The sequence below is a fragment of the Paramisgurnus dabryanus genome, chromosome 5, assembly GCF_030506205.2.
Source record: "Paramisgurnus dabryanus chromosome 5, PD_genome_1.1, whole genome shotgun sequence".
NCBI classification, from domain to species: Eukaryota; Metazoa; Chordata; class Actinopteri; order Cypriniformes; family Cobitidae; genus Paramisgurnus; species Paramisgurnus dabryanus.
Window position 1 is genome coordinate 10,546,160 of NC_133341.1, and position 71,247 is coordinate 10,617,406.

The window sequence follows — 71,247 nt, forward strand, 5'->3', positions numbered from 1 at the left end:
CTGAGTTCTATGAATAGAAACTTAGCGAACGAGAGATAGGCTTTGGCACATGCCAGACTCTTAGCAGCGTCACACCTCTAAGCAGCACTTTGGGGTCGCCATGGAAACAGAAACGAATGTAGCGCACACTGCCCTGTCATCTTTGTATCATGCATAAGATTATTACCTTTGCATGTCTATTTCTTAACCATCATGTCAGGTGAAAACTGGCCTCTGAAATTCAGTGGTTAGAGGAATTTGGACCCGCATTGGATCATTAATAGTGCTTTTCTTATAAGCAAGACTTTTTTAAAGTTGTTTCTCACAGCTTTTGAATGTGTGTTCTCAGGATGTACTTAAAAATTGTTTTTTTAAGCTGTGGTTTTATAGGTTACCATGTTGTGCTGATGTTAGAGAGATGCCTTGAGATGGAGTCTTTGCTTGAGGTTCCCCTGGCCTGAATCTGCTATACACTTTCCTAAGAAGACAATAATTTATTATAAAAGGATGTTTTAATTTTTTCTTTGTGCTTTAAGCTTTCAACACATTATTTGTAATTTTAACACATTATGTGTCATTTTGTGTTGATTTTGTGGTAAAATATAAGTAAGTTGTGTTATAGGGGGGGTTCAATGTTATTTCAAGCATTCTGACTTATTAACACAGTTGTGTTTAATAGAGTTGTTTCTTAATGCTAAACGTAGGCAAAGTGTCAAAAAAGCAGTTGGCACTTCGCCAGGGTTCGTACAATTTTCTGAAAGTTTTTTTCGATTACAGGTCCAACTGACGTTTCAGGGGTTTCTATACGCATCACTTCTTTATATGGGCACTTCCCCCGGAAAACCCCGCCCACCCGTCAATCAGCGGGAGACGCTAGAGCAGGAGTGGGGAACCCTGGGTCCTGGAGGGCCATTGTCCTGCAGAGTTTAGTTCCAACCCTAATCAAACACACCTGAATTTAATTTCCAAGTAATCCTGAAGACTTTAATTAGATTTTTCAGGTGTGTTTGATTAGAGTTGGAACTAAACTCTGCAGGACAGTGGCCCTCCAGGACCAGGGTTCCCCACCCCTGCGCTAGAGCTTGCAAACTTCTTATCACGTCACTCAGCTTTGTTTAATTTCAAAACTCAACAATGGCACGAAAGATGAAGTGTGTTTTTGGATGTAAGGAGAAGAAATCCAGCCTTATGAAAACAATGGATATAGTTTATTATCCGGGGTAGCAGCGGAGTTTTGCGTGTGTGTTTGATGCGGTGGATTTTCCCAACCGGGTCATGACGAGTTGCACGCGGTGTAAGTAAGACTTCTGTCTTATGTTGGAAATAGTCGCGTGCATATTATATAAATGACACGAACATGTAGTGAATCATAAGTTAAAACAGTGTTGTATAGTGTTGCATGACTCGTGCTCGCTCCTCCCGCGGTATAACTCCTCCTTCTTCATTTTTTCGTACGTTATCGGAAAGATTCGGTAAAGCTAATCTTTCTTTTATAAATCTGATTAAACTAAAGACTCTTCGGAGATATAAAGGATGTCATACTACTCTATAGGTACTCCAGATTAACATCAGAAATGCAGAAACAGCGTGTGTTACGTGAGCTTTAAAAGTAACACAAAATGTGTTGTTTCAATAATAACACAGTGATGGGTGGATTCTGGGACAACGCATTTAGTGAATTGTCCCAGAATCAACACTAATGTGTTGTTTGTAACACATATTCGTTCTAAGAGTCCAGTTGACCTGCCTTATATGCTCCCATAACTGTGAAAATTAAAATTTTAATCTTTACACTTCACTTGATGACTTTCATTTACTGTCTGTCCACTTTCAGTAAAAACAAAACAAACAGACCATCATGTTTGTCGTTCTGCTTCATTTAGATTTCAGTGTTTGTTCACCTTTGATCACGCTGTCCAGGCCTGCAAGCCCATCTGGAGACCATACGAGTACATCAACCCAGTCTTGTATGTAAACTCCCGGTCGTGGGGAGAATTCCCTGTATAGGTGTTCTATTTACGGGGCATTCCGGTGTCACAGGATTTAGAATCTTGTGACTGCAGTAGACTGTTTGTCCCTGAGATACTGGAAAAAAATTAGCTAAAGTTACAGGTGTACTGCGAAACTTTTAGGAGAATTTCTTGACAGAAATGCAATATAATATACATAACAAATTTTTTAGTTGTGTATAGAGACCCAACATAATGAGCTGTTATGTTTTTATTACCTTAGAATGAGCATTTTTTATCTATATACACCACGGGTCCCCTTTAATGTAAGTCTCCATTTTGAACCGCCATGTTTCTACAGTAGCCCTAAATTGACAAACTGCTCTACAGAGTGCGTTTCGTCACTACGTTGTCTCAGACAATGATTGGTTTGTCCTATGGTGACTACCGTAGCTTCTCTATGCATTTCGAAAGGGAGGGGTAAGCAGACTGAGCTGCTGCTTGCAATTCCCGATCTCACCACTAAATACCGCTAAAATCTACACACAGCACCTATAAAACTTTATCTGTATAAATGCTAAGATTTTGTATGTTTAGTGCAGTTTTTTTGCTATAAATTGAATAAGAAATGAGGGAGATGTACAGTAAAATAGAGTCATTTAAAGGACAAGTTCGGTATTTTACACTTAAAGCCCTGTTTTCAGATTGTTTATGATGAAATAGAACGGTTTTGACTGAAATTTCGACATATGCGGCTGCCCCGAGAATTTTTGGGTGTTTGTGTTTCAGCTCCTACCTTTACAATGGGTTTAATGGTGCACTGGAACAATCCTTCCTAAAATGCATTAAACTTTCGTTTACAAAGACGTGAAACTCACCGAGTGTTCAGGGGTGTTCACTGATATGCTCACACAAAAATCGCTGCAAAATACGCATTCCAACAGGTTTTATCGTAGTTTTTGCCAACTCCATTGACTTGTTTTAGTTGTGCTGTGAGGTACGGTATTACTCCGCGCCGGGAACTTTGTTTCTATTCTTGCAATTGGCAATGGCACCACCACCTGGGCTGGATTGTCTATTATTCAAGCTCTAAGCGGAAGAATGTACGGGTGTGAGGCAATTGGAAAAATAGGTCCACAAGTTAACAACGAATGCTAAAACAGCTGTTGGAAAGCATCTTTTGCAGCGATTTTTGTGTGAGCATATCAGTGAACACCCCTGACCACTCAGTGAGTTTCACGTCTTTGTAAACGAAAGTTTAAAGCTCTACTGTGTACTTTATTGAGTTAATTCTTAACAAAAACCCATGTTTTCTTTCAAAATTATGTGCTCATTCATGTGTAATTACTTCCACCCCACTAATCAAAGTATTCTCGTAAGTGTAGAATCTGCTATTTAAAATGCATACCGTCAAAGCGCTCTCTGGCTGAATCCATGTTGTGCCTCCATCTTTGAAATACATTCGCCGACGAGGGACATTCTTGAAATTCAAGCTCCGCCTTTCGCGCTTTCACTCTACACTCACGCTGGCCGATAGCTGAAGCCTCCGGAGGTTGCATGTGTAGGCGGTATACGTCATCAAGACAGTCTTACTTCAGAATATTAACAATTATAAAGCTGACAATTATTCTTAGTTAATTGTAAATTGATGTAATATGCGTATGACTTGCGAATGTAATGCTCAGTTGATTTAAATAAACCAGGCTTGATGACGTGTCCAGCCTGTGACCTGCGTAGCTGAATCCTTCGGCTGCGACAGCTGCAAACCATGATGAACCTGCGATCTAATGCTTTGATTTGAAAGCCTGTTGAAGACATATTCTCGAGGACATTAAAACAAATCGCCAAGGAAGCGAAACGGGGATTTTAAACGACAACGTGACAGGAAAAACATCAAGACCAAAGTCACTATTGGAGTTAGTTTTCCAAGATGGGGCTCAAGGGACACTGAAGTTGCACTTTATATCTTCTCCACAGGTAATTCAGCATATTCGTTTACATCTATACAGTCCATGTTGTAAACTTGAAGTTTTATAGTTCCTTGGCTAACTTTAGCATGATTATGCATAACACTTGTTAGTGTAAACATGCATGTGGTTTAATGTGTTCGAACAGCCACACGCCGTCTCTCCGCCCATTTATGTAATCTGAGGTACTGAGATAAATGTTTTTCATCTTTTCTGACCTCTAGCACAAACACACGGTGACAGCCCTATTTTTAGCCTTTCATTGATAAAAGCGTCTGATCTGCGCGTCTTTCGTTTCATTTTACAAGCGTGTGAAAGTTGCGCGATCTTTTTTCACCAATATGAGAGAAAGCTCTTACATATACACGGACATGTAACATGTTTACTTAAAACATAAGCATTGTACTCTGACATAATGTCTGACATAATACTCTGATAAAAGCGTCTGATCTGCACGTCTTTCTTTTCATTTTAAAAGCGTTTGAAAGTTGCGCGATCTTTTTTCACCAATATGAGAGAAAGCTCTTACATATACATGGACATGTAACGTTTACTTAAAACATAAGTATTGTACTTTGACATAATATTAGTTCGCGTCCATTCAAACCCGTCATGGTTGCTTTTTGTATGTGATTTTAAGCTGACATATCATGACAATCAGACTTTTTTCATGTTAAACATAAATCTGTGTGCTTTGATGGATCACAGACAAAGGACATTGCAAATTGTTCATTTTTTTTCTCATTGCTTTTGCTTTGTAGCTACTGGAAGCCATGTTAACTTTGGCATGACACGGCCGGGCCACCGTACGAGTTAAAACGCGTTCCGAATGGGGGGGGCTAGAAAGTAATATTCAGTTGCTTGTCATATAGACTTTCACCGCTAGATGGGAGTAGATCCTACACAGTGGAGCTTTAATGCATTTTAGGAAGGATTGTTCCAGTGCACCATTAAACCCATTGTAAAGGTAGGAGCTGAAACACAAACACCCAAAAATTCTCGGGGCAGCCGCATATGTCGAAATTTCAGTCAAAACCGTTCTATCATAAACAATCTGAAAACAGGACTTTAAGTCTAAAATACCGAACTTGTAATTTAAGAAATTTGGAGGTAAGCAATAAGTGAGAGAACTGGGGTCAGGTTTGTGCTTTAGCGTGATTATGATTTGGTCAAATTTCTGCTTGGCATTGCAAATTTAGATCCCCTCTGAGGGCAAAGGCCACTGTGTGTTACTAGTGGACATCCCTGAGTGACAGAGCAGCTGAAGCAAACAAGCACACACACACAGCCACAAAAACATGGACACATACACCTGATACATAACCCAGAGTACTATCTTGTTTGTGCTGATATGGTTACTGATACATGTATGTCTTCTTGGGATGAATTGCGTCTAAATCTGATGGACTTGCTATGGACCAAAGAGTATCTGAACAAGGACAAAATCTTTGTTCTCATAATAGAGACAAGAAAACCTCACTTACACTGGTATGACAAAGTCATGCTCCTGTTTCAATAATACAAGCAGTTTGTAGAAAAAACTCAGAAATGTCAACAAAACCTACGTCTGCTGTTTGACATTGAAGTCTGCTATGGATGAATAGATGTAACTGCTCTAGATCTAAATCTTAAGTGTATATTTAAGCATGCCATGAAGTCACCGGTTTCCCATGTGATACAGATCATAATATGTTGACTTTAAAGTTGACATATGAAACCGGGTCTGAACACACTGTGAATAACTTACCAGGAACTCCCTGCTAAGATCTTGCTGCTATGCAAACATTTTTCAATCACGAAGTGACTATCTGGCTAAATATCTAAGTAAAACATTAAAGGTGCTGTTTTTTGTGATCGCACTTTTCAAATTTGAGTTAGTGTGTAATGTTGCTGTTAGAGCATGAATGATACCTGCAAAGTTGTAAAGCTTAAACTTCAATGCCAAGAGATATATTTTCTTTGCTTTTCAAGGACTAGAGAACGGCTGGCTTGTACTACAGCCCTCTACTTCCCAGGTAAATGACAACAATATTCAGATTTTTAGATTAACCTTCGCCTAGAGGAATACAGCAAAAAAGGGAGTGACCATGCTGCTCTTTCATGGAGAACAGGAAGAGTTTTTTTGTCACCATGCCATTGAGATGCTGTTATTTTCATCCCGGAGTGAAATCCCCTTAGTTTGCCCTTTGCTGTGAAAAACTTCCTGAATCTGAAGTGACCTTTCCGGACAAGTGCGCTAAGCTGCTGTCGAATCACAACCCACTGGACCAGCTACATTAGTTTTGTTAAACAGGACACCGTAAACACAATCAAAGCTTTGAAAATAGGAAAAAACGCATCATTAAGTTTAAAGGATAAATACTGTAGCAGATTCTTTAAGGTCTGAGAACCTTTAAATCTGAAGTTACACACTAACATTGTACAAATTATTGAAGCGGTTACTAGTATTTCACAGATGTGGAGTATATACTATACTATGATCTCACGGAAAGTCGTGTTATAGTCACAAAAAATTGGATTAATTCATTTGTGTCCATTAGCCTGGGTGCCAGCCGATCTTAGCCCCGCCCACCACATTTTGAAAAACGGGAAGATCGGTCTGGCGTTTTTCCGTTGAGAAGCTACTATGCGAGTCCCAAAACTGACCGACGAATCAAATTGTGAGGGCGGGCTTTATACGATGATGGACAGATGATCAACAGTAACGTATCAACCACGTCACCAAAGAGCGCGTGTGTTGAATCTGTTTACAATGAAATGGCTGCTGCTGTAGAATTCAGATGTGTGGATTCTGACATTGAGAATTCAAGTGTTACATAACTTCCGGTCGGCATATCGCATGCGGTTTAGTCGCACAAGTTCAAATTTTTTAACGGATCCAACGCTCAAAACGGATCCGATATTTACGCATCCGCAGATGGTCGGCACCTCACGCAACCTCTTTGCGACTCTCCATAGGAAATTAATGACTTCCGGCTTATCGGCCGTCGTTTGTCGTGTGCAGTGGAAAGGCGGCTTCAGTCTGTTCTAAAAGATATCAACAGAGCATTGATTTAAAAAGAGGAACAGAGAAACGCGATCAAGGCATTTGTTTATGTTTTCGCCGTCATTCCTACGGGATTCGGCAAAAGTTGGTCGCACTTATGGAGGACAAAGTTAAAGAAGCAACTGAAATGGGTATCACGGCGATGCAACTCGGCGTGCACGACGAGATGGATATAATTAGCGGTCGTTGCCAGCTTCTTTTCGGAAGCCCAGAATCGTGACTGCTGAATAAGTGGAGGGACATGCTAGGCTCCGATATTTTTCAAGCCAACGTAATGGGTAGCTATCGTCGTGGATGAAGTTCACCTAACGTACAAATGGTAAGAGATAGTCTTACTGTATGACTTAGTAAATACTTAATGTTGTGATATAAATGAAATGTTGTAAACATAGTAGGTGTTGATGTACGTTCGCTAACTCAGACTTAGTATAATCACAATGATGTTAGTATCATTGTAGCGAAATTACTAGCAGTTCGGTCAGCCTGCAAAAGACGACATTTAAACATACGTCACACACTCCGTTGCTCTGATTGGTCATAGGTCTATCCAATTGAATGGAGAGGCATTTTTCCGTTGAGACACGCCTCATAATTTTAGCTCAATGGAGCGGTATCAGACTCAAATTCTGACTAGAATTGAGTATGACAACGTCAGGCTATGTGTCCATGGCACGAAATTGAGCTTTTTTCGTTATGTTTTTTCGTGTCACTTGCACAAATATCTATAAATAGTTTTAGCTTTTTCGTGTCATTTTATACATTGTTTTCTAATTTTTTCTTCTATTTTAAAATAATTGACGCTTGGGGTTCGGGTAAGATTTTGGGTTTGGGGTAGGGTGTACTTTTATGTACTGGTTTACATGTTTTTCTTCTGCTTTTAAAACTTTTCTTTAGTTGGGGTTAGAGTTGGGGTTTGGATTAGGATGTCTTAAATGTAACAGAAAGTGTCTCTAACCCCAAGCGACAATGGTAAGAAAATTGGAAAAAAACAATGAAAAACTACATAAAATGAAATAAAAAAGAAAGTTGTACAACGGACATGAAAACTATTTATAGAAATTTGTGCGAGTGACACGGAAAAGGCACGATAAAAGCTAAATTTTGTGCCCTGAACACAAATAAATGAATCAACTTTTTCGTGACTATAAGATTACTTTTCATGAGATCAGTCTGTACTATACACATACTATATTCCTTCTCTCTCTCTCTCTCTCTCTCTCTCTCTCTCTCCCTTTCTCTCTTTCTCTCTCTCTCTCTCAGGTGTACACATGCTACTTACTCTCTCACTTCTTGGGGCCAAAAAGTTGGGTCACGATCATCATGTCCCCTCACCCTCAAACACATTCCATCATCAGAAGTGCACTGCCCGTGCTAACGTGTTAATCTCTGACGCAGCGCGCCAAAAGTTTGGGCTGTCTGTTTGCCTGTCTCTGCCAAACTCACATGCTTTTGCCCTACTTGGCCTAACCCTTTCTGCTAACTGAGGTGCAAATTTATTCTGATGGCAAAAAACACAGATGATCTTTATCCACATTAACCTCTATGACCTAAGCTAGCAGACACTCCACTAAACAAACAGATCCATCATTACATTTCTACCCTGCTATCTCAAAGCCCATTAAGACTGACCCATAAGCATAAACGGTCTCACTCTGCTTTGCAACTCTGCTATTTTAGCACAACTGGCAATAATCTAAGCATTTGTATTTAACACTAAAACACTTTCTTCTTAAACCAGTCAAGTGATATTAGTAGCAAGGGAATAAGTCAGATGACCTATAGGAAAACTGGTGCTCATTATCCAATTAAAAATAAAATAACATTTAAATACTAGAATATTTATGATGATGAAAATTTTATTATTCATTAAATAACACTCACAGGTCACCAGTGACCTATTTGTTATTCATATTAAAACGTGATACTTGACAGGTTCGTGTTAGTTGGTGATAATGCCTGTTTCTTTTAATCAATGTCTTGCTTTACATCTTTAGATGTTTATAGCAATTTAAACTGAAAAGATCAAATTAAAAGGAAAATTATAACATAACTGGGACAGTTTATTGAAAACGTTAAAATAATTTCATGTTTCATGGAAGAAGGTTATACAGGTTTGTAACGACTTAAGGGTGTGTAAACATTCCTAACTACACATGCATCCCTCTTTAATTTGATTGTTTAATTTCATGCATGAGTTGTTGTTTTTTGTCTGACACATCTCTACTGTTTTTCTGGTTAAGATTAAGAATATTTGGTGTGACCTATGACTAACCGGAATAACAAAGTCCTATTATCCCATTATCAGGGCAAATCCCTAAAACAGCTCACTCTCCTTTTTCTTCTTTTCACACCACCCGGCAGATGAGACGGGAGCAGCTGTTTGGGCTGGGTGGAGTGTGCACACGTATCTCTCTCTCTCTCTCTCTCTCTCTCTCTCTCTCTCTCTCTCGATGACCGAGTGAATCACCAGCATGGTGTCAACCTCTTTCTCCACCTCACACAGTTTCTATCTCTACCCAGTCTGTGTCTCCCACAATCTTAATAAAGGGTTTCTTTCCCCAAAGAAACTTCAAAAACATTTCTTTCTTATTTTTTTACACTATATAACATTTTATGCAACAAAAAGTTCAGTTGTTGTTATAGGTTCTTTATAGAACCATACAGGTTGAGAAAGGACCTTCATTTTTAAGAGTGCATATGTTTATTTGTGTGTCTACCCTACCGAAAAATCCAGTTAAGACCAGCATAAGCTGGTTTAAGGTGGCACTAGCGGGTTTACGCTGGTCCTCCCAGCCTGACAAAGTTGGTCATGCTGGTGGGCCAGCTGGTCTTCCAGCCTGACCAGCTAAGTCCAGCTAGACCAGCTTAAAAAGTGACCAAAACAAAGCTAGACCAGCTTGCTACACCAGGAAATCCAGCTTCCTACAGCAGCAAAACCAGCTAAAACCTAGCTGGGAGACCAGCTAAAACCAGCTCACCAGCTTACGCTGGTCTTAGCTGGATTTTTCAGCAGGGTATTCATGAACTATTTCCAGGAGACACTTTTCCCTAATTTCCTCCTTGCTTTTGCTTTTTCCCAAGCAATCCTCACCTTTAGACTATACTCAGGAATTGTTAATCCCTGTGTTTTCGGACTGATAGATTTTTGAAAGTCTACAGAGGGGGAATAAGCGCTGTGTGTTCCATCCAAATATCTCCAAATTAATCATTCACATTAATGGGATGCGTTCAGTGGCTTTTGTTTGCTGAACATCAAAGTCGGGTCGCTGGGTTTGGCTGTTGCTAAAAATGTGATAAAAAACAGCCACAGGGTTGTTTTGTTACAAATCTAAGCAAATATACAGAATAATGTATGCAATTCGAAGAGTTTTTTTCAACATCCATTTTTCATCAATGAAAAATATGCGCATCTGGCAAGCTTAATAATTGCGGTCACTTACGTCTATACCATCCTCGAAACCCTCTTACCCTCTTATTTGCATGAATAAACATGTAACATCTTGCATCAAAACATATTCCATTCAGGCTAATGAGCCTGTTATGGTCTCTACTGGCTTTTGTGAAACCAAATATGGGAGCCAGGTTTGGCCAGAAAGGCCAAACAAAACAACCAATGCATGGTTAATTACATCCTAAATGCTATTTAAAGATAAATCCTGTAGTCAGAATGCTTATGATGGACATGTTTTATATAGTGGTTTAATAATCCTTGTCCCTGAAAATTGTTTTAGAAACAAAATTTTGTGCAATTTTTCAACACATTGTGTATCGTGTTAAGGTTGTGTAATAAGAATTAGTGTGAAAAATGATGGTGAAATGGTGAAAACAACATATCACACAATTGTGGAATAAAATGAATTTTATAGTTATTTCATATTCACCTTATTTTTCACGACAACAAGGGCGGCGCCATTGCGCTCATTTTGTCAACGTTCTTCCGGCCGCATAGACGATGAGCAGCTGAGGCAGTGACTGAAGGCGACGTGTTAAGCTTAAAAAGCTCACTCGAGCGCCTTTATGTTTCTTTCTTACCAATTTTAAGCCAACTGAGGAACACCCTTATCCCAAGTAATGGTTCGACTACGATGTTCCGGTAACTTTAAACCACGCCTGGTGTTGAAAAGGTGGCCAGTTTCAGGTAAGCTATCTTAGCTAACTTTGTGCTCGTTCGCCTAAAGTTAGATTTGTGATGTCCGTTCTACAAATACACTAAAGATCAGTAACGTTAGTTTATAAAATGCAACTATTTGAATGGTTTTAATTGTCCACCTATATTTTTATATTTACGATAGTACAACAGTATATTATAGTACATTGCATTCTTACAGTAGCCCATGTGATTCCTACAAGTTACTGAGATTTCAGATGCTAGAATGTCAGTTCATTTCTCATTCAGATATTGATAATGACCTATTAAACAACGTATTATTTAACACTGAAGTTAAAGGTTGTGTGTATAATGTTTCTGTCTCTTTTTAATGCATCTCTCTCTTACACACTGTTCTGTTTAAGTATGGTGCCATTTATATATTAATTCTCATGATGCAAGTTTCTTTTAAATACTAACATAAAAATGTTTATGGTTATATTGTTTTCACAGATGCATTGATGTTTAGTGATGCAGTGGACAACTGTGAGGATGATACAATCAACATGTTCCTAAACTGTGATGCAGAAACACAATGGGAGCATCTATCCGTCTCTGACCACAACTACAAAATCACAACTCAACCTGAAGCAACATACATCTGATATGGGAAAACAATGGTGCGGTTTCCCGGACAGGGCTTATCCTGGTCCCAGGCTAAAATGCATATTTGAGCTACAATAATTTAAAAACACCTTTTACTGACATACCTCAACATATATGAGTGCCATTGTTTTGTCACAAGATGCGCACCAGTCTTGTTTTTTTGTAGGATTTGTTTGTAAAAACTAAAATGTCCTAATATAATTAAGGCCTAGTCCTGTAAACCCTGTCCGAGAAACTGCTTCAATGTGTTGAGCTGGCACAAATGTACATAACTCTACTGAGAAACAACCATCTTTGGTTCAGCTTTACACAGGGTTGATATTGCATCCATTACACAGTCGCCAAGCACTTTACCAGTACATACACCAACAGCTTCCAGATATACGCTTGGGATCAGCTCCTGATGAATCCGATAAAGCTGTGTCTTAATTTATTGCAGGGTGGTCTTGCTTTACCTGTTGTAAAGTTACATTAAACCTTCATATGTGATCAGATGTCATGCAGTGATATTAAACATTTACAGTGTGATCAGATGTTGTGCATTTATATTAAACCTTTACAATGTGATCAGATGTTGTGCATTTATATTAAACCTTTGCAATGTGATCAGATGTTGTGCATTTATATTAAATCTTTACAATGTGATCAGCTGTTACCTGTCATGCAGTTATATTAAACATTTACTATGTGATTAGATGTAACCTGCCATGCAGTTATATAAACCTTTACAGTGTGATCAGTTATTATCTGTAAGGAATTTCTTAAACCATATGTGAGCTTTGTAGATTCCACTTAAAAGGATTTAAGTCTCATGATTTGAAGGAATAAGTGTTGGCAAGTTTGCAAATGAATTCTATCATGGTACCACATAAAAACGAAATAGTTATTGGACTGGCTAAGGTGCACATTTGCTATAAAAAAGACAAAATCACTGTGTAAATATTGGTAGACATACTTTTAATAATTTTCAATGCTGCTCCATCAACTCCTGACAGGACGAGGTAATTAAATATGTCCAATAGGTTACTTGCCGCGGCTGCTTCATATCGTCTAACCACGAGACGATTGATGGGACAATATAAGACTATCCAATCGTCGTATGAAGTTTTAACCGTGCTCTTAATTTAAAACATTTATAGCAGTAGCGATATTTGTCATTTCACTAAAGTTGTAGTGAACTACAAACAATCTTCTAACCACCAAACTAACCACCGAATGCACTGTGCCATATTAGCAGCGGAAGTCGGTTGACAAAATGCGGAAGAGCGAAGAATTAAAAAGGGGCGTGGCGGAATAAGGTTAATAAGTCAGCTTCATAATATTGGAACAGAGGCACATTTTGTGTTATTTTAGCTGTTGACCATCATTTATTCCAGTTGCAGTCATTTATACCACGGGTCTGTTGAATGCTGTATTCTGATTGGGTGAGAAATGTTCCGTCGGTATGCATTAATTTCTGATAACCGCACACCTAACTTGTCAAATGTCTTAAAAATAGGCACCAGAGCAATGTTTGTGGTAACCGTGGTATAAGAGGAATAATTGACTCCGGTCCTTTGAATTATTCGAAAATAATGCACAGCTTTACTTACAGGGTATTACTGAATGTCAGAATGGAAAAGAAAGGTGATTTAAACAATTTTGAGCGTGGCATGGTTGTTGGTGCCAGACATGCCGGTCTGAGTATTTCACATTCTGCCCATTTACTGGGATTTTCACACACAACCAGGGTTTACAAAGAATGGTGTGAAAAGGGAAAAACATCCAGTATGCAGCAGTCCTGTGGGCGAAAATGCCTTGTTGATGCTAGAAGTCAGAGGAGAATGGGCCGATTGATTCAAGCTGATAGAAGAGCAACTTTGACTGAAATAACCGCTCGTTACAACCGATGTATGCAGCAAAGCATTTGTGAAGCCACAACACGCACAACCTTGAGGCTGATGGGCTACAACAGCAAAGAACCCCACCGAGTACCACTCATCTCCACTACAAATAGGAAAAATAGGCTAAAATTTGCACGAGCTCACCAAAATTGGACAGTTAAAGACTGGAAAAATGTTGCCTGGTCTGATGAGTCTCGATTTCTGTTGACACATTCAGATGGTAGAGTCAGAATTAGGCGTAAACAGAATGAGAACATGGATCCATTATGCCTTGTTACCACTGTGCAGGCTGGTGGTGTTCGTGTAATGGTGTGGGGGATGTTTTCTTGGCACAATTTAGGCCCCTTTGTGCCAATTGGGCATCGTTTAAATGCCACAGCCTACCTGAGCATTGTTTCTCACCATGTCCATCCCTTTATGACCACCATGTACCCATCCTCTGATGGCTACTTCCAGCAGGATAATGCACCATGTCACAAAGCTCGAATCATTTCAAATTGGTTTCTTGAAGATGAGTTCACTGTACTTAAATTGCGTAGAAAACAGGAAAAAGTATAGCTGTAATTCCAAATGGCTTATAATAGACCCTATACTTAAAAGCACCCTTTTTCTTCCTTCTTGGACAACCAACCGATTACAGTCTTCAAAAGATTGTGGTCAGCCACGCCTAAGATAAAAGTTTTCATATTTTCCTTGCTCAGAGAGTTGTTCTCAGATTGGTTCTGAATCGCTCTTTCTAAGATTTGTTTATATAAATAAATATAAAGTAAATAATATTATTATTGTTTCACTGGAAATTTGGCACAAAACTCTTAAACTATTAGTGGTTGTTCTATAGAAAATAATTCTTATCCAGCCCTTCCTTCCTCTACTTCTGTTACCAAGTGTAATAAATGAGCATCCAGGGTCCAGTATTATTATGTTGTGCCACGCTGGCAGTCTCCCTCCCACCTCCCGGACGTATCAGACATGATGAGGCAGAGAGCACTATTGAATTTTACACAGTCTGCACTCCAGCCATAGTGTGTATCACCTCAGATCACACTAAACACTGACCCTAAACACATCTCCCCTGCTCTGTACTCCAGTGCTACATAGCAACGTTACATAATTCCATTAAATCCATAGCCAATGGAGTTCTCAATAATGCTACCCTGACTCCCTCTCTGTCCCACATCACATCTGATGGTCAGCCCTCTATTTTCCTCCCATTAGATGCCTCTCTGTGTCATTGATATTCACACTCTCTCCATAACAGACACCAGGGCATACAAAGTGTCAGTCAAAGAACAAAGTTAAATGTCTTACATAAGCAAAGATTTGTTTTACAACAAGCTGGCATGAAAGGTTATGTGTGGATGACACTGAAGCAACAACAGAATTTCAAAATTATAGGCAAAAAAAATTTCTGGAAACATTATAGCAAATTGTCTTAGCAGGTTGCTGATAAGGTGATAATCTGCTCAGGTGAATGATGTAATGATAACAAAATATTACAGAGTAATAAAGGACAAGGATTAAAGATGCATGAAAGGCATATCTGACGATCAAAATCTCTGTTTAAAAATGCAAACAAAGGGGAACAAAGGTGGTTATAGATAATATAGTTAACAGAAAAATATAATTTTCTTTAATTACCCCATGTCGCAGAATGTAAACACAACTAGATCAAAAATGGCAAGACGGCGGCTTCATGTCAGTAAGATGATCATTGGTTCTCGGTAAGTCGTTACGTTGTGATGAAACGCAGTCATGAGTTATGTCTGAACCAATGAACATACCAACGTGGAGCAGGCATGGCGCCATTTTTAGATCTAGATCAGTGGTCTCCAACAAGGTTGCCCGCGCCCGCCAAAGCACAATCTATTAATAGCCTCAATTTTTATATTTATTACTTATTTTTATACTCACTTGGCTTCTTTTATGTATGTTAACATTTTAAACCATGATAGAAACTTATTAACAAATAAAATAAACAAGTAAAACAAAAAAGTTTTGAGTAATTAAAAAAAGGTCACCAATGCCATGTAGAATTAAGGCAGTTCTGAAGGCAAAGGGGGTCAAATACAGTATTAGTATGGTGTTCCTAATAATCCTTTAGGTGAAATATATATAGGGCTCTATCTTACACCCGCCGCAATGCAGCGCAATGCGCGACGCAAGTGTCTTTCGCTAGTTTTCACCCTAATTTTCATGTTTAGCGCCGCGTTGTTTAAATAACAAATGCATTTGCGCCCCCTTTTGCGCCCATGGGCGTTTTGGTCTGAAAACGAGGTGTGTTCAGGCGCATTGTTGGCGCGTTGCTATTTTGAGGCAACTAAAATAGACTACGCCATTGACCAACAAAAACCTGGTCCAAAGTCTAAAGTCAATGGCGCAATGTGTTTTATGTTATTTAAAGAGCGCATTAGTAAAATGCGCCTATACACGGGAGGACAACGCGGGTTTGCTTATCACAAGGTACATGAATGCGCAGCAGCACAAAAATGCTTTTAAATATGAAAGATTAAAGGATTGAATGTAAAAGATTATTATTGAATCTCTTGGACATAAATGAGGACTAATTATGAGACGTTAGAAGGCGCAAAGAGCTGCTTCACCTGCAGCCTGGTAAGTAAATAAATGCTTTGCTTTGAAAAAATGCATCTGTTTTTAAATGTTTTTTTTATGCTACCTCACGGATTTATTGTATATGATGACTCTGTACCTGTGGATATGGTGAGATGAGAAACATTTTTAAGTAACGCTTAAAAAAACTCTTTGCTTAAAAAAAAACGCTGTCCAAAGTGCTGAAACGTGAGGAGAGCCGTTTGTAAATTCTTTATCTCCTGTTTGTTACAAATAAAGTATTTTTAGAGTACAAACCTTATCTTACATACTTGCTAATTATTTTTTGATGACATTGGATAGCCATACATTTGAAGCAATTACAAGCCTGCTTTTTACTTCCATGACTAAAAGAAAACGGGTTTTAAAGGTTTTAATAAAAAAATAACAATTTCAATACAAGTGGAAAAACAACATAATTATTTAACATTAATCTTAAACTGGGGATCTTCTTCCTCCGCTTAGTTTTTCAGTTTACAAAGTCCGTCATCTAAATAGGGATTAGACATAGCGCCAGCGCAACTGGCTTTTAAAGGGGATGAGAGCTGTGACTCTCATTGGTTTACTGCACGTTACGCCCAAAATACTCCCATTACAATAGGACCTACCCTTTTCGACCATGCGCTCGGCGCAAAAACCATTTTTCCCGTCGTTAAATTAGCAAAAGTGGATTCGGACACGCCCATTTAGACGTTGCGCTGTGCGCTTTAGACAATGCGCTTAGATCGTTAAAATAGGGCCCATAGTGTGTGTGAGTACGGTAAAACAGAAAAAGGAAAGCTGTAATTCCAAATGGCTTATAATAGACCCTAAAAGCACCCTTTTTCTTCCTTCTTGGACAACCAACCGATTACAGTCTTCAAAAGATTGGGGTAGCCCTCCAGATTGTTTTATCCATTGTGGTACAAAAAGGTTGAAGACCCCTGATCTATGATGTGTTTGTTTACAATTGAATACAAAGTAATAATCACAAAATACATTGAAAATATGTAGAGACTCTAATAAAATGTATTATTTTGCTTCAGAAGAAATATACATGTAATAACCCACTGGAGTCGTATGGATTTTTTTTTCTGATGAAGGGTTAAATGGGTACCATTCAATGCATTACAAAGCTAGAAAACTCTAAATGTGTTTGGTTGAAGAAAGTAATTCATTAAAAAATAGAATAGCAATAAGGTGAGTAAATTATAGAGTAATTTTAATTTTTCAGTTGATACTAAACAATAATCTGGTCATTTACAACAAAGTTGTCTAAATTTGTTCTTTGTTAAAAAATTGTCACCATGCCAAAACGTCACTTCTATGGTCACAGAAAGACATAAGTGATATGTAGGTGTGGTCATATGATACATATGAACCATTTATTTACAAAAAATTGTGTGTGTGTATGTATATACCATTACCAGCTTTGTTGTTTCAGCAAATATTTATTTTTCCCTCTTTTTAAAGATACAAACAGAAAAGACAGGAAATATGTACACAAAATTAAAAACAAAGAAATTTTCTAAACTAAATGTCTTCTTCAGGTTTCAGTCAGTATTTAGTGTGACCTCTCTTGGCACTAAACACATCTTAAGCTTTTTTGAGAAGACTGAATTCCTGAAATCATTTAATTAAAATTAAAAATTAGGATTTAATTTTATTTAGGTTTAAGAGATCCTGCAACTGCCTGCTATTGCTCAAGTGGAAGGGGAGTTCACCCTAAGTAATTGACACTTTACAGTTTTTAATACCACATACATATTTCCTGCATTTTATGGTTGTATTCTAATAAAGAGACTGAGAAATAATTATATATGATAACTATACAACTGCAAAAACACCAAATCAAATGGTAGCATGGTGGCTAAAGACCATTCTATATCATGCTATATATATATTCTCTTTAAACATGTAATAGAAAATAGAGAGATTAATTTATACAAAGAAACATTTGACTGCCATCTACTGGTACATATTTGTAATTACAACAAAAGCCAAAACAATATTCCTTTTTGCTGGATTGTCACTAATATAGTGGTTTTACAGTTACACTAAAAATAACAGAACAGCAATAAACACAACAAAATATTGTTAACTGGCATTTACCTTGATACAGTGCATACATTTTAATTTTCAATAAAACGGGTAAAACAATATTAAAATGTCCATCAGAAAAACACAATATGCAGTGTTTCACATTTAAAAAATTCACATGAAATAAATAAATACTGTACCATTATTTTGTCCTACTTAAGTCAAGAAAACTGTTTAGTCTAATAAATTTATTTACTGAAGTAAAATAATAATATCTGACATCATGTAATTGTAAATAAAATTATACAAATAATGTGAACAACAAAATACTAATAGAAAAATATGTTTATATAATATGTTTTTAAACAAATCCATACATTCACCAGACATGACTGTAATGACTTTTACCCCAATATCAGGGCAGTGTATTTGCCAAAACTGTCAGCACAGAGTCAGACCGTTAAAAACACTGCCCCCTGGTGTTCAAGTGGTGCTCTCAGCCCATTTCATATATATTCAGACTGATCCTGTCACACAGCTGTACACTATCACATGGAGTACACAAATATATTGTCCAGACATTACTTGCTCATGCCATAGGAGAATATACTGTAGCAAATGCTGCAGATGATCCTTACACAACCAGATATACACACACAAGCAGTACGCTACTGTACAGCAAAACCTATGCCTGCGTGTAGCGAATTATTTCACTCAAGTCGTAGCCAGTCACTGCAAAAGCGTAGCCATCCCCATCACAGAACTTGGCTCCACAGATCTGAGTATCAGTTACGCACTCATTGTACATGTGCTCGATCTAGAAACCGCAGAAAAAATGTAGATGTCTATGATGTTTTATTAGAAAATGTAAAGTGCAACACAATGTTTACTGCAGGCCTAAACTGAAAAAAAAAAATCTGAAAATTCAGCAAATAAATATTATCCACAATAATTATTAATTCATATTTCCCACTCTTCGTAAAGGAATATATGTTCATTTATTAAATATTAAGCTTATTTAAATATAATTTTAGCCACTACTTTTTAGCCTTTAATATTATAATTTCTACACATTTTGTTTATAACTTACTATATTTTTTTACATTTTTTTCACATGGATTATTATTACTTCACATTGAAGGCCTGGTCAAAAATTCATGCCAAATGATGCAAAAAACAAAAACAAAAAAACAATCAATACAGTTAGTGCTTGTGAAGGTATAGTATTTGGCTAATGTGTGTCTGTGAGAAGAACTACCTCTACGCTGTTAGTTTCTGGGGTCAAGCTCAGATGCCACACTCTTACCCAAGAGTCTTCAGCTGCAGAAAGCAGCTTTGTCATTGAACAAAGAAAAAAGTAGTACATGACAGTTAGGATTAAAGAATACTGGGATAAAGACTTCTGTTAAATACAAACAACCTCTAAATATAAACTCTAAACTAAAATATAAGTTTAAATGATTCATTTGAGAAATATTAGAACATATAAACCTTACTATATAGATTGCATATACAATTATTTCCTCTCTTTTCTTACCAGGCCAGTGAAAGGGGCAATGTCCAAAGAGTAGATCCAGCGTGCATGGGCATTGACCTCTGCATGCAGTATACCTGTGACTCCCTCATACAGACGGATCTGCCCTGTCCCATATCCTGCAATCACTGTCCCCTTCCACAGCTTTACTGAGGAACAACTTGTACTGTGAGAAGTAGATTGCACACTTTATTAATTTATTCACTACAGTTTTTATTTGCTGAGGTACATGACAACAAGGCATGGACTAAAAGTTTGTTTGTTTTTAGTTCACATTTAAAATGTTTATAAGACAGATCTGGAATATTGGTATAATGAAAGTCATAACATACTCAAAACCAGGGATCTTGTTGAGCAACTGAAAATCATCTCCTGATTTCCACACACAGAGGAGGCCTGAATCATCAGCACTAACTAAATCAGCAATGCATTCCTGAAATAAGATTCGAATTTAACAATAAAACACTGGATTCATTAATAAATGAACTGAATCTAGCATAAAAAATACAACAAAATAATGCTCTCCATATGTTTTGCAAAAACACTGAAAACTAAAAAGAAAATAAAGTTAATACCGGACTGCCTGAACACTCGGAGGCCATATCTGTGATGGCCTCTTTGTGTTCCTCCAGAACCTCAGACAGTGTTATATTACTGCCTTTATTGGGAACATCGAACACAAGAACTGCGCCAGATGAGACTCCTGAAAGAAATTGGGATGAAACTTTAGTAAACATGCACACTATGCTTCTAAGAAATGTTATATGTGGAATACCTAGAACAGTAATGTGACCCTTATCCATAAAATCCAGGCTAAAGGCTCAATCTAATTATGAGATTAGGAACATCGGTTTGGTTTCAATCACCAATTCCACAAATGTTTGACATGGCCTTAGTCAGTGTTTAAGATACCAATGCTATTTACTTTACATTATGTAGCATGTTTTAAATGTAGAAAACAGTAAATCACCAAAAAATGACTTTAGATTGTACCACAAATATACTTTAAAGGGATAGTTCGGCCAAAAATGATATTAAACCCATGATTTACTTACCCCAAAGCTGTCAGAATTGCATATGTTCATCGTTTTTCAGACAAACACATTTTCGGATATTTTAGAAAATGTTTTAGATCTTTCAGTTGATTAAATGTAATGTTTCGGGGTCCACGACCTTCAAGTCCAAAAAAGTGCGTCCATCCTTCACAAAATAAATCCAAAAGGCTCCAGGATGTTAAACAAAGGTCTTCTGAGGGTAATCCGCGCGGTGTTGTTGTAGAAATATCCATATTTAAAACTTTATTAACGTAAATAACTACCTTCAGGTAGCGCCGTCATCTTAGTCGCGTCCGCATTCCGGATGAAAGCTTACGCAGCCTACGGAGGCTACTCTGCTGCTGCTCTGTGCCCCCGCCCTCCGAATTTGTCATTCGTCACTAAGAAAAGTGCGTACACTACGCTAATACTCTCTCCTGAATACAGAGGAGTCTAAGATGGCGGCGCTACCGGAAGGTATTTATTTACGTTAAAAAGTTTTGAATATGGATATTTCTACAACAACACCGCACAGATTACCCTCAGAAGACCTTTGTTTATCATCCTGGAGCCGTTTGGATTAATTTGTAAAGGATGGACGCACTTTTTTTTGGACTTGAAGGTCGTGGACCCCATAACATTACATTTAATCAACTGAAAGATCTAAAACATTTTCTAAAATATCCGAAAATGTGTTTGTCTGAAAAACAATGGACATATGCAACTCGGACAGCTTGGGAGTGAGTAAATCATGGGTTTAATATAATTTTTGGCCGAACTATCCCTTTAACCACTTACTTACCAACACAAATGTACTTTTCCCGCACTGCTGCAATTCCTCGTGCAAACACTGCCTTAGCTGGGGAAAACAATAAATGGTGCCCAAATTTACCAGACACGTAGTGATCATAAAAAAAAGCGATTTTATAAACAAATGTCTACATGAGGAGTCATTCGCTTACCTGTGGGGGTCTCTGGAGTGTCCAGCGAATGCCAATAGACCATAATGGATCCATCTGATTCGTACATCTAATCAATAAACAAAGTTTCAGCCCCATGGTTCCCAAGAATATAAGTGTTTAAGGGGAAAACAGGTTGGCATGATACTTGACCCACCTGAATTCCTTTCTGAGAAGTGAGGACGAGCAGATCTCTCGAGGGCAGGACACACCATGCTGCCTATTCAACAAAAGTCAGGGTTACCCAAAAACAGACCAAAACATCACTGAACAAACCACTGCAATAGAAATCGGCCTCACCTGCATAATAAGTGAGGAGCTGGTGGCCACGTTGCCCTCTTTAGACTGCAGCTGTCGATGGGAATAGTTCAGCCCGTCCCAAGAAGCGCTAACCATATTTACAACGTTAGCATGGACCACGGTGAAATATGTGAGGCAGCGCGGGGCGATGCGCAGGACGCTCAGGTTGTTGTACAACGCAGAAGCGCTGCTCTTGATCGGAATGCTTTTGTCTTTGTGGTACATTTTAGCCATTTTAACAAATTGGTAATCACCGTTTGGTTACTGTGCTAAGCATGTGAGCTCTGAAATTCAAAGGGTTTCTACATAACATTACCACCGCTAGATGATTTTTATGAACAAATCCAACCAGCTATTACTAACCAACCCTGAATGTCAGCTGATGTATGATCTCTGAACGTTAGCTATCAGTTTTCATATGGGTATCTCCGCTCGATTAAATGTTGTGTTTGTTGCAGTAAGCTCTCACCATCTCGCGTCTCTTGCATCCATAGTGACGGAGGAGACTTGCGTAGAACGTGACAGACGTGCGTAGAACGTCACAGAATAATACGGTGCAGAGAGTGACGTAGCTTAAAAAACCGTAAGAATGTTGCAGTCCAATAATTTGCAAGTGTAAACACTGTTAAACTAAAGCAGCACCTAGGTGTAATTTAAACCACTAAGAGATGTACAGTAAACAAACAGATAAAAGAATTAGAGTAAAATGTATAAAGAAAAGACATTTAAAATACACAACGACTGCGTGACAGATAGAAAGTGTCATGTACTTTTTATTTCAAACTCTTTCAATGACATTTGGTTCAAGTTTATTGTCGACAGTAACATGTTTTCATAAACATCTATAAATAGGTTTACAGACCAATTGTATTCTGCTCAAAATCTGTATAATACTAATAAACTAACTAACATTTTAAAATGCAGACTATAAGAGAGTTAAAGTTTTTTTTTAATGACAACAAGATTAGTATTTATGTTAGAATAACATTTTTTTGGATGTATTTGTAGAAACTAATCGATTCAAGTTTGGCCGAACAAAAATTCATTTACACTTCAGGATTTTTCTTTTTGCTTAACTGATGTCAGATTTAATTTATCTTCACTATGGCCAAACACTTTCATGTGTTTTTTCAAACTAGCAGTCTGCTTAAAAAGTTTTCCACATTCTGGGCATGGAAAAGGAGCCTGTCCAGTGTGGAGCATAACATGGGCATTCATGCCGTTTCGATGGCGAAACGTCTTAGAGCAATAGGTGCATTTATAAGGCCTTTCCCCAGTGTGTATACGCATATGAGCATAGTAGCCAGAAAGCTGGGAATATGCCTTTGGACAAAGCTCACACTTATGAGGTTTTTCCCCTGTGTGCGTTCGGAGGTGTCTCGTCAGGGAACCAGGATCTCTGAATCCCTTTTTGCACTCACCGCAAACATAGGGACGAGCACCTGTGTGAGTTAACATATGTACGCGCAGCCCTGCATTGCTGCGGTACGTTTTGTTGCAGATCTTACAGTGGTGTGGTCTGTCTGTGGTGTGAACACGCTTGTGTACCGTCAGCACTTGGAGCTGTTTAAAGCTCTTGTCGCACAGCGAGCACTTATGTGGCCTGTCTTCAGAATGCACAGCTTGGTGAGCAGCCAAATTACTCCGAGTTCTAAAGCAATGACCACAATCATCACAGACAAAAAGTCGGTTATTGGTGTGGATCTGCATGTGACTGCGCAGATAATTTAAACGTGAGAACTTCATATCGCAGTGCTCACATGAATAAGGACGTTCTTTGGAGTGCACGGTTAGATGATCTTGCCAGTGGTTCCACAATCTGAAGCACATTCCACACTCGGTGCACTTGAAAGGTTTTTCTCCTGTATGTGTGCGTTGATGAGTAGCAAGGTTAGCAGAAGAACGAAACTTTTTATCACAACTGTCACAGGAATATGGCAACTCTCCTGCATGAATCAGTAAATGCTCCCGCAAATGTGCCGCACGGTGGAATTGTTTACCTAGAGCAAAACAGAGAAAAATATGAGAACATGCATTGGGTTCAAAAAGTAATGCTGGTTATTTAAAGTATTGCAGCTTTTGTAATTCTGATGACCTACCACACTCGGTACAACTGTGCTGTTTATCTTCAGAGTGAATTTTTTGGTGTGATGTCAAGTCACTGCATCTAGCAAATCTGTGGCCACAGTGTTCACATTTATATCTTTTCACACCACTATGCAGAATCATATGGGTGTAGAGAGAGCCCGTCTGGGTAAAGCCTTTTTTACAGATTTTGCAAGTGAAAGGACGATCCCCCGTGTGCGTGCGCATGTGAATCTTCAGTCCGGACTGGTTGACAAAGCACTTGCCACATACATGGCACTTACATGGTCTTAAATGACGATGTGCCGTCTGGTTATGATTCATAAGGTCCATTTTGCTCTTCAGTACCATGCCACACTCTTTACATGGATATTTACCTTCCACCCATTGATCAGAGAACCTGGGCTTTTTCTCCTTTTCACTGATTTTGGCTTTCTTGCTCCCTTTAGACAGGATGTGACCTGCATGTTTTGCAGAAATCTTGACACTGGTGATTGGTTTGCTCTTTGCATTTCCATCAACATGTGGGTTTTCTTTGCAGTTGTAACGATTAATGTACGAGGATAATTTTTTCAGTATATTTTGTCTTCCATATTTGTCATGTGTGTGGGGGGCATGGGGGTTTATTTGATCAATTGGTTCCTCTTTGGTAATGAATGTATTGTTTTTATTCTTACATTCAGGTAAACCTGCACAAAAAAACACGCCGATATAAAATAATGTGTATTATCACAACTCAACACGTTTATAAACAGCAATATTATTAAATTCTATTATTACTGTAATGTCTAGATACAAGTTAACACTGCATTTTTACATTAGCGTCCTAGCAAGCAGACGTGCAACCGAGGTTCTCAACAAACACTGATGTCATGCTTTTAAATGAAAAGGTTTTAAGATAGAGCATGCACAACTGACTAATTGGGAATTCGCTTACTTTTACTTAACCCGGTTTGTTGCGAGCGTGTCCGCATGTTTACAGTCGTGCATACAGCGTAGCGGCTGCTTCCCGCGTGTATGCTTCTTCTTCTTCTTCTTCTTGTATGATTTGCGGCAGTTTAGACACTGCTATGGTGTATTACTGCCCTCCACAGTTCATCTGAAGAACTTTTCCTCACAGTTTATATCCTTGAGTAAAGACCGGTGTGGAGTAAAAAATTTATTAAAGCCTTTGCTGTTACATAATCCATATTTCCAAGAATCGTTTTTAAAGATAAAGATGATATTCCTGAATCCATCAGCTCAGAAAACATGCGAGTTCTTGCATCATGAAGATTTTCACATTCCATTACTACATGTTTCACAGTTTCTAATTCTCCACACTCACATCTACCATCAGGATGTTTGCCTACTCTTGCCAGCCCAAAATTCAGTGCACAATGTCCCAGTCTTAATCTAGTGATTACCACACGATCCCTCCTCTCTAATCTTGTGTTTGGTGTGTGCATTAATGTGGGTTGTATTGAAAAAAAGTGTCTGCCTTTATTTCCCTTTTCCCATTCTTTCTGCCATAATTCCTTTATTTTTTCCCGTATAATAGTTTTACACTCTATTCTTCCATACATCACTTTCAGGTCAACTTCGCTCTTATATGTGGCCTTTTTTGCCATCTCATCAGCTTCTTCATTTCCATGAATCCCCACATGTGCAGGTATCCATATAAAACCCACTGTATTTCCCTTTTTTATCACCCGATTTATTGCTAGCAGAACTTCAATAACTAAATCTGGTCTAGCCTCACTTTTCCTGCTCTTAATGGTCATTAGAGCTGCAGTAGAATCTGAGCATATCACATTTCTCCCAGGTCTTTGTCCTTCCATCCATTCAAGGGCCCACAAAATTGCTACTAATTCTGTAGTTAAAACCGACATGTTATCTGATAATCGAAGACCTTGTTTAACACATAATTGGGGAATACTTATCCCTATTGCTGTTTTTCCATCAATTGGGTTCACAGAGCCATCAGTATATATTTGCTCACATTGTGTCCAATTTCTTTTAAGATGATCATAAACCGTAGCTACTATATCACCACTGTCTTCTTTTACCTGTTCCAGCATGGCGCGTGTATGCTGCTCCCAGCTTCTTCTCTCTATCGGCCACGGACATCTTATCTGCGCATGCGCAAACATCTTTCGATTGGCTTGCAGCAGAGTTGTAGAAGTGTTGCCAGAGTGAGCGATTTTGATTGTGCCGGTATAATGCGTTTGGACTGGTGGGGGACAAAATTTGGGCAGGTTTCAGACATTTGCATTATTTAATTTGTTCACAGAACACAAGTGTGCACCACCAATGCTGTGTTCTTCAGGATCCTGTAGGGTTGCCACCAACAGCATGTTCTCATGCGTGCATGTATGTTACATATGCAAAATTTCGTTCATTGATTGTTTATTTTGTTTTGTTTCTCATGTGGACTGTTGTAAAGGAACTGATGCAAGCTATTCATCACTTGAGTTTATCCATAATTGCTCAAATGTTCCTTCACCTAACAGAAAACAATGCGTTAAAATGAACAAATCCTTTCTTAGAGTGCAGTAAAGATCATCTGTGTCTGTGTAATCAAACACATTTTTTGTGCCTTCAGACTATATTTGAAGAGTTTGATTTTAAGAAACCCTGTTTAAAATTCAAAACATGTTTAGTATTATGTTATCATGTTTTTATTGTGTTTTATGGTGCTACTTCACTGTATTTTTTAGTTATGAAGGCTTAAATCAAAACAAGCCAACTGCAGTTTAATTTATGTAAATTGGAATGCAAAAAAGGCGAGATTAAAAAAAACAGATTTATCTGGTTTTGGCACCAAACTTTTTTGTTTTTAGCTGTAGGCTAATTAAAATGAACCACAAAGAAAACAACTAGATTTCTTTGACAAAACAAGTACATTCCTCAAATTTTTCTTGTAGTTTCCTCTCACATAGCTGCCCCAAAAGTATGGAGGACCACAAGAGTCATGCAAAATGTAATAAAGAACTTCAATATTTAATAACTACCTGGACAATAAAATAGCAATTAATACATTTGTTTAAAAATTCATAAATTAATCTTTAAATAAATTGACAAAGTTATTGGATTTGCTTTTCGTTTTAGCCTCTCTATTTAGCTTTTCCGTGACTCTTTGGGTCCTTGCAAATGGTCAAATGAGAAATGCAAATTAGCTATGGCCAGGTGGATGTAACAAGCTCACTGATTGGCTCTGATTGTACATCATGCGCAGATTTATAGATCTCGGATAAGGACCCAAAGAGTCACGGAAAAGCTAAATAGAGAGGCTAAAACAAAAACCAAATCAAATAGCGAAAAGAATAAGGAGAACCATTGGGAAAATGAAAACAGAAATGTTAAACGGAAATGCCCTTTTAAATGCCTAATTTAAACCTGTATTTGTAGTTCAATTTATAAATCCAGTTATTTATTTCTCTTTTCAAATTGCTTTTTGAAATACATTTTGAAATTCCATTATTTAATTAAGACTTTATAAATGCAATTTAAAATGATGAACTTATAGAGTGTTTTATGTTGTTTTTGTAAATTCTTATATTAATTTGAACTATTTATTAATGGATTAATATTTCATTTCTACATTATTTTTATAATCTCACTTTTTATTGCCTAATAAAATGTTACATAATTATTTTTTTTGTAACTTTGTCAATTTATTTATAGATTAATTAATGCATTTTTAAACAAATGTATTAATTGCTATTTTTATTGTCCAGGTAGTTATTAAATATTGAAGTTCTTTATTACATTTTGCATGACTCTTGTAGTCCTCCACTAAAGCTCCCTTTTGACACCTGCGGAAACAAAGATTTGCACAGTGAGCCACTCAATAGGCAAATCTTTGTTTTCCGCAGGTGTCAATCTCAGATAATTTAGGAGTTTTCTCGCATATGGTCATTCTAAGCAAAAAGTGTCTAAGAAATTCTAATTCAATATATTATTTTATGTGAATGATTAGGCAGGATTTCACATCATTTTGAAGAAAAAACTCAAGACTAGATCCAGTTTCAATCAAGTCTTATGAAAATATGTTTAGTATGGGATTTATGGGCTTATATCAGTGACTTAAAAATGTAGCTTTGTCAAAAACCACGCATAATTTTTCTCTCAAAAATACAAACATATATGCATGTTGCTCAAATAAATGTTAAGACCCCAGAGGGTTAAAATAAATAGATTAATTATAACTATATGTAATCGGCCGCCATGTATTGATAAATGAAGCCCTATGAGATTTACAACAGTAGGCTAAGGTTTAACTCGGACAAAAATTCAGTTCAATTCAATTCAGTTTGTTGTCAGAAAACCCAGGTTTTTGTGTTTTACTTTTTTACATAAAAACATAAAGAATATTTTTTAAATATACAATCTTGATATCTTTAATATTGACTGAGTAAGGCCATGTCAAATATTAAAATCAATGTGAAATCAAACATTGATGCTCCAAATCTCAAAATTTTATTCAGACTTTAGGCTGGATTTTACAGGAAGGGTCACATTTGTCACACATAATATTATTACAGAGGATACAACTTGCAATGGTCAGATCGTCAATGGTCAAAACAACAATAATAAAATACAAAACAACAAAAATAAAATACAAAACAACAATAATAAAAGAAGTATGACAAATATAAAAATATAAACAAAATGTTGTCCTATGTGTAAAACGGGGAAGTACAAATATGCACAATGGTTATTCAAACAAACCAAACCAAACACTCCTATTATAAAGTTTTGCAGATAAATGGAGTAAATTTCAGACTTCTCTGCAGCACAATGGCATGCTTGTGATGAAGTCACATACTTGCAACCTGCATCCTACATGCATTCAAAATCTGCCTCAGATCTACACGTGAAAGGTCTGAGTGTTAGCATCCTGTAAGAGGGACAAGGTTTCCTTTCAGATTTTCAGAGGAGCATTGTTTTTCTCCAATATGAATAAAGAAAAAAAAATCACAAATAAAACAGAACTGATTTCTTCAAATACAGGCTACAATGTCTACTTTTAATTGGATTGCAATATCAAAACATATCACGATTTAAATTACATTTAAACATGCAATGTCATTATTGTTAAAATACTTTTATTTGATTTTCTCGATTGCATGTATTATTTGTTTGTTGTTTTCTGTTCTTTTCTAGTAATAAGTTTCTTTTGCACTTGCAGCACCATAGAAACACAGAAAGGTGGAAACATTCTGTAAGTGTTTTCGCCCCAGTTAAATATGGCCTGGCTCCATTGACATCAACTTAGCAACAACATAGCAACCAGAACAGAAGCTTTGTCATCTGAGTTTGTCATGAATGGAATGCCATTCAAGCGGCTGAATGCTGCTGCCTCATAAAAAATAAGGATCCTTGTTCTGCATTAAACCTCTGTAAATTATCATTCAGAATGGAATTTCTTTGCTTAGCTATTGTCTGAAACTTAAAAAGGCACATTTTAAATAACATCTTTAAAAAGTTTACACAATAACATTTTAAGAAGTTTTGTTATAGTTCTTTATGCTTTTGGTTGTTTTAGTTGTTTTTGTGTTTTTATTGTTCTTCTTCATTCTTAATTTCCAACGTGGGAGGGCACTTATTTTGCCTTTCACCCTTCTTCTTCATTAGTATTCTGTTCTCACTCTTTGAAGATTTTTGCACTCTATGCACTATAAATTTCTTTCGCCCTCCAAGTGAAAGTCTGTTTTTCTACAGTGCCCAGTATCTTGTGGATCAACAACCTTTCGCTCGCATTTATTCTGTATCGGTTGGATCAGAGCACTTTTTAACAGTGAACTGGGTGTCTAATCTTCATTATTATTAATGTGCTGTGTTCCCGGGGAGATGGATGAAAGTTGGAGAGGATTTTGGACTTTCTTCCTCATAACAACACTTGTTTTCAAAGGTATTTTGGAAATCACTTACTATGTTTTATTTCTACAAATAAACAAAGTTAGCACTTTCAATGATTACAATTTATGTGAAATCCATGCAGACTAAAGTCTAATATTTTAGGATTAACATCAAAGTTAGATTTCACTCATCTTTCTCTTATTCAGTCAATAAATAGTAAAGATATCATGGTTATTTTTCGCAGGTTCTTTTTAAAGAATGTTATATTACGTAGAATGATGTTATGTAAAAAACAGTTAACACAAATACAAAAAAATGACTTTAGCTGGGTTTCTGGGACAGGGTCACATTTTTTCATGGGGTCTTAAATGTTTTCAAACAAACTTCATATATACCACATCCATCTGTCAGTTAGTAGCAAATGTATTACATGATTTGATGCAAGGATTCACGAACTTTCAGTACCAATAAAGTAACACACTTCCTTTCTCCTTGTAGAAAGTACAGGATTCCAGATCAAGAATGAAGAGCTGAGAAAGTGTATAGAAGTAAACGAAGAGCAGGTTGGTGATAGGTTAAGCCTGCAGGAGTGCAGAACAGATTTTGCTCTACAGGAATGGCACTGGAACCCTGTGACCCGCACCCTCAGCAATCCACAGACGGGAGAGTGTGCAACTGCACCCCAGATCCAGGATCACGAGGTTGTTTGGTTGCAAGCTTGCAGGTCTGAGGAGGAGGATAGTGAGGGCCAGACCTGGAGTTGTTCTAAAAAAGGTCTCTTGACATTACATGGCAAGGGTCTGCACCTGAGTGCACGGCATGATTCCTCCAAGCTCTTCCTTTCCAAAGACCGCAAAAAAGGCAGCAAGTGGAAGACACTGGTTAATCAAACGGTATGCGAGGAGGGAAACAGTACACATCATGGCAAGAATGTGTTGCAAGAATCACAACAGACAGTTTGGACCGGACCTAGAATCCTCACTAATATTCACTATTGGCATTGTAAGGGAGTTTGTTGAAGAGTTCCATGATTTATGTTTCATTCCATCAATTTGATTAATAGCATATCATACACATCTTCTAACTCCACTGAATTCTGCCAAGCATCGCTTTATATCATCATCTGGGTCATGTGTCTGTTTACATTCACACCTCAATTCAAGTTGTGCATTGTATTTTGATATGAATAATTTTTATACTATCAACATACTAATGTTGTTTCATTTTCGTATTTTTGCCTCAGCTGGGAGTAAAGACCTGACTGCTCCTAAAACTACTAAAGTAACAAAGACCACTGATGCATTGCATGAACCTCAAAGTAGCATGGGACCTGAGGGACCTTATATAAATGTGTTTCCAGCAGAATATGGTGAGTATGAAGTGTTCAGACAGTACTTTAGCTTACTAAAATAAGTTTTAGTTATGTTTAGTTTTAGTTTACTAAAATAATTTTAGGTGAGGTAAATAAATAAACATTTCCAAAGTTTAACTCTGTCCCCGCCTTTGAATTAAAAGAAAACATTTGCATAAAAAGTGTTCTTGATGAAGTTTTATGTTAATCTGCCATACCGCAATTATACACTAGATGGCACTTTCAAATTTTATGAAAAAACTGAAGCCAAAAACGTTATTTACTAATTTTAAACAATGTGTATGTTTTGATAATCGTTCTGAATCTGATCTCTAATTCCTTCACAAAAATGCAGTTATTTCAGCTTTTTGCAAAAAAAATTATTTTTAAAGAAAAATACATATTTTAGAGTTTATAAGCAGAGAAAAAATATAAGTAGGATGAAAGTTTTTTCCCGTTTTGTTTGTTTGAAAGCAGAGGGTCTGTTCTTTCATTTGATATATTTGTATGTTTATATATTTTTAGAAGAAATTTACCTGGAAGGCATTTTGTGAACCTTTTGTGAAAATAACAAAAAAATGCTGGGGGGCAACTTTTCAAAAAATGGCTGAGCGGGGAACAGTGGCGTAGCAAGTCAGTCCCGGGCCCATATGCAAAAAAAATTTATGGGCCCCCTTAAGCCCCCCCACCTTGCCCGTTGGCACTGTTAACTGTGTCGCATACAAAAATATATTTATTGCAGCCACAAATAAAATTAAATTGAAAAAAAAATCTTAATTAAAAGCTGGGGCGGGCCCAAGGCCAGGCCCCCTATGGGCCCATGCCCATTTGCACGTGCATACCCTGCATGCCCAGACGCTACGCCACTGGCGGGGAATGAGTTATTTCCAAAGCCTTGATCCTATATTTTACACTTTTAAAAATAAAGGTGCTTCATGATGCCATAGGAGAAATATTATTGGCTGGATGGCTCTATAAAGAAACTTTCTGTTTCACATAAGTTTTTTTTTTGGTAAAAGGAGAACATGTTAAAGAAATTATTCATTATTCTTTAAAGAACCTTTAACTAACATTCTTTGAGGCACCAAACATGGTTCTTCTATGGCATCAAAGTAAAAACCTTTAAAGCACCTTTATTTTTAAAAGCTCCTATGGTCTGATTCACAATTTTACATTTTCTTTGTTGTGTAAGTCTGTATAAGTACATGTTTACAATATGCAAAAGATACATAACCCAAAGTAAACGATGACGCGAGTTATCGTCTCCAACATAAATCTCTTTTATTGGACTACAACAAACACACAGATTGTAGGAAACAGTTTACTTTCTGGGATTGGTGATGTAGACAAGACATTATCCTAATTCCTCCCGCTTCGGACTCACAACCTGTAAATTAACTCCTGTTAGCAACTGAATCTTTCAAACATGGTAAGGAGCGTCACATTTCCGGCTGAGATATTCAGGCCGATCACAACGTACAGATTAGCTGGCCAATCAGGGACACAGAGCTTTTCAAATCTGTTCGTTTAAGGAAGAGAGTTAAATCTGAAGCTACAAAAATGTACTGTATGTGGAAAACAGTGGTGTCAAAAGTATTCATATTCATTACTCAAGTAGAAGTATAGATACTAGGGTTAAAAAAAGACTTTTGTAGAAGTTGAAGTATCAACTCAAACTTTTTACTCAAGTAAAAGTGAAAAAGTACTGGTTTCAAAACTACTTAAAGTATAAAAGTAAAAGTAATGTAAGGAAAAAATTTCATTACGGAAAAAAGCCTATAGGCCGCGCCACAGGGGCCTTTTGTGCAGTACCCTATCTCCTCTAAAACATGTTTCTAAAGGCCATAATAACTATAGTGTTATATTAAAAATGTTAATGTTAAACAATTTGGGATGCACTAGGGCCAGGGGTAGGCAACATCAGTCCTGGAGTGCCGATGTCCTGCAGATTTTAGCTCCAACCCTTATAAAACCTTGGCTACCTGTAGTTTCAGGTGACTTTATAGACCTTTATTAGTTTGTTCAGGTCTGCTTGTTTAGACCTGGAGCTAAACACTGCAGGACATCGGCACTCCATGTTGCCTACCCCTGCACTAGGCTATCTGTTTCAACCACATACGGTACATGCCCATTAAAAATGAACGCATTTCAATACAATGCGAACAAATACATTAAAGCAGTGGTTCTCAAACTGGGGACCGCGAGATGGTGCCAGGGGCCCCAGTTTTATAATATTTTATGAAATACATTACTTTATTATAAATTCTGTGTAATTAAACCTCAAAAAATAAGGCTACTAAACAAAAGCAATACATTGTATAATTTAATGTTTTGTTTAATTCAAATTGTAAGTTTTAGAATGTTTATGTCATACATTTTCTTTGGGGGGTCGTGAAGGAATCCACTGTACACAAGGGAGGCGCGAAAAAAAAAGGTTTGATAACCACTGCATTAAAGAACCACATATGTGTACTACTGAGCATTAACATGTGTTCCGTAGAGATGAAGATATGATGACTAGTTGCCTATAAATATTCTAATGGTGCAAAAAGTCAAACTTCAGAGCAGGGCCGCTGCTGGCAAAACTTTTACAGTGGTGCCCTCTTTAGTTAAAAAACAACAAAATCACACACAACTATAGTATGTGTGAGAATAGAAATATGCTATTGTTATCATTTAAAATTTTATTTTGACAGCAACACAAACTACAATTATACAAATATGCAATTATATATTATAGCCTATATTCCTGTATCTGTACTTGTGTAGCTAATGGACTTTAGTACACTTTACTTTAGTCAGTATAAATCCAAGCAATTAAGGAGAATTACTAAATGTCTTTATTGTAAGTAAATTAAAAGTCAGGTTTAAGGAAACAGTTGATGTCTATTAACAAAAGCAAAAGTTGGTATGTATGGTTATGTGTTTGATTGATTTAACACTCAAGCATTCAGCTAAGTAGGTTTTGTTAATGCAAATAAAATTTAGGGTAGTTAAGCATATACAAAACAACAGATGTCTTTAGCATAGATATCTTTGCCATGCTTCAAAACGCAACGCAGCACAATGTCATTTAAGTTGAACAACTGAAGTTACATTATATAAATTGGTATTGTTACACTATTTAAATCACACAGATGAGTTGGTGTCAGCAGCCAGCTTACACAGGCTTGTGAATGTGAACTGACCTGAAAGTGATCCGCGAGTTTTATTTCGTACTTTTCCATTTGAAGACAGAATGCCGCGTTCTGTTACTGTACAAACGGATGGCGGATGATATCAAAGCATCGCGAGAGCAAACTGCTCTGCATGCTTTCTAATCGCTCTCGCGGTTCTTTTATGTTTTTCTGTGCAGCAGCATCGAACAAACTTTTGATCATCTGCAGTCAGCTGGGGGGCGGGGATTGCGTACAAACCAATAGGGTGTCGGAATGGTGTATGTTTATACTTTTCATCCAACCACAATCGCATTTATCTGGATGATGCAATTTATCAAGATAGGTTTTTTTAACGATGACCAGCCGGAATGAAAAAAAGCAAACAAGACGAAATAATAGAAGCAACGAGGCGATTTTTAAAATGTAAGGAGTAGAAAGTACAGATAATTGCGTGAAAATGTAAGGAGTAGAAGTAAAAAGTCGTCTGAAAAATAATTACTCCAGTAAAGTATAGATACCCAAAATAGCTACTTAAGTAAGGTAACAAAGTATTTGTACTTCGTTACAGTACTTGACACCTCTGGTGGAAAATAATGTGTTTTTAACCATAAACCACGCTAACATATTGTATTATACCAAATACACAAAATAACCTTGTTTTTAGCAATGAAATAGGTGCACATTAAAACTGTTGTTACCTTTTGTCCACGTGAGGGCAGTAGAGGAGAGGAAAGCACATTAGCAATGCTGTTTTGGTAGGAATAAGACTCATGAAGTTTAATCAGCAGTTTAAGGAAAACGTGAAACAATTAAAAAAAAGATTGTTTATTAACAGGAGCAGGCTGGAAAATGACTATGTTGCTTCTGAGCTCATTGGCTCTGTTACTTGGACTTGTTATTCTCATTCTAAACATCTATCAGAACAGGTAAGATACTCTTTGTTTTGGGTAAATAAACCAACATTCTTCTCCAGAAGCCTTTAGAAAATGCTTATGGTGAATGGCAGCATTTATTTTGTGATTGTACATAAATCAGTTTCATAAAAAGACTAAACACAACAAGGCTTTTCCCTTTCTTCATCCTCTTCATGCTCAGAAGAAGGAAGACCGTCGTGGTGCTGAAATCTTACACTCCAACAGGAGAGGCCAGTCAACCAGGCTCTCCTGTGCCTAGTGAAAGAGCTCCACTAACCCAGCACCCCATGAATCCTGCCCGGTCACCTGTTATTCAGCGAGGCGAAATCCTTGTTGAATGGAAAGATGGAACAGTCACCCCGCTGTTTGAAACACACCTAACTGACTAGAGGCTGTACTCATAGTTAATTTTCTTGTTTTGTTCCCGTCGTGTCAGTTGAGTTTTTTTGAAGTAAGATCTTTATTCACACGTCCAACCAACATCTTACGAAAATCACAGACATCTGTTGGGATTACTGTGCTCAGAATACCATCCCTCTGCAGAAAAACTGATGTTGGGATGTGATCAAGGAAAATATTCTGTACCTAGCCAAAAAGTTAAGGTATCTTCAGGTCGTATTCAGTTTAAAACATTGGTTTTCAAACCCAGTGGGCCTCCAGGAGGTCCTAAAAAGATATACTGTATAATAAATATTGAAAGCTTAGTTTATGTTACAGAGAAATATACATTAATATATAAAATATTATACCACAAGCACTCTTAGTATTAGTATTAATATTTTATTTAATACATGTATTCAGTTCAATGCCAGTAAGCCTGAATATGTTCATGTATACCACTAATGTAGATTATTCTTGATCTACATACAGTATGCATAACTAAAATGTATATTAGTTAAGCTAAATAAAGTTTAGTCTAGTTCACATCACATGTAATCACATTTTACATTCCTAAATAAACTATTGTTGACTTAAATATTCATAGCTTTGTTCATAACTTTTTTGTTCATAACTGCATTGAAACACCACCTCAACTGTTTTGGCATGTATATTATTATTATTTAGCTACCATGGATGTTTCTGTTGACACATTGCTATGTAAAGATCTCCTAATCTTCAAGAAATGGAGAACATGTCCGTACAGGTGTGTTGTTAGGGTGGAAAGCCTATTTTAAAGACAAGTGGGAGAGAAAACTAAATGAGGGGTTGACATAAAAACATGAAAAATTATAGCTAGCAAAATGTGAAAATCAAAGTGTTGGATTTTCACATGCTCTTTATTACTTGTCATGTTGTATTGCTTCACATGTTTTAGGCTAAACGCTACAAAAAGTTTTAACATTGTAATCCTGACCCCAAATTAATTAATATTTAACATTTTTTAGATAAATAGTGAAATTAGTATTCATCTCTTTTATTTTGTCAAGAAATAAAAAAGTCCTGTTACTCCAAATCGCCTTTTAGAGAATTTGTGACCATTATAGTACAATGACAAATCTTGCATAAGATCAATCTGAGGACGAGTTTTCGAAATATCTCTTACATCTGCATACCGCCATAATGCTGTGGTTTTTATTGTATATGGCTACAAACCTGACAGACTTGAATTATGAAGTTTGTGTTATGTGACTACGAATGTTGCAAGCTTGCTTTGCTAACACTTCTGAATACATTCACAGGCACATAAACACTTTAATTGTTTCTCTTGCAAATATTTATTAGTTAAACCTTGTAGACAAAGGAACAATCAAGAAGATGAAGACACGTCTCTACCAGTAAAAGGGTGTGATAGCCAGTTTAAAGCAGTTTGAGGTGCATGTTCACGTTTTTGAAAAGTGTTTGCCACGTTTCAAGTCTATGTTTTTTAGTTAGATTTTTATGATTATTTACAAGAAAGTAAAGTTATGGTATCTGCTTAAGGTAGCATTACCACATATACCGACACCTGCCAGAAATAAGATCACTGTAAGCATGGTGGTTTCCTGGACAGGGCTTATCCTAGTCCCAAACTAAAATGCATGTTTGAGCTGCCTTTTTTAAAAACATCTTTCACTGACATGTCTTAACATATCAATGCCATTGTTTATTTCAAGATGTGTTTGTAAAAACTACTTAAATGTCCTAATATGACTAAGGTCTAGTGCCAGATTAATCTTAACCCTGTCTGGGAAACCGCCCAGTAGTGTTTACTGAAACATAATGATGAATCATGATCTTCTATACATTTAATTACCACGTAGGCTACTGTACAATATGAATGAATAGTCATTTACACAGGTTTCTATGTTTTGCTAAATGCACACATCAAATAAGGCGATATCACTGCTCTCCCATATGTAATACAGGTATCCTTTACATAAATGTGAAGGATATACATCAATTGCTTATAGTTGGTTTTGTACACACAAAGAAGATGCGCTATCCCATAGGATGTTCATTCAGATAATAGAGGATGTCCCCACCCAAAATAATACGACTTGAGTCTCTGTCTGCCTTCGGTGGCCCTGTTTCTATTGGCTGTATATTCATATCTCCAATCACAACCAATTGTCAACTCCCAGAGGTATTCAGTTATGCGATTTAGATGTAATGGTCTTGTGCACCATCTACACGTATCCTGCTTTATAAAAGCCCATGAGGAAACTAAAGAAGCTAGGAATGATCTGATAAATTCAATAAATTCTGAGTAATTGTACATTCCTGAACAAAACATAGGAACTATTTGTGCAAGACATGTGAAGCGAAGCTCTTCAGTTCTCTGTTTGTAATGAATAGAGCAGTGTGCAGTGATAAACGTGTATGAGCACCGTTACACTATAGGAAAGTTTTGGTTCTTCTTTTACCATAACCTGATTTAAAAGATTACAAGCCAACAAGCGCTTTTTATTTAATGGGGTAACTGAAATAACAATAGGCGAGTCTTTGAGATTGAGCACAAAAGGTCATAAATGATGGATAGACAACACTGTGTATAGGTTGTTAGATTTCAAAGTTGAGGCCGCAAAGGAGAATCTGAAAAGTAAATACACCGTGAGACAATGTGGCCAAAAATGGCCTCTAGCTATACATCTTTGCACCTAAAGAGGTTATATTAGAAACTCAAGTGTACATATTGGCATATTGCAAATGGTACATATAAACTCACCTAAAGGATTATTAGGAACACCATACTAATACTGTGTTTGACCCCCTTTCGACTTCAGAACTGCCTTAATTCTACGTCGCATTGATTCAACAAGGTGCTGAAAGCATTCTTTAAAAATGTTGGCCCATATTGATAGGATAGCATCTTGCAGTTGATGGAGATTTGTGGGATGCACATCCAGGGCACGAAGCTCCCATTCCACCACATCCCAAAGATGCTCTATTGGGTTGAGATCTGGTGACTGTGGGGGCCATTTATAGTGAACTCACTGTCACGTTCAAGAAACCAATTTGAAATGATTCGAGCTTTGTGACATGGTGCATTATCCTGCTGGAAGGAGCCATCAGAGGATGGGTACACTGTGGTCATAAAGAGATGCATGGTCAGAAACAATGCTCAGGTAGGCTGTGGCTTTTAAACGATGCCCAATTGGCACTAAGGGGCCTAAATTGTGCCAAGAAAACATCCCCCACACCATTACACCACCACCACCGGCCTGCACAGTGGTAACAAGGCATGATGGATCCATGTTCTCATTCTGTTTATGCCAAATTCTGACCCTACCATCTGAATGTCTTCACAGAAATCGTGACTCATTAGAACAGGCAACATTTTTCCAGCCTTCAACTGTCCAGTTTGGTGAGCTTGTGCAAATTGTAGTGGAGATGAGTGGTACCCGTTGGGGTCTTCTGCTGTTGTAACCCATCCGCCTCAAGGCTGTGCGTGTTTTGGCTTCATAAACGCTTTGCTGCATACCTCGGTTGTAACGAGTGGTTATTTCAGTCAAAGTTGCTCTTCTATCAGCTTGAATCAGTCGGCCCATTCTCCTCTGACCTCTAGCATCAACAAGGCATTTTCGCCCACAGGACTGCCGCATACTGGATGTTTTTCTCTTTTCACACCATTCTTTGTAAACCCTAGAAATGGTTGTGCGTGAAAATCCCAGTAACTGAGCAGATTGTGAAATACTCAGACTGGCCCATCTGGCACCAACAACCATGCCACACTCAAAATTGCTTAAATCATCTTTCTTTCCCATTCTGACATTCAGTTTGGGGTTCAGGAGATTGTCTTGACCAGGACCACACCACTAAATGCATTGAAGCAACTGCCATGATTGATTGATTAGATAATTGCATTAATGAGAAATTAAACAGGTGTTCCTAATAATCCTTTAGGTGAGTGTATATTTTAAAGGGCTATGTCCCAATGACAACTTTGGGCCATTTCTGTATCATTTTTGTCTGACAGAGTAAAAATGTGATCATATTTAACAGTATGTTGACAACAAAGACTTGCAAAGGTATTTGCAATAATCCTCAGGTATTTGTTAAAAATAAGTCATGTCTGGATAGAAAAAGAAATCGTAATATAAATATTGATCTTGCCTCCCTTGTTTCTCATTTCATGCTCACACCAAAGCAGATGGTTTGCTATTGTAAAAATGTGACCACAAAACCAAAGTAGCACTGGTATATTGTAGCAATAGCCAGCAATACATTGTATGGATAAAATTATCGATTTTTATTAATAAATAAAAAATCATTAGGATGAAATATATTTATCATTTGTAATGTGTGTGGTTTATGACTTAATTTGGACAACTTTAAAAGTGATCTCAATATTTAAATTTTTTGCACCCTTAGATTCCAGATTTGCAAAAAGTTGTATCTCTGCCAAATATGGCCATATCCTAACAAACCATACATTGATATAAAGCTTTACTTTACACCTTTGGCTGTTTTTTGTGGTTCAGGGCATGGGCGTCGCTAGACCCCTTTTACTGGGGCACCTGCCCCAGTGTAAATCCTTTGTGCCCCGGTGTAAATCTCAAGTTTAAATTTTAGCAGTTAACTAGTGTATTCCTTTACAAAGACAATCGCAGCAAAAACTGATCTTTATGCAAAGTATTTACCCAATTTAGGCTTGTAAAAGCGACGAAGCAGTCGTATTGACGCGTGCACGCACATATCCATGGCCGCGCACGTTTGCGTTCACCGCGCACAACCGCATTCAAAAGGTGACGCCACGCGAGTGCTTATGAAAGCATAACGAAACTAAAGTAAGTTTCTAAATAATAATGCTAATCTTATTTTGACTCGATCATTATTGGCTTCTGTAGATGTACATCAGAAATGTTTTGTGCAAAGCACAAAAGGGAAGAAGAAAGGAGAGATGATGAGTTTAAGGGAGGTAAGACAAACTACATCCTCACCCTGTCAGGTCTGGAACAGAGGAAAAATCTCAGGAAAACCTCTTGTTAAGTCTATAGAATTGCATCGTTGCTGAGAAAATCAACAGATGTATGTGTTTATACTGTTCTGTATTTTAAGATATGAAATTAATATTTAGTTCACTAATATTTAACTCTAGGACACTAACTTACATAACAGTTAGCAGTAACTGTGACTGAGATTATTTAGTATAGCAGTCATAAAATGACTGGTTTCTTAAAATATTCTTGTAAAATAAGTTAATAATCATTGCTATCATTTTATAATGTAGAAAATATTTCTCTGCTGTCATTATTTCCAAACATGTTATGGCATTTATGCCTCCAAACATGTTAATAATGTTAGGTATGATGAAGATTACACTTGTATATATGTATCTTTCGCAGTAACTGTTGCACTAGAATAGTGGGTTAAGCAAATGACATTGTATAGAAGTGTTGCACAGCAGGCTTTCAAAAAAAGTCAGCATAAAATTTGGGGCCTGTGCCCCAGTAAAGCTTTATGTCTAGCAACGCCCCTGGTTCAGGGTCCACAATTACAATGATATTATACAATGTCATAAAAGCTCTGGGTGGAGGTCCAAAATTGCAGTAAAGAAATCTATTATTTTTATTATTTCGAATGATGTCTATGTCCTGGAGAAAGAGTATTTCTTTCCTTAGTTCAAATCTTTTTGTAGTTCAGCTAAACATGCTGTAACTTTCAATTTGAAGCAAAATGTTTGTTCTTCAGCAAGAAGATAAGCATAGCAAAAGTCATTTTCGTGTGATTTACATGCACTGTAAAAAAAACTTTTGCTGCCTTAAATTTATTTGTTGAATCAACAAGATTTACAAGTCATGTGAACTTACTATTATCTATCTTGACTAGAGATGAGTAATGTTATAATTAGATTATGAGACTTCAAAAACAGGGTCACATACAGTACAGTAGGTAATATATATAAATACACCTTATACTAATGTTGTCATGTTTACAATGATTCTGATGAAAATATAGACTAGAAAAATTCATTTTTGCAGCAGTATGTTTTGCCTTGTCAAGCTATTCATGTTTTAATGCATGAACAGAAAATAATCCAGAGAATGATAAAAGTAAAATACCAGTGATTTAAAGTCAGATAAGGATTTTACTGTCTGACAGCACTTTCGGAAAACTTCTGAAAGTCTCTCATCAGTATGGATTGCACATGTGGGCAGCATATGGTTTGGCAGGATCTTAAAGGTATCTGGGCGCTGTGATGTCTTAGCTTCCAGCAAGAAAATCTTTTAAAACACTATGTCTCCAGGCACTTTCAGTATATCAGGAAACATCATAGGTTAGTAAACTTGGGAATTTGCTTTACAAGGTATTTGTGGACCTCAAAGTGAAAGTTAATAATGACCAGAGACTTTTGCCCAGACAGAGCAGGTTTAAATGAATAGTTCATCCAAAAAATTTTAATCCTGTTGTCATTTATTCACCTTGTACCTGTTTGAATTTCTTTATTCGGTTGAATACAAAGAAATTCAATTGGTATCGTCAATTGTGTGTTCCCATCAGGGTTTAAATTGGGCTGGGGCTGAGCCCCAGGGCATAGGCTGAAGTGGTTACTCTGCTCCATGCCAATGTGCCCGTGGGTGCTGGTGCATGTGCACTGACACAAATGAGTTATCATTCATTCCTATGTAGGGTAGGTCTCACGATCGTAAGTGTCGGGCACCGGCGACAAAAAAGGCCTTCAGTGGTGAATATAAACTCCCGTGAAGTCGAACAAAACACATCTCAGAACCTCAAGAATGTGCAGGGTCATTACACATTGTAGAGATGAGAGAGATATGAGAATAAAGTTCATTAGGTGCCCAGATTAAAACAACTGAATAGAAGAATGTGTAAATATGCTAACTGGATTGTATATAAACTTATTGTATATATAGCTATAGTTTAATAAAATAATGTTACCAGCAACAAATTAGTTACAACCTAACTATAGTGATTGTATTCTGACTTGAGATCAGCATAGGGAATCTTTATGGCTAATTTATTAGACATGTGGCTGATATGTTGCACCTTTTATGGTTAACTGACTCTTTAGGGGTATCTTGTTGTATGATGCTATGAACGTCTTTTTGGATGAACTATCTATCCCACAAGATTAACAGTTCAGCTAAGGTAAAATATGAGCCGCTTCATATATTACTTCACCTAAAGGTGCAATGAGAAAACACAATGTTCTTTGGAACAGACATAACGTCATATTTATAATATATCAACATGATGTGGTGCCATGATCCATATTTATAACACCTTTTTTTAGGTGTGGTATATGGCAGGTTTCTACAGAGAACAAAACATGGGAGATGCCCTTGAGTGCCTAATTAAATTCATTCACATTCTTTCCTGAATGCTTAACTTTATCTCATGTTAGTAAATAGTGTTTAAGCTTGTACCATGTTTAACACATAAGCACTTTGAGAGTAATGTGAAAGTCTAAGACAGTGGTTTTCATACTTGTCCTAGGGGACCCACTGCTCTGCACATTTTGCATCCCTTATCTAACACACCTGATTCAGATCATGAGCTCATTAAGGGAGAGATCCATGAACAAAACTGGGTGTGTCAGTTAACGGAGACATACAAAATATGCAGAGCTGTGGGTCCCCTACACTCTAAAAAAACAAACGGTGCTATATAGCACCAAAACAATTGCTTTGGATCGTAACGATAGAAGAACCATTTTAGTGCCATATAGCACCGGTGAAGAACCAGTGAAGCACCAGTGAAGCACCAGTGAAGCACCAGTGAAGCACCAGTGTAGAACCATATAGGGGCCATATAGCACCACATATGGTTCTACATAGCACTATATGGTTCTACACAGGTGCTTCACTGGTGCTTCACTGGTTCTTCACCGGTGCTATATGGCACTAAAAATGGTTCTTCTATCGTTACGATCCAAAGCAACTGTTTTGGTGCTATATAGCACCGTTTGTTTTTTAGAGTGTAGGACAAGATTGAAAACCACTGGTCTAAGATGTTTTCAGACTAGATATTAGAACTAGTCATTTCTATCAAACTATAGACCAGGAGTGGGGAACCCTGGGTCCTGGAGGGCCATTGTCCTGCAGAGTTTAGTTCCAACCCTAATCAAACACACCTGAATTTCATTTCCAAGTAATCCTGAAGACTTGAATTAGATTTTTCAGGCGTGTTTAATTAGGGTTGGAACTAAACTCTGCAGGACAATGGCCCTCCAGGACCAGGGGTCCCCACCCCTGCTATAGACAGTTTCAGCAGCAACAACATAAACAAATGGCTTTTGTGAACCAAACTAAACTTCCGCATATAATCAATAGAGTCCCTCAAGAGTAGTTTATTTCTGATAACAAGCTAAATAAATAACGAGAAATGAGTTCAAATCATAACTAAAGAGTATCCACTACACCAGGTGTTTTCAAACTTTTGTGTGTGTGGACCACTATTTGTAATCAAGAATTTTCGCGGACCACCTCATAATTCTCATAATAAAATATGTCTACACAAAGTCCTGAATTTATCTGCACTTCTAAATAGGCTTACTAGCACTAAAACTATAACTGGTCATCACATCAGTACAACAGATTCTTAAAACTTATTCTTAAAAAAAATATATTTTTCTTAATAAAATATATTCTTTTATATTTTATTTTGCCTTTACACGGACCACCTGCAGTACCCGCGCTGCGGACCACAGTTTGGGAATGGCCGCACTACACTGAGCTAACATTATTGTATAAAATTTAAATATACAATGTTAGCTACAGATCCTTCAAATCTTGTTTCATTGCTTCAAAGCAGCTTAACAAAGAAGATAAAAACACTGAAAAACAGGGAAATGATTATATTTAGGCTATATATAATAGAATGTGAAGAGCTCAGATGCAAAAACCTCTAAACGCCACCTCCGTCACAAAAGAGATAATGATATTGACTGAATGCTCTCGGCATGTATATGTTGTTCATCAAATACTTTCACTTTAAATCCGCTTAATCCTGGCCTCAGGTCATTAAAAAATTACCGTTCCAGTCCACAAAAAAATTCATTGGGTGTACAAATTAATTATGGTGTGCTGAATGTGAATTTTTTACCCAGTTAAAGAAGGTTTATCGAATATTTTTGAGCCTTTTCAGACAGGACGTGAAGAATAAAGATTTACTGGATAGTTTTACGGTACATTCACACGGGGCATAAACGTTAGCGCTTCTCATTTACTTCGAATGGATGAGGTCATGCGTTGCCGAACTGAATTGTGGATCCATCAACGTCACATCACTGCAGTTCCTCGTGGCAGAAGTATATTCTCTACTTCTCAAGCGCCAATGCTTGCATTAGCCAATCAGATTGCCTTACGCAAATAACCTACACTCTAAAAAACAAACGGTGCTATATAGCACCAAAACAGTTGCTTTGGATCGTAACGATAGAAGAACCATTTTTAGTGCCATATAGCACCGGTGAAGAACCAGTGAAGCACCAGTGAAGCACCAGTGAAGCACCTGTGTAGAACCATATAGTGCTATGTAGAACCATATGTGGTGCTATATGGCCCCTATATGGTTCTACACTGGTGCTTCACTGGTGCTTCACTGGTGCTTCACTGGTTCTTCACCGGTGCTATATGGCACTAAAATGGTTCTTCTATCGTTACGATCCAAAGCAACTGTTTTGGTGCTATATAGCACCGTTTGTTTTTTTAGAGTGTAGCGCAGAGATAGCCAATTACGTTGTAGCCATGATGCTTCAGACACGCCTTCCGTCAAGCGTTAACGCTTACGCAGGATGTAAATTTACCGTTATAGAAGTGGAAATTTGGGTATGTGAAAAAAGACACAAAATTTTAAAATACCAATGAAATGAGTAAAGTGACGTTTGTGAAAATAAGAAATTTCAATGACTGACTAATAACTTTTTCATTGCCATTAAAGTGAAATTACTGAACTTAAACAAAAGAGTCTGATAAAAAAGTTAGTTTACAAGAAAACATGTCAGATGCACTTAGAGGGTTTTGCATCTGAACTGCATTTTTTTGTCTTTAAAATGTAAAATATTTGAATCTAAAAAACATGTTTTAATTAAAAGTCAATTTCTATTAAACTATTAAAACAGTACATTTTTCTCTTGACATTTTACAAATCATAATAGCCCCATATATTGAAAATTCAGGCAACAATTTTGTAAACAGGAAACTGAAGTGGATGGGGGTCACTCGCTTTAATTACTTAACAGATTCCTGTTTACGTAAAAACCCCACACCCAGACAATACTGTGTGTTATCTAACAAAATGTCCATAATACGGTCCAAATTGTGCAAATGCCCTAAAAATAAATGCAGATTTCACACATCATTAAGAGTGGCATGCTTCACATGAAAGGGCCAACACCTAAGATGAAACACATGTGAGCTTAATGCAGGTGTGTGGCCCCAAGCCATCTCTGGATAGCCTGAGATAGACTAAGACTACATAGACACTGGGCACAGGGTTAGTTTCGATTAGGTTAGTTTAACTTTTTTCCCAGCAAATGTGGAAATTAGAACAGAAACGGCTGTGTGGAAGTGGTCTTCACTGACAGGAGACAATCTCTAAAAGTGCCTTAGCTACAGAGAAACCTGCGGTAATGCACTGGAAAGTGAAACAGGTGGCAATTGCCACAACAGTCATACAGTATTTACAGAAAAGAAAGGGCATTGAAAAGGTGCACTATAAGAGTAAGATGGAAAAGTTTATAGATATAGCTGGCTTGGAGTGGCAGACAGAATAATTGTTTTTCGAACAGAGAATGTATTCTGACATATGACAGTCAAGCATGCAGTATATACATGGATTAAAACTACCCAATAAGCACTGAATATAAATGCATTTACAGATGCTTTTATCAAGGGTGGCGGTTTGAACCCATGAACTTTTTGCACTGCTAATGCAATGCTCTATCACTAAGCTAGCTATAAAGGAGAGAAAAGCAATCATGCTTTCTTCTCCATTCATCAGTCCGACTGTCCTTGCTTTGTTTTGTACAGTATGAGTTATACATTTAAGTGAGTTATTATTGTGTTTGTTTCTCAGGGTTTCGAGAAATAGGTAGTTCTTTAACCTTCAGGACTGACATGTTGTTGCTTGATAGAGGTACTGTAACTGCAGTAACAGTTAAGGCTTGTCTTCCCTGTTTTGAATGTGGCGAGAATTATATTTTAAAATGCACACACCCAGATTCCCTTCAAGTCAATATGTTGCTTTAACCTGAACGTGAGAGTAAGGGTTTATATTCTCAGAGCTGTCCACACCTATAAATTCTCATGAAAGCAGTTTCCATTCATCTTGTGCAGAATTGGTTAATAGCTTTGGCATATGTTGAATCCAATTACAAAATAATGCCTAAAGGGGTGTTTGAATGTGCACGTTCCTAAGATGAGTTTCACCCAAACATCATAACAACATTAAAACACATTACATTCTTGACTAATTTCTAAAAATTCAAAAGTTTATTCAGGTCACAATCCGTTCAAAACATTCAGATCACAGGCACACAATTACAATGATTTTGAAATAGACATAAGAAGAAAGGGCACAATAGTAATCTGTAACATTGTAAAATTCTCAAAGGTAAAAAATCATGAAGTTATAGGGTACAATTACAAAAACTCCTGCTATAAATGAAAATGGCAATACAAAATATTTACACAAGTTTACAAAAGAAAAAAGGAAATTCTGGGATTGCCCACCTTTCCTAACACGATCATCAAAAGATTTGCATAATAGAAATACATTTGTATAAAAGCATCAAATATACTGTAAATATTGATATATGCTACACTACGATTTTACTGCCTTTTCAAAACCGTGAATTAATATAATTCGTGTTGCTGAAGAAAGACTTTTTTCCCTTAATGGAGGAATCTGGAGGATGTGTGAAGAGCCAGATGATGAAAAATGATAAAACAACAAAACGTCAGATGCAACAAATGTGAAAGATTTGAAATCTGGAGAAGTGCACCGTTTCTTTTGAAGTCCTTTTAAAAGGCTGCTTCAAAATCAGAATTCCCTTTTGGTGAAGAAAAGGAAAGTCTTCTGTGGATTTATACATGACCTACAACAAAACCAGAGACTCTTAAGCTGAACGCTTATGTGAGAAGGCCTGGTCACCCAGATCCATCCTTACTGGTGACATCATTAAGCTTCACATTCTCCTCCATAAATTTATTTTTCTTGATCCACGCTTCTGCCTCCACGTGCCACCCCACCATCAACTGGTACACAATCACGCCAATGATGGATCCCAGGAAGGGAGCAAAGATGGGCACCAAAAACCAACAATCCCTGGCACTGTTGCAAAAAAATTGAGTTATTTCATTACTGATTGGAAAGGAGCACGCAAGGCTCGAAACTGCTGCAAGATGGTTCAATTTGCAAGATCTCCTCAATTTGTAAATGTTATTGGGATAAATTATGCACTTACGTAAAGACTTCGAGGCCCCAGCCGGCCATGGAGGTGAAAAGGCGGGGTCCAAAATCTCTGGCTGGATTCACAGCATAACCGGAATTGAATCCCATGGAGAGGCCAATGACAAGGACGCTAAAACCAACGGTGAAGGCCTCAAGACCTGGAGGGATTGGGTTGTTGTACGGATCAACAATGGCTAGGATGCAGACGATGAGAGACGATGTGCCTATAACCTGCAAAGATGGTATCATTTATATGTGTGATGACACTATCAATGAGAGCAAAGATTTTCTGTTTTAATTCTTGTGAAATTTGTAATATGTTCATTTAAAGCTGAAAAAGATACTAGATCATATTCCTGCTTTTTAGACTTCGGCTGTTTCTTAATCGGAAAGCTGGTTGCATATGCAGGCTGTATACGTCTTCAAGCCTGATTAATTTAAGTTAACTGAGCATTACATTAACAAGTAAGCATATTACAACAAGTAATAATAATAGTCAACTTTATCATTTTTAATATTCTGAAATAAGACGTATGCAACCTACAAATGTGACCTGCAGCCTTCCGATTGAGAAATTGTCTACAAGTTTTAAGGTTTAAGGAGATGAAAGGAAGAATCTGAAAATACTGACCTGGTCAAAAAATCCATTAAGGAGGGTAAGATGCTTGCTGGGGTACGTAGCAAAAATTCCAGCAGTGGAATGATTTCCAATTACAACCAATTCATTTGTTTCACCAGCATAGTCATACATTGCATCTAAAGCACAAAATAAGTGTCATAAAGAGAAAAACACACCATACTAAAATCTTTTTTTTTTTTACTTATTATTAGCATTACCATGGTACTCAGCGAAAATAATTGCAGCACCCAAGAATGATCCTAATGTTTGAAAGAAGAAGTAAACAGGGAACTTTCTCCATTTTTCTCTTCCCAAGAGGCAGAGAGCAAATGTAACAGCTGGATTTAAATGGCCCCCTGAAGAAAAATGAAGAAATAAAATCATCCACAAAGAATCTTTTATATAAACTCGTGTCCTGTTTATACACCCATGCACAGCGATGGCTTAGGATGCAATTTTAAAGGAGCTTGCCTACCTGACACTTGGCCACAGACCAAAATTCCAAGGGTGGCGGCAAACCCAAAAGCCAGGTTTACAGTCAGAAAGAGACCGTGAGATCCTTCACTCAGTGTGACTTGGGCCACGGCACCACAACCAAACATCTGTAAAAAAACAAACAAAAAACGTTAATTATTGTTTGAATAGCGCATACTGTGTTTAGTCTAACCCGTACAAATGAGTTTAGAAAGAAACAGTGCAAACCCACACTAGCATTTATTTCAACACGATTGTATGCGTGTGGAGGGCTTATGTCGAAACATAAAAACATTTAAATTGTGCAGACATCTCAAACTAGTGCGGTAAGTACCAGGTTGTACTTCTCAGCTCAGTTGGAACGTTGAAATACTTACAATTCTTACACAAGAATTTTGTAAAAGTAAACTCTGCAAATGTATACAAACGCTAAAATACATCTCACAGCCTTTGCTGTTTAGACTTGTGGCCAAGTTTCTATTTTGTAGGTCATGGTGAACCCAAAAACCTTAAGCGCTATATAGAATCACGCTGTACTGGTTTACCAAAATCCTTTAATTATTAGGATGAACGTAAGAGCTTTCGTGACACGAAATCATAACACTTCACTTAACTCACAAGACTGATTTATCACCTTATATGTGACCCTTTGCATTTAAAGAATTTCATTCGTTTTCTATAATAACAACTATCTGATTACATTACCTGCTGTCTATCATTTTTGCACTATTATATAACAAATTCTATACAACCAAATTCCTATTGTCTGGTGTCAACATGTCAGCTGATAGTCAGTATCTGCACATTGACCTTCACAGTCAAAAGATTGTGTTTGGAGAGCCTTTGTGGTTTTATCTTCTAAAGTACAGTGAATGCTTTTTACCACTTAGCAAACATCCCACCTGTTGAGTGATCCAGTTAGCACAAGACCTCTGAATTCATGTATTATCTCATATAACCCCAGCCACACACCTCGAAACCAAACTATGAGCGTTTTTGTTGTTTTACTTAAGTGCCTGTAAAAATAAATTGTTTCCCCGAGAGCATTTTAGAGCAGCTTTGTGTCAATCTGGTCTTTATGAGGGTCATATTTCATAGCCAGTTTTTCTTTTAGTTACTACTTTCTGTATATTGTGTTTGAAGGATTTATTAGGTGTCTACAATGTACATTTACAGTCTTTCCTACTGTAAACATTACAGAAAGTTGATATTGTTAGTTTGGTAATATTTCAATAAGTCAATAAGATACAGTATATATGTAATATGTAATACTGTATGGATTGTATTTATTAGGTTTAGAATTATAGTATGATACATTTAAATTTAACAAAATGAATAATGTTTAAACAATTATTTTTAAACCTCAAAAAAATAGATGATGATTTATTTCACATTTTCTAATTTGTATGTTAACAACTATGCATTTGGCAGACCCGTTAATTCAAAGCAGTGCAATACAAGATATACCATTTTTGCATGTATGCATGTTCCCTGGGTTCGAACCCATGGCCCTTTGCGCAGCTCCACCACTGAGCTATACAGGAGCTAAAAAAAAATGCTTCAGAGATTGAATCTTGCTGCATTGTTATTTGCTTATCTGTATTGCATGCTGCAGTGGACATTTGCATTAAATTAGAGAAGTAAGACATTTGTTGTATTAGGGTAAGCCTATGCCAACAGTATTTGTTATTATTGCAAGATTTTATCTACCCTCTGTCATAGCAAATTACTTCCTAAAGCCTTCCTAAACCACATTTCTTCAGGGCATTGTGATTCAGCAGATATGGTTACGTTTTTGTTGCATGACAAGCCGTTGCATAAAGGAATTTACAGTACGTCATCTTCGTTGTGTTTTTCTATTCAGCATTCATTGCTAAAACCATCAGACCAAAACACAGCAGAGAACACATTGTAACTAATGTTGCGATGTTTATGTCTTAAATAAAACTTATACTACATATAATGTGTGACATAAACCTGCATTGTAATATTTATGTAATGAATTTAATCATAAGCCTGCATTCGTTTCTCTTATTGTTAAAAGACAAACTTACATAATTTATACTGACTTTATGCTGACAAACTCATCACAGAAAAAGAGAGTAAATAGAAAAATACCCACCACTAAGATTAGAGTTCCCAAACATTCAGCCAATCCCTGGCGCAGTAGCTTGTTGCGAACATGCATAGTCTGCATAATCTTTTCCAGCATGGCCTTCTGCGTTCCCATTTTTTTAGCAGGGCACGGACGCTTTCCCTTGAACGTGTGTTAAAACCTGGATGTCCCTCAAAGTATGTTCATCTGAAGGCCAGCATTCTCTTCTTATAGTCATGGAACTCCTAGACCAACCCTTCATGTTTCTGCCTGCCCACTCAAAGACTTCTCTATCTCACGCACTGTGAAACACACGTACACACAAACAAACATACATGTGCGTACACACACACACACACCTATGCACTACATTAACACCCTTTAACCATCCCTGTATTATTCACGCTAACAGTCACACTCCTCTTTTGACACTGCATTCCTTTGCTGTTCTTCTCTATTATAAAAACAGGTTCCTCTATTTTCTAATCTTTTTTCACATTGTTGTATTTATGCAAATCTTTGAAACTTTATCATACAATTACAATGGACTCTATGCATGGCGGCGCTTGACGTATTTCTGGTGAAATCTCAGCATGCTGGACAACTTCTGCCAGTCATAGAGCACTATAATATTCATATAATAAATAAAGTATATATTTAAAGACGGGAACTTCTGGTCACCACTGCTGTGTGTAAAAGTGTTGTAGTACGGCTGGTAAATAATCAACTTTAAGTTTATTTATGAAGAGACACTATAAAACAATTAAACCTCAGGTGGTGTTGCTAACCCAAATTTGACTCTAGGTGAAACTCTTAACAGACATGCAACTCTCTGTTCTCCTAATGAGGTTCACATCACTGAGTATCTGCTGAAATATATGATGTAATGTACACATATTATGTGGTTCTAAGATTGTAATTTAATATTAATGTTTAGTATTATTTTAAAGGTCATGGTGCGATGAGTAAAAAGGTCTCATTTCTATAAATCTAAGATATGATGGATTAAGGTTTTAGAACTTTGGATAGAAGATGCATTTCTTGTAGAGGTGGGGGTTTTGCCTTGATGTTTCTGGCTAGTTTGACCAGTTGCCAAGATACTCCTGGCTAGTTTGACTAGGTGCTCTTTAGTATCACTTGGTACATGTCAAACTGGATTTTGACCAGGTGTTCTTTAGTATCACTTGGTAGGTCAAACTAGATTTTGGTAGTTTTCTCAAGGTACATAAAAGGTGGCCTGACAAAATGTTCAAACCTTATGGAGGCTCCTAACCAGGAGCTCACACACTTTGTGTGTGTACTAAAACATCATGGAAGAAATCTTTAACAAGAATCTTCCTACACCATTTACGGTGTATTATATTCACGATGGAAGTACTCTGTAGCCAGAGTGTCTATTGCCAGGCATGACTTTGTAACTTTTGCAATTGTTGATCATTTTAATTAATTGGAATTGAATCATATTCTGTATGATATTCTTTAATTGATGTTTGAAGCTGGAACCTGCCTGGTATAATAAATTGTTACATTTGATTCATCTAAATTCTTCAGAAATTGTATTGATTTATTTAAATTCTTTCAGAAATTATTATTTCCAGTAGATTAGAAGGAGTCTGGTATTACCGCAAAATAAGTATGTCAGGATATGATCACACTGGTGTTTTGATGTTGAATGGAGCATGGGGCACATTCACCAGGACTCTCAGATTTATGTCTATCACCTGCCTTAGCAAGTTGCATGATGGTGACTAAAGTAACTATTTTTATGATCGGAGCAAGCATGGGGCGGCCAGATGTAAAAATATTAGTTTAACCGGCAACCTCTGACTAAGACCAGACTGGCAATTTTTTGTCTGTGAGATGTACGCAACAGCCGGCATATAGACGGTTTCAGCAGTAACAACATAAACAAGCGGCTGTCGCGGTCCGCACGTAACTTCCGGTAAACTCCGCTAAAAATAAATAACAACAAAGTACTTTAAACGTAGTTTATTTATATAACAAGCAAAAAAACAACACATAGATTAAATAGGAAACCAAAACATTTGTTCTTTTCGACGAGGCATTTGTTCAAGAGATCAGTTTAGCAACTAGTCAGACCATTAAAAAAACGAAACCGGAAGTAAAGTTCGGATCCAGACGTGTATCACGTGCGTCCGATGAAACCGTCTATATCCTGTGCGATATCGGGTCCCTAATGAACGAATAACTAAGACTATGGGAAGTTATAAATAATCAAATATCTAAATTATGATCAACAGATAATTGGAATAATACACTAAATTCTTACTATATTAAATTGGAGTCAGATTATAATTTAAACACAGAGGTCAAAGAAATACATTTGAAATCTAATAAATGGAGTTATTCTTCTAGAAGCGCTAAAGGAAAACGAGAACACGAGATCACTTCACCAGGCCATTGGATACCTTCGTTGGACCGATGGGTGGCGTCTTACAGTGTTTACAGCATTAGACTCACTGGAAAGCATGCACACTTCTACACTGCTACCCTGTATTTGCATAACCACTAGTTTGAGATAGATAACAGTGCTTTTCATCTGTTGCTGTTATACTTGATATGAATTTTGTATAATTGTTATCATCAGTACTAGTGAAGATAACATCTGTGGTTATACAAGCTAAATGTTAGAACTGTAAAAACTTGTCACAAGCTATCTGTCCTGCTGCAGTTCGTGTTGCTTTATCCTGATATAGCAGTAAAAGTGAGCTCTCACCGAGATCTCATTTGCCTCTCTTATTTTACCTAAAAGACAACATTACAAAGACATTAATATTTTACTAATGTGATAGCCTGCTGGCCGAATCATAAAAACAGCACAATGTAAGCTCTGCTAGTACAGGCTAGCTGAACATATATCTTAATGATTACAGAGATAAGACGACACAAATAACATGCAAATTGCATGGCTGCCAACGTTTGAGTTCCGCTTGGGGTGAGATGTAGTGGGGGGATGGTCCATAGAAGGTTGGCATCTTGGGTTTGTTATTACATTATTATTTACTAAATTATCAATAAACGTCACGTTTTCCTGATCCAATTTTCCCTTCCCACTTTAGTTAGTGTGTAATGTTGTTATAATAGCATACACTGTAAAAAAAATATGTAGAAATTACAGTATTACTGGGTATTACTGGCAACCAGCTGCCAGTAAGTTACTGTACTGTAGATTTTACATTTATGTTATTTACTTGCAAAAGTTTGTGTAAAGTTAAATGAACATGAAACATTTTCAGTCTTTATCTTCTACAGTAAGTTACTGGCAACCAATAATTACAGCAACATTTTTACAGTGTAAATAATACTTGCAAAATGATAAAGCTCAAAGTTCACTGCCAGGCGATATATTTTCTTTATCAGAATTCCCCTTTCAAAGCTACAGCGAATGGCCGGTTTAGACTACAGCCCTACTTCCCGATTGATTGACGTCAAAGTAAAAGTTTTTGACTAAACTCCGCCCACAGGGGTACATCAGTCGCCAGCTAAGCTAAAGGCTCTGCTAAGCTAAGCGGCTCTGCTAAGCTAAGCTGCTGTAGAATCACAATCACACTAAGGGTGCATTCATGTATGTAGCCCGCCATGTGTGTGGTCGTTATTTCAAAATATGTTCTGCAAGTCGAGTGATCCTATTTGAATCACGTGTCTTGTCAAAATAAGTGCCTGCTGCAGATGCGTCTAAAGGGTTAATGAGACATGCACGTTTGCCAGATACTCGCATAATCTCATGTGTAATCAGAGTTTACTGTTAAGGGAGTGTCTTGCGTGTATTTTGTGAACGTGAGCGTCTCATTAATCATAAATGGCTTTGACACGTGTGCAGCAGGCATTTATTTTGTCAAAACACATGATGCAACAAACACATATTTAGAAAACACAAGTAACACACATGACACTCCACTTATTTTGAATTTCCGTCCCTCGGATGAGCAGTCACGAGCCGCCACTGTTGGCCATCACATCTCTTTGACTTCGACAAGAACTTTCATATGCTGATTGAGGCAGGCCAGAGAGAGATAGGCGTTTACAGTGTTTACAGTTAGGCATATTAGGCAATTATTTCATGACTTTTATTACACTCAATGGGAATCTCAATGGTGGGCAAGAGCCTGCGTGATAAAAATGTAATGGATGTGTGGCGTGAGAGTGTGAGAATGGGGTCAATTGTGTGAGTCTCAATGGTAAGGGTTGGCAGCCCTGCTTTCAATTTTTCTCGGGTTTGAACATCTGGACAATTCTTCACACATCGCAGGCTGTAAATTTGGGTAAATCCAGAAAACACGAGTTTATTTTAGCGATTCTGCCTTCACTTTCAAATCTCTCATACCAGAAACTGAAGAGCAGTGTAGAAGTTAAGCGTGCAAAGAGTCCATCCTTTTAGATGAAAAGTTGGTCCGGGTGTGAAATTGCAGAAGAAGATAGGCTTATCTCTACAGGTCTAATGCTGCCTTCACGTGCTATGGAAAAGATGATATTTTCAACTTGTGAACTGGTATTTACCAGTGCATTGTGTTCAAGTGCTTGTTGTCATACTGTAGGGAAAATACATTCACGTGAGTAAGTTGCCTGATCGCTTATTACAAGGATCCTATTGACTGCTAGTATCTGCTCTGGGTTGGTACCACCAAACTTTTAGTAGTGTACAATGCTTATCATTCACGACTCTTCTGTTGCTCTCCGCCATTTTGAAAAGGTCAAAGGTTATCTCATCTCGGCAACTCGTGCATCCAAGGCCCTGTCCCAAATGGCACACTTCGGACTTGTGGACCTCCTCAGATGACATCACGTAGTCCAGACTTTAGGGACCCTTGATGCGAGTCCACGTGGGTGCACCGGAGTCGTATTTTGGGACAGACTCGAGCATCACACCGGAAATAGGTAGAGAAGTTGCTTGTCAGTGTGAACTCCTCCCTTCCGTCGTCTGATTGGTCTGATTGCCCTTTCACAAGGACTTCTGGGTTGGAAAATTTCGCGAAGCCTGCTGCAGTGCCTGCTGAAGACTGCATCAAGGGGGCAAAGGAGGCGCTGATGAGCACTCTTCAAAGCGTAAAAATGACAGATGGGGCACCCTACGGACTCGTAGACTAAGCGAGAACGCGCAATTTAAGGCCACGAGACCGAAAGTCCACATGAAGTGCGCCATTTGGGACAGGGCCAAAATATTCTATGAGTTGCCCAGTGGAAAATACCACATGAAGAGGTGCTCATGTGCATTTTCCACATCGGCTTTTGGTATTTACCATTTACCATAATTACCATATTGGTAAAACGTTATGGTATGAGAAGTTCACTTTGAGTTCACATTGAGCATGACTAAGCACCTGGCTTCAGGAATGGGTTTGGTCACTCACTTAACTGTATATGATTCACAAGAACTGAGTAAAAATTATGCTGATTAAGCGTTAAATTGATACTAATACAAAGACTAATTGCTGTCTTTTAATATCATTCTACAGTAAGTCTGCAAATGTGGTTAAAATTATACGTACACTCAGAGAAAGGTATATAAATATACCAGAGTTACTGGGGTGGTACCTTTTAAAAAAGTACACTTTTGTACCTAAAAAAAGTGCATATTAGGAAATTTTTTAAGGTACCAACTTTTGTACTTTTTTAAAGAGTGTACGCTCTAAAACAAATGGTGCTAAATAGTACTAAAAGCTTGTAATAATATAGGGGATGTAATAGCTCTGAAAAAAGCTCTCATTTGCAAAAAAAGAAAGTGGTGATAAATAACACCAAAAGTGGTTCACTGGCTGGTTATAGGGGAACCATTTTAGTGCTACAGTATATAGCACCTAGCACATCTTTAGAACCATCAATGGTGCTAAAGCATGACTATAGCACCACTTATGGTTCAACAGAGCACAATATGTTTCTACACAGGTTCTAGATAGGTGAGTTCCCCTATTACCAGCCAGTGAACCACTTTTGGTGCTATTTACCCCCTTTTTTGCAAATGAGAGCTTTTTCAGTTCCTGTAAAAAAATATTTGCAGTTTCTTTTTTATGTTTCCCTTTTTTAATGTTCCCCTTTCCTCCTAATTTGAATATGACTTGCTTTGAAATCGAAGTAAAAAAACTTCCATAAAGAGAGAAAAAAGTTTTAATGTAAAAATAAAAAGTTATGCGGACGGGCAAACTTAAGTCTAAAATAAACTCAATTTAGTGCAGTTCATTCTCAACAATTCCACCAGAGTGGGACTCATTTTCAGCCCTGGAGTTTCATGCCTTAGGCTATGTTTACATTAATGCGTTTATCCTTTAAAACGCCTTTCATCTACACTACATCACCGTTTTCAACCCTCATAAATGGATTCGTTCGCAAACGCTGCAGACCCTGTTTTAGTTTGAGAACTCAGACGTTGCTCTGAGTGTAAATGAACGTAGACGGAGTCTTATGTAAACGAACAGCTGATGTTAACGTGACAGCGCATCATTTTCAAAGTAAAAATTATTTTATTCATGTAAATGTTGGTTTGCAACGGAGGTTTTGCCAAAAATAGTAAACATCTACCAACCAGCTATTATAAACCCTATATCGGATTGTTTTAACATGTATCCTTATAGATAATGTCTGTTTTATATTAATGTTTGAGTATTGTTGGGTTTAATGTGTTTATGTTTTGTTTAAATTTAGTTAGCTTACGAAAGATAGACTGTATAATTTTAAACGCCATATAGGCGTTGTAAAGGCCAATATGAAGGGAGAATTGTAATGGGTCAGACATTATTTTCCAGTTTAATGTAAGTTTTGTGTGCTCCTTTAAAATGATTTTCGTTTCAGATAATTTGTCTCTTAATTTTAATCGATGTTTTGTTGATAAGTTTTGTGAACATAAATTAATAAAAACAATAAACTCAACGTCATTAATATATAATGCTTTTTGTGTTGCTAGCGGAGGACGTGCACGGACCTCGCACACTTTTAAAAATTAATGCAATAAGCATTTCTGGTAGGCTAAAGCAATACTTATACTTACTATGTTTGATTGAAGTTTGCATTTGCTGAAATTTATTTTTGCTTCAAGTTCGCTACTGTTTAGTACTGTTCACTTGAATGCTTTCTTTTTAAATCACAAAGACCTTTATGTTAGGTATAAAATCAATATTAACCTATTAATCATATTAATATGTTGTAGGGGGGAGCTAGAACAGTATAAGACTTTCCCAAACACATTTTGGTTCAAAAATAGTGTCTGTTATAGTTGCCAGCAAAGGACCCAGGTATGACTTTTTGTCAATATCGCACACCCCTAGGCTGCATAAACGCGCAAAGGTAAGCTATTATTAGAGTAATAAGTTATTTTACACTTTTATGCGCATGCCCAGTTACATGATTGGTCATGTTTCATGCATTTATGGTGGTGTATAGTGTGGATGAAGATTCTTTTTAAAATGCCAGTATAAACGAGGATCGTTTTCATTTTAAAATGCCGTTTTAAAACGCAAATGCTCTAATATAAACAGGGCCTTAGAGTGGCCCACTTAGATCATGTATAATGCCAAATAAGGACCTACTTGTTGTCAAAAAAGAACAAATATATGGACTTTCAAAATGTTGCAGTTATTTTACTCCGAATACTCTTTTTACCAGTACTGTAAAATGTTCAATTTCAATGTGTCAGCATCCTCAGACATTGTCAAACCAGGGCTGCGTTCAGCCCCGACAAAACGTTGCACAACATTTATTAAACAGAAACAGTGATGCGTTGAACACCCTGTTGTGATGACGCAAGAGTTGCAACTACGGTAGCTGAGAGGCCATTCTTTGTGTTCTTTTTTAAATGTTTCTAAAGCCTGATGAAAGCGTTATAAATGTGTGTTTAATACTGTAAAATACCCTCAATGTTACAGTCACTGACCTTGCCGTCCAGAATGAAAGACAACATTCCATCTTGAACCCACGAGCTGTCTCTTTACTACCGCGTGGTTTTATTAATCTTGCCGCTGATTGGGCCGACATTTCTGACAAACCCACCAAACAAGAGAAAACACATCTAAAACTGTTGCACGCCGTTGCACACCGTTTCCAGGAAACATATCATTCAACCCGGAAAACGTAGCAAAACGTTGCGCACCGGTGTGAGCTTGAACGTGCCCCTGGTCTTAGGGAAAACTTTTCATCTGTCACATATTTAAGGCAAGAAATATTACTCTGATCCCCCCGAAACTGGAGACAATGTCAGAAAAGAATGGTAGAAAAAAAGGTTATGGGTATAATTCATATGGGTGGATTCCTGGGTGGTTTGCATAGCAGTGTTGTAGCTGGTCTGCACTGCCCAGTTGAAAAGAACTATTTTATGTATGTCTGCAGAGATAATTGCACATAAAAGCAGATGATTTGGGAAGTGCAGTGTTGTCATACAGTGAGTTATTAGCTTCTCATATAATGGCATTAAAATGATCTGTATCATCTCTCTACAGTGTCCAGAAATACATTAATAATGCTAAAGATGCAAACATGACATGGTGATGGAGGACCACTTAACCCAGTGGCATGTGTTCTCTGGTTTTAGTTACATTTTAGTGAACTTACACATACGTTGATGCAACGACAGCAAGTAGCATTAAAGGGGACATTCCACAAGTCTTTTTTTAAGCTGTCAAACAAATCTTTGGTACATATGTGAAGTTCTAGCTAAAAATACCCCGCAGATAATTTATTATAACATGTTAAAATTGCAACTTTCTAGGTGTGAGCAAAAATGTGTCATTTTTTGGGTGTGGGTCTTTTAAAATGAAACTGAGCTGATCTCTGCACTAAATGGCACCCTCTGACATCACCTTCTGACATCACAAGGGGAGCCAGATTTCAATTAGCTATTTTTTCACATGCTTGCAGAGAAAGTTACTGGTTAGTTCTTTTTTCAATTATAGCACTTAAACATGAAAAAGTCAGATTTTATATGTCCTCTTTAGTACACCAAGGTGTTTGTCAAAGTGTCATGCTTTTCAAAAGATGGCAGCAGAACTGCGCACCAAACGTTTTAAAGTGGTTGAAAACGGCAGGCAGACGCCGATTGTGGGTACTTGTCATTGTTTCTTGAGCTGACCGCTTTGGTTGCTATGATACTTCTGTTTATCAGTCGTTAAACGATGTGCCAGTTGGTTTTTGTGATATTTGTCCCACCCCTTCCCCACTGTAATTGGACCGCTGAGTGAAAATTTACATTGATGAGCTGAGTTTTTCACTTAAAGTTGAACATTTTTAACACTGGGGGCTTGGCCAACAATCCTTTTTTGTTGCAAACAGTAATGCAGAAAAATAATCTGTTCCGTTTTAAATAAGTTCAGGGATTCTTACATTAATTAAGTTTTTTTATTGATTGCAATTTAGCTTTAAAGTGTAAAACATTTATCCAGTTTACAATATCTTGATGATGAATGCATGACAAATTGAATGTGCGGAACTAATATTGCATGCATCTACATTTTGCAAGACTATGCAAACAATGTATAGACTGTATGGACAGACTGGGGGAGGCTAAATACCAAAAAAACTAAGACAAGATTGTGTAAAACCCTACTGTATGACTACAGTTTCACCTGACACAATGTCAGCACTTAGTACGCCCTGAGTCAAAGTTAACTTTTCACTATCAGCAAGAATTGTATCGTGCTACTTGAGAGTGTGAGGAAGAACGAAACACCTGTTGTTGCTGAACAAGGTTCTTGTGGTATTGCAAAATTAAACAAATGCAATAAATCACGGGTCTATGATATCACATGATGATTTACAAATAACAGCTATTATGGACTTCTCTCATGCAAAAGCAATCTTTACAGCTCATGCATCACTGTAGGCTATGACAGGTTTATTATTATTAAACTTTATTATTGATCATGTGACCAGCATGTAGGGTGAATTCAGGTAAACAGGGTCACCTTTGACAGTCATCTTTTTGATTGGTTTAACATGAGCTCATTCTAATTATCTGGGATGGAAAGCCAGATATCTCGCAGACAATTTTTTAGGTTGATACCTTAAGGGCCAACATGTCTTATGCAGTTGTTATACCATAACCCTGTTTACACGGAAGGGCACTGAGTTGTGAATTTGGTGGAGATGTTGTTTACTGCCTTAAGGGAAGGGCTGTGGCAGGTTTAGGTTTGAACAGGCTCCCACACATTTAAACTGCAGACAGGACAGGTGTGGCTGTGACAGTTATGAATACCAAAACTCTTCTGTATTCTGAATGGGAAATGATGAATGATGACAAGATCAAAGTTACAGTGATTGTTGACAAAGATCTTTCTACCTGGAAACAAGGGGTAAACATTGCTTATTTTGAAATATGCATCACTGACTAAACTTCTTGACCATGTGTGATTTGGGATATTCCATTTATTTAACTAAAACATAACAAACTATTTGTCAGTGTTGCAACAAAAACCACAGACACAACAGGAACTGGATAATTGGGCTTTTTTAACGACTTACTAACTATAAGCCACATGCTTTTCTACTAAAGAGAATGCACTTTTTACAGTTATTTTTGAGCTTTTAAAACCGTTTATCTCTAGTGGTTTACACCACTCAAACTGGAAACCGCAAGCTACGGTCCATGTTCATCTTGAAAAATGATGTAAACATGCATTAATTGGTTAAACCTGCTTATATGTGACCTTCCCTGCTGAAAAACACAGCATACCAGCAAGACCAGCATATGTTGTGTTTTGGTGCTGGTTTGCTAGTGAACACCAGCTAAACCAGCATCAAACCAGCATCAGCACCAGCAGTAGCACCAGCTAAACCAGCACCAAACCAGCATTAGCACCAGCTAAACCAGCATTAGCACCAGCATCCCATGCTGGTCATACCAGCATATGTTGTGTTTTGGTGCTGGTATGCTGTGACCAGCTAAACCAGCATAGACCAGCATATTTCCCATGCTGGTCCATGCTGGTTTGTTGCTGTTTTTTCACCAGGGATGTGACCTTGCCACCTGTGAAAACTTAATGGCTGAAATCAAATTTAAAGGTGCCGATTGTTCTTTGATATTTACAAAGAAGGTATGCTTCTTAATTTGTCCTTTGATCTAAATGCTCTGAGGCTCATGCCAGTCGATCACATTAGTAAACAGACCTTGTTTGAGCCTGTATCAGACGAAAATACAGATTTTGAGAAACTACTAATTGTTTGGAGATTGTTGATGGATGTTTCTGAGTGGTATTTTTTTTTCATTATGGACCTGCAAAACATTACTGTAAAGTCAATAGTAGAACTTCAGCCTAAACGCTAGCTTGTAGCATTAATTAGCATGTAGGGCTAACTTAGCAGTCACAACCAATTTTTTTTTTGCATTTTAACAACTATTCTATGGCACCTTTATAGCTTGTTATCCCATAATTTGATTCTGAGACTTTAATCTGGTTTTCACACGCAGGGACACAATTACAATGCAAGTCTTGATATATATGAAAATATTTTGATTCTACACTGATTCTAATTAGATTTTTGGTCCACTTGTATACAGTATATATTCACAATAAAATGACTTTAACTTCAAATGTTGTCGCAAACAAGTAACAAAGTTATAAACTTATTAACTTAATTAAAAGATTTTATTAGCAGGAAGTAAGTTTTTTGTGTATAGACATACAGAGCATCTGGTCTGAACTTTACTTCCGGTTTCTGTTTGTTTAATGGTGTGACTAGTGGCTAAAATGAACTCTGAAAATACCGGTAACACTTTATTTTACGACCCGCAAAGTACCGCGTAATTAAACCGAATTTACAGCGTACCTATTTGTAACAACAGGGTAGGTAACCTGTAGGTATAAGGGAATAATATTTTAAGTTTGGGGTAATAAGGGGGTAAGAATATGAAGAATTATAAATTATTTATACTCTAAGTATTTTATAACAACAGGGTACCTATTGTAATATTACGTGGTATGTATGACTTAGTCAAGTCTATGGGGAAATTATGTTTTATTTATTTTTTATTGTGAATTTTTCATATTGACTACTGAATGTTGTATACAGTCAATGTCTACGAGCCACATCGGCAAATAAATATAACAGCATATCACTTTTATTTTAGTAGCCTATATTACTTGCTTTTAATAACAAAAGTCCAGCTGATTTAATGTGGTTATCTTTTTTTTAAGGTAAGTACAATACAAATAGCAACTTATTCCCTATTTACCAGGAAACTCCTACATTTGCGGACATATTTGAAGTGGTACTTTGCAATTTATTTACTGTAAACACAAGTATTTTAGCCAAATATAATTTATGAAATGGCAAACCAGAATGAAACAACAGCAGATATCAGCTCCCGCTAAAGCAAAAGACGACTACATGCGTACTGCGCAGGTGTAGAACGCGCGGCAGTCTGCAGTAGGTTTGTTGGAACGCGATCCTGAGGTGAAATTTCTTTAAGAGGTTTTAAAAACGTTCTACACTGTGGAGTACGGCTGCGAGTGATGTTAGCAGGTCCCGCATGCTGGATAAGGTGACTGGTTTTGTTAATACATGACTCACGCATTTCAAACAATGTTTTTCAAGAAAGTTGCTAGCTAACGGTAGCCGGTTAGCTAGCACATAAGTAAGCCTAAAATTTATAAACGTAACTGGCTTAGAAAACTCTGTTTCTGTCAAGGCACAGTGAAGAAACATTTACTGAAGGCTTTCATTTATGTTTTTTATATGTAATGCAGAACAGCATTTGTGAGACGACATCAACTCATCATCCGAGTGGACAAGAACACCAACAGAGGAAGCCAAGCCGCAAAAACAATGAAAACTTGTCATGACTTTTTATTTTAAATAAAAGTTATTTGATAATAAACATTAAGTGTTGGCTTAATTATAGTGTTTTAAAGATGTTTTGAAATAAGTTGTTTTAAAATAAAAATAACAATATTCTGTATGTTTATGGTATTTACCCTATAACAAGAGGTGAACAAAGCACCACTTTAGTTTACAGCCCGCAAATATGAGAGTTACCTGGTACATACACAGAACAATCGGGGAATAAGCCCCACTTTAGTTTACAGCCCGCAAATATGTGAGTTACCTGGTACATACACCGAATAATCGGGGAATAAGCCCCACTTCAATTTACAGCCCGCAAATATAAGAGTTACCTGGTAACTCCTGTATACATATACAGATCAAAGAGGTACAAGTTGCTATTATTTTTATTGTGTGTTATATTTTATTTGCCGACGTGGCTTGTAGACATCAACTGTAGGCTATACAAAACACTTCATCAGGTAAGTAGCAAATATGAAAAAAAAAACATATTACACATAGACCATATTACCCATAGACGAAAGTCATACATACCACGTAATATTACAATAGGTACCCTGTAGTTATGAAATACTTAGAGAATAATTTTCCATATATTCTTACCCCCTTATTACCCCAAACTTAAAATATTATTCCCTTATAACTACAAGTACGTACTGTAGAGGTACTCTGTTGTTACAAATAGGTACGCTGTAAATTCGGTTTAATTACGCGGTACTTTGCGGGTCGTAAAATAAAGTGTTACCAAAATACCTCATTGAAAACAACAAATGTTTTGGTTTCCTAAAGACAGCGGGAGACGGCGATCATGGATCACTGCTATGTGAAGTGAAGTTTGGGAGCCGGTTTGTAGTTAACATTGTATACATTACAATACACATTTTAAACAGCAACATTAGCTCAGTGTCAACGGGGCCGGCCCGAGGCATAAGCAAACTAAGCGGCTGCTTGGGGCCCCATGGCCACCAGGGGGCCCCCAATCGTTTTTTTTTTCAATTAAATAACTTAAACAAGTAAAATGAATGAATGAATGAATACGAATGAATAAATGAATAATTCAAGACAAAAAAATATGATTTGCAGACAACTGCAGTGCTAGCGTTTGAGTCATGCGCAATATAGACACCTCGCATGCATTGACTGTTCGTGCCGGTGTGCAAGTGCGCGTAACTGTAATAAATGATAAACCATGTCACAAAAAAATAGGCTATGTATCCCTCTGGTGCCGAAAAGAGAAAGAAGAAAAGGACAGAGGAGGAGATAAAAGAGAAAGATAAAGGTATGTTTGCATGATTATTTACAATATGTTTAAGTTGTGCAGCAGCAGCTAGTGGTGTGACAGATCGCAGTTGATCTGTGATCGACCCACAGTTCGGCTCGCATGCGATTTGCGGATTAATATGCAAATTTAAATAGGGAAAGTTTATCATTTCACGTGTTTTAAAGGCTTGCAAATGTTAACATTTTGAGTAATTTTAAACCATTTAACCCACAAAAAAGCGCTAAAGTGAGCAGCTTTATGGACTAACATGCGGTTGAATGTGTTCAGCTCTAGTCATATGTGATCCTCACTATGCCCTTCAGAGATCAGAAAACTTGATGTTTAAACTTTAGAGAGAGTTACCCTACTGTGTGTCATACTGTAGTCCATTACCATACATTTGAGGAATAGAGCACTGAAAAACAACGTAACGTTTTTATGCTGCACAGTTTGTAATTCTTCCTCCGTCTCTGTGTGTGCACAAGCGTTAAAGTGCCCTCAATAGTGCACTATAGTGCTAATTTTAGCCCTTACTTAATGTGAAACTTTGTTCTTTTTATAAATGTTTGTAATTTCTTTATTTTTAATTAAAAATTGGTAAGAGGGGGCCCCCAAACAAATTCTGCTTAGGGCCACTACGAGGCTCGGGCCGGCACTGAGTGTCGTTTTTTATACGCTTTAGCTATAAAATATGATGGTAATCTACTTGTTGTTTATTTTGCTTGTTATCAAAAATAAACTACTCAAGTTCTTGGTCCTTGCTAGCAAAGATTTTTTTGTTGACTGGTCTGGACTACTCAAGTGTTTGTCCTAACAGTTTTATGATAAACAAAATATTGCAAGATGCCAGCATTGCATCATATAGGGTTAATATTATTTAAAAAAAAGGATTACTGTGTTTATTATTTATGCTCTCTCTTAGTTTGGTTATATTTAGAGCTGTTTTTAATTAGTGATGTTTAATGACTGTACTCATGATTGAGGTTTTTGTGTTCAGTGTTGAGGTCTAAGTGTATGACGCAGTATGGCGTCTATCACTTTGAACAGTTTGAAACTGTTTGGTTTGTCTTAAGTGGAATATGTAATAAAATGACATAACATAGTTCAATAAAAACCTGAGTGTTTAATAAAAAAAGGCTTTACAGTATATCCTTACATAACATGCTGGGTTATTTTAAACTGATGGGTTATGGGATGTTTATTTTTGACTGAACAATTGGATAAAACAAACCATATATTTTTGCATATGGTTGTTTTTGCAAAGGTTAAATCGAACGAATTGGGTTTGTCCCTTTTTAGGTAAAAAATAAGCCAGAATGAGCCAGATTTTAGAGTGAGTATTGAATATTATCATAATTATCTTAGATTATCATAAGTTAATTTATTATTTGTAGTGAAGCTGAAAGAGATTTGACATTACACAGTGAAGAAAGCTGATTAAGCTTATAATTGTCTAGAAGTTTGTTGCATTTAATGTCTTAAGTTTTCTCAAATTCAATTTTTTGCAGTGAAAATGAATTCTGAAATCTCAACCATTTTGTCCTGTTTACACTTGTGCAACAAACTTTTTTTTGTTAAAGCATAGACTGCCCATAAGTGTTCTTATTGTCAAAGTGCCATCTTTTCCATTAAAGTCCTTCTTAGAACTGCAGTATCACCTTAATGTCTTTAAGTCATTGGGAAATCCTGGGAATACTGAACTGTTCCTCAACATACAGGTTTCTAACACAAGATGACTCACCATCAAAGGTGCCAAAGAGTGCATCCAAATACACACATAAAATATACATAAATAAAATAAATTTGTACATAAAGATTTGGAAACAGTTTTTCTAGAATGCAAGGAAATCACTAGGAGAATGTTTGCTTTCTAATACAGTACTTATCCTATAAATTATGATGTATATTAAATGCAGCAATTCAGCAGTGTGCCCCTTTAGACTACAGTTATAAGTACGTCACTGTCCATGTATGGTTTGTTAGCAACACTGTAAAAAAAAATCCGTAGAAATTGCAGCTGGGTTGCCGGTAATTTACCGTAGATTTAAATTTATGTTATTTACTGGCAACATTTTGTTCAAAGTTGAATGAACATTTAACATTTACAAGTCTTTGTCTTTACAGAGTAAAACTAAAAATACAGCATCAAGCAAAACGTTTTGGGACCAAAATCTGAAGCAAAAAACAGAAAAAGGTTGATTATGATTTCTGGTTCCCAGAATGCTTTGCATGAGGCTGTTATTGTATAGTTTTATTCTGTAAAGATAAAGACTTGTTAATATTAAAAATGTATTTAACTTTGAACAAACTCTTGCCAGTAAATAACATAAATTTAAATCTACGGTAAATTACCGGCAACCCAGCTGCAATAACATTGTAATTTCTACGGATTTTTTTTACAGTGAAAGTATCACATTTTATCAATTCACATTTGCACAGAGTACAAAATAAATACACAACATGATATAAATGACGTAAATATCATCTTGTATGTGCAGTGGTGAGAACGAAAGCACTCATGCGTCCTCAATCTGTCAATGTGACATTCTCTAATTACTTCATTCAAATTCCTGCTACAACATGTTTTGCACTTCTGTCTGGTTTGTTGCCCAGAACCTCAGCTGTCCCTGACTTCTCAGTGCACAACAAGAGATTTAAGCTTGAACATTAATCCTGCCCTAGGCTCAACACTAAAATCTGAGCCAGGGTTTGCAGAGCTAAGATTAAAGTGAATATACTCTCATTTCCTACTGTTTGTCATAACATGTTTGTTCTCCTGGGAAACACTTTATTCTTATCTAAGAATAAAAGGTACAAAAGTTGCCACTGGGACATTACCTTTTAACACGGTCCTAATATGTACTATTTTGAAACAGATATACTTTGAGGAAACAGTATGTACCAATGCGTACATTTGAGGTACTATTATGCACCTTTTGTGTATAAAAGTGTTATTTTTGAAAAGGTACTTTTTTTCTGAGAGTTTGGGACTATCTTTCATGTTAAAAAGGAACACAATGTAAAGATTTGTTAAAAAATTAAATAGAGGTGGAACTATTTATATATATAAAGAACACAGTTTAAAAACACAGTTTTATGTAAAAAATAATTTACAGTTATGTTTACACGCCAACGCTAGATCTTGAGATAAATAATAAAACCTGAAATTCAGGTTTATGAAGTTCAGGTTTTAATCCGTCTAGTAAAGTTTTGGTTGGTTTCCTCCCATCTTATTCTCTGTCATGTCTGAATGTCGGTTACTGCCCCATTCTTTTTACCTAGAATTTCTTCACCTAAATTTTTCAGCTGCACTTGTTTGCATATTGTCGTCTTAAGCTTTGTGTTTTTATTGTTTCCTGGTAACTAAAAACTGGAAAAGTAACATTTGTTCTCCAGAAACACTATTTAATCAGACTTCATCTCAACTGATACAGTATACAGTATCTGCCATATCAGTCACTGGGATTTCAAATGTCTCAGGAGAACATAGGGGAAACATTATAATAAGTGCAGCTATCAGCCATAATGGCTTCCTTCATGACCCTTGGTACCTACAACATTTTCTGAATACACAGGGCAACCTATTATTCTCATGTCAGTAGATGGCTGGGCATCAATGCACGTCATTTGAAATAATATCTAAGCATCTAAGCTAAGTATTGATAAATTGATGTAGTTCCCAACAAGATAATCGGCCACTGATAATGTGTATTTTCACCATCATCTTTTCCAAGTAAAACCCTAGAAAAAGATTCCATTCATTAACATTAGTTGAACTATCATAGAGGTGTAAAAAGTACTCAAAAATGTTACTCAGAAAGTACAAGTACTGAGTGTAAATTTTACTAAATTAAAAGTAAAAGTATCTGGCCAGAATTATACCCACATTAAAATTGTACTTGAGTATTAAAAAAGTAAAAGTAACAGGAAGAATGAAAACTAGAGATTCATGTTTAAGCTTCTAATCTCTAAAAACATGAAGTGAATGAACCACATACAAGGTTTTATCCTTTACAACTATTTGTTTTTAACTGTATTTTATTATCAAACTATAAGACTACTACCTTTCCAATATTTCCAATATGATCTTACAAAGTTCTGTGGTATAGTCACTTCCATCATTTCCAGTGATTTCCGTTTCAGTTTCACATATTGATTACTCAATTGTTTTTCCTATTTTTAAACCATTTTCGCGTGGGTTTGGGGTTAGATTTGAGGTTTGGGTTAGGATGTCACTTTAACTATTGGTTAATCCTATTTTTCCAGACATTTAAACAATTGTCACCTGATGTTAGGGTTAGGAGTTGGGTTTGGATGTCATTTTATGTTACAGAAAGTCGTTCTAACCCCAAACCCACACGAAAATGGAAAGAAATTAGGAAAAACAATTGAGTAACCAATACATGAAACCAGGCCCGGGGTGGGTAATCGGGAGAACCGGGAGAATTCCCGGTAGGCCGCTTCACTTTTGGGCCGGTCAAGTTTTTTTTTTTTTTTTTTACATTTGTCACGTTAGTGAGTCTATGTTCTCTTAAATGAAACTTCACACGTTTAGCATTGATACTGCAGCGCGCAGCCTCTGCATGGGTTGTACCATGTGAGGGACTTTTCCCCTCTCCTCCCATAGAGTTGGTTCGGTCCAAGAAAACTTTTCTCCGGTAGGCTGGGCGGCCCTACCGTAACAATACGCGTCTGAGAGGAGGAGGGCGTAAAAAACAGGTTGAAGAAAAAAATCATTGGAGGAGGATGCTGCCAAATGTGCCAAACTAACAGATTTATTTTCAAGAGGACAAACAAAAGTGACAACAGGTAACTTAAAGAGAAATAAGCCTAGTAATGATTAGCATTAGCAACGTAAATAATCGGCTAATACCGTTGTAAAACTATTTACAAGCCAAATTTTTTTTGTTAAAATATTACCCTTTTGTTTATACATCATGGCGATTCATACACTTTGCAAATATTATGCAAGCAGCTTCTGAGCAGTCCCCCGCTGAAAATGAGGAGGCCATGAGTAAACAATATGAATTAACGTTATTTAACCCTCAGGTTGTGTTCAGAACCCTGTAACACCTTTTGTTTTCCCAGTCAAAAATGACCAGCCTAAAAAAGCTTATAAATCACTTGTTATGATATTTAACCAATATTATATTCAATATTTTTGTCAAATTGTTTTCTTTTTTAATTAGGACTTTTATTTTTCTATTTGCATTAATCATCGGCCTCATAGCATTAGCAATGCTAATAATTTATCAACCTTTCCTTGTGGAATACACTCTAAAAAGGGCTGGGTTATTTATATATTTGATATATTTTTTTAACCCACCTGTTGGGTTATTATAATTCATGGTTTATAACAACAACCCAACATTTGGTTATTTTTAACCCAGCATGGGGTAATTTTTAATTTAATATTATGGGTAACCCAGCCTTTTTTAGAGTGTAGAGGAATATTTTTGTTAACTTCTTATCTTAAGTGAAATATTATTTAACTTTTACCTTATTTGTTGAACCATGATATTAATAAAAACTATAGTAAGAGCTGAACTGTTGCTTTATTTATCCAATTTGAAAAAAGTGCTAATTTGGAATAACACTATGGAAAAAGTGGGCCGGTCTTGGGCCTGAAACTCCCGGGCTGAAAAGTGGCCCCACTCCGGCCCTGCATGAAACTGACACGTAAAAGAAAGTCTGTGGTACAAACATAGAAAAATGCGGAGATCCGTGACAATGAGAATGAATTTCAATATGCAACATGCTTTTTAAATTTGTAAAATCTCGAATTTACTTTTTTTT

General features: G+C 37.0%; 4 protein-coding genes and 1 long non-coding RNA gene across 6 annotated transcripts; 2 read left to right on the plus strand and 3 right to left on the minus strand.

The window, feature by feature from the left end:
• Positions 1 to 10,820: 10,820 nt before the first annotated feature.
• On the plus strand, positions 10,821 to 12,261 carry LOC141282231 (uncharacterized). The gene is made up of 2 exons (XR_012336753.1): positions 10,821 to 11,079; positions 11,542 to 12,261. It is a non-coding gene; the product is annotated as an uncharacterized lncRNA (long non-coding RNA).
• Positions 12,262 to 17,399: 5,138 nt separating this feature from the next.
• wdr54 (WD repeat domain 54) lies at positions 17,400 to 22,545 on the minus strand. Its single transcript, XM_065267051.2, has 9 exons — positions 22,031 to 22,545; positions 21,888 to 21,950; positions 21,734 to 21,800; positions 21,574 to 21,630; positions 20,313 to 20,440; positions 20,070 to 20,170; positions 19,741 to 19,903; positions 19,462 to 19,536; positions 17,400 to 19,020 (listed from the first exon to the last, which is right to left on the minus strand). The coding sequence occupies exons 1-9, from the start codon at positions 22,262 to 22,264 to the stop codon at positions 18,889 to 18,891; spliced, it is 1,020 nt and encodes a 339-aa protein (XP_065123123.2). The 5' UTR covers positions 22,265 to 22,545; the 3' UTR covers positions 17,400 to 18,888.
• Positions 22,546 to 22,783: 238 nt separating this feature from the next.
• LOC135748665 (uncharacterized) lies at positions 22,784 to 26,240 on the minus strand. Its single transcript, XM_065266930.2, has 4 exons — positions 26,178 to 26,240; positions 25,053 to 25,125; positions 24,130 to 24,804; positions 22,784 to 24,030 (listed from the first exon to the last, which is right to left on the minus strand). The coding sequence occupies exons 2-4, from the start codon at positions 25,087 to 25,089 to the stop codon at positions 23,084 to 23,086; spliced, it is 1,659 nt and encodes a 552-aa protein (XP_065123002.2). The 5' UTR covers positions 25,090 to 25,125; positions 26,178 to 26,240; the 3' UTR covers positions 22,784 to 23,083.
• A 3,500-nt stretch (positions 26,241 to 29,740) lies between these two features.
• On the plus strand, positions 29,741 to 36,364 carry LOC135748868 (uncharacterized). Of its 2 annotated transcripts, none has more exons than XM_065267162.2 (5): positions 29,741 to 30,011; positions 30,458 to 30,961; positions 31,203 to 31,328; positions 35,304 to 35,394; positions 35,564 to 36,364. In XM_065267162.2, the coding sequence occupies exons 1-5, from the start codon at positions 29,930 to 29,932 to the stop codon at positions 35,769 to 35,771; spliced, it is 1,011 nt and encodes a 336-aa protein (XP_065123234.2). In that variant the 5' UTR covers positions 29,741 to 29,929; the 3' UTR covers positions 35,772 to 36,364. The 2 variants fall into 2 exon arrangements, with proteins under 2 accessions (XP_065123234.2, XP_065123235.2); XM_065267163.2 differs by having other exon boundaries at positions 35,567 to 36,364.
• Positions 36,365 to 47,236: 10,872 nt separating this feature from the next.
• Positions 47,237 to 51,701, minus strand: aqp3a (aquaporin 3a). The gene is made up of 6 exons (XM_065266840.2): positions 51,435 to 51,701; positions 49,314 to 49,440; positions 49,057 to 49,194; positions 48,851 to 48,975; positions 48,233 to 48,450; positions 47,237 to 48,099 (listed from the first exon to the last, which is right to left on the minus strand). Exons 1-6 carry the CDS (start codon positions 51,540 to 51,542, stop codon positions 47,916 to 47,918), a joined length of 900 nt encoding a protein of 299 aa, XP_065122912.2. The 5' UTR covers positions 51,543 to 51,701; the 3' UTR covers positions 47,237 to 47,915.
• Positions 51,702 to 71,247: the final 19,546 nt, after the last annotated feature.

What these genes read in the sequence shown, in the direction of transcription:
- wdr54 (XM_065267051.2), bottom strand. Translation starts at nt 22,264, where the DNA reads ATGGCTAAAATGTACCACAAAGACAAAAGCATTCCGATCAAGAGCAGC. An exon ending in CTTCTCAGAAAGGAATTCAG is followed by an intron (nt 21,801 to 21,887) that starts GTGGGTCAAGTA and finishes TTTATTGATTAG; the next exon opens with ATGTACGAATCAGATGGATC. An exon ending in CCGAGTGTTCAGGCAGTCCG is followed by an intron (nt 20,171 to 20,312) that starts GTATTAACTTTA and finishes ATCTTATTTCAG; the next exon opens with GAATGCATTGCTGATTTAGT.
- LOC135748665 (XM_065266930.2), bottom strand. Translation starts at nt 25,089, where the DNA reads ATGCGGACACGCTCGCAACAAACCGGGTTAAGTAAAA. An exon ending in ACAAACCGGGTTAAGTAAAA is followed by an intron (nt 24,805 to 25,052) that starts GTAAGCGAATTC and finishes TTTTTTGTGCAG; the next exon opens with GTTTACCTGAATGTAAGAAT. An exon ending in GCACAGTTGTACCGAGTGTG is followed by an intron (nt 24,031 to 24,129) that starts GTAGGTCATCAG and finishes GTTTTGCTCTAG; the next exon opens with GTAAACAATTCCACCGTGCG.
- LOC135748868 (XM_065267162.2), top strand. Translation starts at nt 29,930, where the DNA reads ATGTGCTGTGTTCCCGGGGAGATGGATGAAAGTTGGAGAGGATTTTGG. An exon ending in AACAACACTTGTTTTCAAAG is followed by an intron (nt 30,012 to 30,457) that starts GTATTTTGGAAA and finishes TTCTCCTTGTAG; the next exon opens with AAAGTACAGGATTCCAGATC. An exon ending in CTAAACATCTATCAGAACAG is followed by an intron (nt 35,395 to 35,563) that starts GTAAGATACTCT and finishes CTTCATGCTCAG; the next exon opens with AAGAAGGAAGACCGTCGTGG.
- aqp3a (XM_065266840.2), bottom strand. Translation starts at nt 51,542, where the DNA reads ATGGGAACGCAGAAGGCCATGCTGGAAAAGATTATGCAGACTATGCAT. An exon ending in GGTCTGTGGCCAAGTGTCAG is followed by an intron (nt 49,195 to 49,313) that starts GTAGGCAAGCTC and finishes ATTTTTCTTCAG; the next exon opens with GGGGCCATTTAAATCCAGCT. An exon ending in TGGGGCCTCGAAGTCTTTAC is followed by an intron (nt 48,100 to 48,232) that starts GTAAGTGCATAA and finishes TTTTTGCAACAG; the next exon opens with TGCCAGGGATTGTTGGTTTT.